The 72089-nt window shown below is 33.8% G+C and overlaps 3 protein-coding genes and 1 long non-coding RNA gene across 4 annotated transcripts in view; 3 read left to right on the forward strand and 1 right to left on the reverse strand.

Annotated features, from left to right (window-relative positions):
- The first annotated feature begins 19264 nt into the window (after positions 1-19264).
- On the forward strand, positions 19265-21184 carry LOC140057681 (uncharacterized). Its single transcript, XM_072103401.1, has 2 exons — positions 19265-19299; positions 19507-21184. Exons 1-2 carry the CDS (start codon positions 19265-19267, stop codon positions 21182-21184), a joined length of 1713 nt encoding a protein of 570 aa, XP_071959502.1.
- Positions 21185-27019: 5835 nt separating this feature from the next.
- LOC140057682 (hyalin-like) lies at positions 27020-48728 on the forward strand. Its single transcript, XM_072103402.1, has 8 exons — positions 27020-27221; positions 27515-27763; positions 28049-28291; positions 28482-28730; positions 29178-29405; positions 29699-29944; positions 47876-48136; positions 48676-48728. The coding sequence occupies exons 1-8, from the start codon at positions 27020-27022 to the stop codon at positions 48726-48728; spliced, it is 1731 nt and encodes a 576-aa protein (XP_071959503.1).
- LOC140057067 (uncharacterized) lies at positions 46271-47329 on the reverse strand. The gene is made up of 3 exons (XR_011846856.1): positions 47272-47329; positions 46797-46916; positions 46271-46606 (listed from the first exon to the last, which is right to left on the reverse strand). It is a non-coding gene; the product is annotated as an uncharacterized lncRNA (long non-coding RNA).
- A 22823-nt stretch (positions 48729-71551) lies between the features above and the next one.
- Positions 71552-72089, forward strand: part of LOC140057063 (hyalin-like) — a 4042-nt gene continuing 3504 nt past the window's right edge. Inside the window, exon 1 of the mRNA XM_072102608.1 lies at positions 71552-71679. Within this exon, the coding sequence (XP_071958709.1) occupies positions 71553-71679 (127 nt within the window). The 5' untranslated portion in view covers position 71552. The remainder of the gene's footprint in view (positions 71680-72089) is intronic.

A 72089-nucleotide genomic window follows, 5' to 3' on the forward strand; every position in this document is an offset into this window, starting at 1 on the left:
ATGGTTTTGTTTCCAAACAGCCATAATCTTTGAATCGTTTCCAAATAATTGCTCTGGAACCATCCTATCTGTATTATTATTATACCATATTTTAATGATATTGTCCGTTAATACTCGCTGGACATATCTTTTTGTTTGTGCAGGCCGTAAAGGTATAAACAAACAGTTTTACATCTGGTCTGTTTACAATATCAGAATTATCAAATTGCATTAGAGTATTTACATGTTACACCATGTTGCCCCTATAGCTATTGTTATGTTATATGTAGTCTAGTTTTCCAATTAATTTTTTTTACCACTATGATTTTATAATTTTTCTAATAATAGGGTAACAATTCACCTAAAATAATAACAATATTTAACTGCTGGATTTTATAATTATAATATTATATCGTTTCATCTTGCTTTGTTGGAGCAGCTACGACATTAGTTATGAATGATCTTTTTGACTCTTGCCATTTTCTGAACCAAAAGTCGAGTGCTTCCAAAAATGTTAACAAACTTGCTCCAAAGAACAGTCCTAATGCGCCTCCAATATCACCTGTTAAAAACAAAGTACGTATATAAAAATAGAATCCCCATTTTGTAAATATGATTTTATAAATCATAATATAACTGATCATCAACTTGAAATAATGTTTAAGAAGAGATTTAATATTGTACACTTGTTTATTTTTTTGTCTTGTTTATTATTTATTATATACATTTTTTTCTATCATTCGTTCAAAACATTTCTATTTAAACAAGAAAGCCCCATTTATTATTACATTAATACCAGGCCTATATTTTTAAGAAGTAAGTATAATAATATATTATAAGTATTTTATTTTTTCTTGCTCCTTTCTATGTTAATGTCATTTACCATTATTGTTGTTATTTTATGTTGCGAAAGTAGAAAGCCTAAAAGATCATGTCTTACAAATCAATGAAAATACATCATAATCTTCTTGTTCCGTTATTGTTTCTAATTCCAACGTTTTGTAAAACACCTCAACCTTAACGAGATTTGATCTACGAAAATAAAAATAATTAATAATTTGTGAGGCAAGTTCTAATATTAAAGTCATCTGCTTATATCTTCGTACTATTTTAAATTCAACACCTTCAACTCCATACCCTTCTGGAATGAGTATTTGTTATTACACCAAAAATGCAATCTGGAGAAATAGCTAAACATGAATATACATACATATCATAAGGCGATGACGTAGAAAGAGACTTAACTACAAAAGCAACACTTTCTTCAACTATTGACAGTAACAGTATTATCTACAAACTTGTCATACCTCATGTAATCAACTGCTAAATCCGTTCCTTGTCGAAAAGTCAACACACGCTGCGCAGTAGTCAAGGTGAAGTTACGAGTATCATTGTAAAATAGGCTAACAAATGTCGATGTTGTGAAATTAAGAAAGTCAGTAATATTATTTTGGTCGAACTGGACAGACTCGTCTAAAACGTTCCAATACAGAGGATCCGCACTACTTAATATAGTACCTTTAATAATAGCCGTCTCCACATTGCTGCTAATTGCTGATCCCCATTCCGTTGTCATGTTATCAATGTGATACAATTCGTAGTATACTTCGTTACATAGAAACCGGACAATAGCTGCTATTGTATCCTTCGCAAATTCTGTCATATATTGTTTGTAACGTAGAAGGTCGGTATTTAGATAATACAATGCCTTCTGAACAGCCATATTAATAACAGTGCCATGATTATCCAAAAAAGTGTCAATTGATCTGAAAAACTCTTTCCTAAAATAGTACCCAAATATCAAATATCGTATTATTTTAGGTTTTATTCATAATACTCACTCTTTCATTAAATAACACTCTTCTCCCCCCATTATCTAAACTGTGAAAATGTGTGCAACACAATCACTCAATAACCTCTGACTCAGGAAAAATGTTTGAGAGGTTGTATCTTGATGGATGAAAAATGGAAAATAAGAGGGAAAGGTACTAGGCTTACAGTTGCAAGTAATAATACCAAAAAGCAAATAATTGTTGACTTAAATCATTTAAGTAAATTTGAAACTATGGTTGAATCTTCTCTTCTAATTAACTGCCAGTCTTTGTCTGAATTGTCTATGACACGAGAGGCTCATTAATAATTCACGACCAAAAACAAACGCTGAGGCCTATAAGTCGAATATATAGTCAATTTTCAACTCACGAAAAATGCTCTTTTACTTACCATATCTCATCACCTAATCCACTGGCAGAGTATTCATAGTTTTCCATCGTCTCCAGCGTTAACGGAACTATTGCGGATGGAAAAACTGAATTCGATGATGAGTAACTGAATTCTTCTGTTGTGCACGGTTGTACACATGATGGACATAATCTAAATCTAGACTCAGTAAAGTGCACTGCAAAAAAAAATTGTGCATCATAATATTACATTATTGCGAGACAAGGTTTAGTTTTTGTAAATGTATTTTTTGTATTCTAAACAACGCGTTATGACGATTTTGGCTGTCGGAAAGTATCTTAATTTACACTCAGACTTTCTTGGCTTATATTGTGTTTAAGTATGTTTAAAAAATGTTTTTTTTAATACATAGCTACTAAAATGATCAATCATGTTGTTATGGCTTTTGAAGTCAGTAACATTCTTTTGGTAGAACTGGACAGACTCGTCTATGAAATAATAATGGACAAAATGTATCTTTAATCAATATAAAAATGTAAATTTAAAAATAAATTCTTTGCGGTCAGTCGTTTCAATGATTGATGTCTGATGGTAGGATTAGAAATAGTGACATTTAGAGAGAAGTCTTTGTCTAAAAGTGTTCATAAATTATCTTGAATCACAACTTTACATTTAGCTGTAGTTATAGTTTATACAGATATATTAACTCTCCAACATTTTTGGAATATTTGTAAAATTTACAATTCAACCCTAACCAAATGTACTGACCAAATTTCTTATTGTAACATCTTGTAAGTGAGTATGGGCTACACAGAGGATAATTTTCTTTACCTGGTAAAACAAAAAACAGAACAACAAATTAACTGGCTAAACTAATACAAATGTAAACCACATTTCAGAATACCAACACTCTGGAAGAAGGCCAACGTGGTATACTACAAATTGCCAACTATCATAGGAATATTTAGTAATACAGCATCTCATTTGTATAACATGTGGTGCCTGTATCAGGTTAATAATTATGTTATGGTATATAATACTAGGGGATGCATGTGAAACGCATGTAATGTTGTATTACCAAATATTCATATGATACTGGAGAAACCTAGATAAAGCACCAAGAGTCGAGTGAAAGAGGCACAGCTTTTGTGGAAATAATTTGGTGATACGTAAACAAGTGTGGTGGTATAATAACAACGTCAATGGTTTTATAAAATAGCCTTTTTCTTATAGCTGAAACTCACTCTTTGTTTAAAAAAAAAAATAAAACTTTTCTTTACCCGAAAAAAGGCATGGAAACTGCACTAAAATAAACTTACCATAAACGTAGAATGTCTTGCAACCACATCGTTTATACATTTCGTCAGCTTCGCAATCTAGAAAGCACTGTGTCCGAGAATAGTTCATGTCTGGATTGCAGTCATTTGATCGCTCAAGTATTTCTTTCTGTCAATGAATTGGGAAAAGGAAGTCAAACCCTACCTTCAAGTGTTATTTAAAATGAAAGAGATATGTGTATATTTTAATCCTTCAATAAATAATAGTTACCTTGTGTTTCTTTACGGCTACGGTCGTGTGGATTCCAGGTGATAATTGGATTCCGGTTGCCGTGTGACTGTCAGGTAAAGCATTCTGTGCATGCAACACCATGTTAAACCCAATGCTCTCTCGTGGAGCTGCAACGTATTCAGATCCTTGAGCATTTAATATTAAATTCAAACCATGATTGGCGCCTATACAGAAACAAACACAATCATTATGCTACTGCCATTACATTTTTTAAAGAAGAATTGACTACGGTCAGGGACCGAATTATGTTAGAAATTATACTTTGTTTATGAAATATTACCCAAGACGATGCAAATAATAGGCATAGGCCTACCACATAATGTTTTTTTTAAAGAAATCCGGCTTACAGTCACGCTTCATTATATCAACTAGAGGGTGAGCTCGCTTCGCTCGCTCCCCCTCTAGGAAGTGTAGACGATGGTTCTCGGAATGATAAGGTTCTCCTTATACGTTTTCTGTCGGTTACCATTATTGAAAATGCTTGACATTCGTAAAACTAAACTACTTTGTTTCCCAGTGTTTTAGATGATTAATAACATTTTGAAGTATAGTTTTTATTGTTTGGTAGGGCCCTTTGAGGAGGCGGAGGCCATTTGAGGGAGGTGCTTATTCGAGGAAAATATGTTACATTTTTTAGTTTTAATAATATGGTAACATTTATAATCAAATGAAATCCTCTAATAGATATGAAAACTGGTAAAAAAAAAAAACAAATGCTTGGTAAATTGTAGATAACAGTGCGGTGAATTCTACTACAAATAGTATAATTGTGTTATTATAAATATGTGGATGGACGTTTATTAGATAGTTGGGTTGGGGGAGGGTTATTATTCAAAGTGATGTTTTATAGGAGAGGCGTTTATTCAAATGAATACCATCCTAATAATTATTAATACATTATTTAATTTAATCATCTTTTGAAACTAACTGCCGTGACAGAATGGGCCCAAGAAAGAAGACATTACGGCTTGCAACATGCGCAGACATCTTGGTCCTAACGGGACACAGGAAGATAGCCTACAGTTATTCCTGCAAGCTTACTCAATAAAACTCAGCTATCGGGATTTCACTCGAAAAATGTCTTATCATCAAATCTCCCTATGTAATTTTACAATACTATTCCCCACAATATATTCTGATTCTTTTAATATTTAATTTGATCTTTATTAATTTGCAGTATAATTTCTATTATTTAACTACTGTACATTCACACACGCGCGGTATGTTTTAAAATAAACAAAAAACTGAAATGGCTATGACTAATGGCCAACTTCCAGTCCTACTATCTTATTTTTTTTTTCGTCTTCCAAAGGGACACTGTATTGATTGATGGAAAGTGCCTGTTTCCAGTCACCTTTAGGGTCAAATCTATTATTTCAAATGCTCCCTTGTGTATAAAAGAGAGAAAATATTTAAGCCAGGTTGTTGCAAGGTGAACTTTTCTTAAACCCGGAAATTACTTTGACCGGGAAGAATTGAAATTGAGATGAAAATCTAATGTTGAAATCATAAATTGTGTTAAAAAACTCTTTATAATATCTTCCTAAGATAGAAATATGGAACAATAGCGTCGCTGTGAACACTAATGTTATCAAATCTACGTTTCGCGGTACATCTCAGATAGATAAGGTAGGTATCCAAGGCGGAGATTTGTACCGAAGTTTTTGCATTGTGCTCGCCTATGTCAGAATTAACCATAATTTATATATAGATATATCACTTTTACCCAAATGCTACAAAATCGTATCCTGTGAAATTGTCAAAACGTCCTACTAAAAATACGTCCACCGGAAGTTTTCCATGAGTTTGGTGTTCGATTCATTTGACGTTTAGGTAAAGCTGTGTCTGGCCTAGCAAATTCGTGCACTGTGCGCATTAAGGATGTTAATTAATTCATTCTTATTGTTGTGGTTTGTTGAGATATTGGGAAGATTGTGTTAATTTCTGAAGACACGAATTTACCGTAACCGAAACCAATTTGTAAAACTTATGCACGGGAAAAATCACTCCCTTGATTTTTGTCAATGATATCACAAAAAGACAATTATTTTTGAAACACACATGAAGTAAACGCTGGTTTTAACGTTAACGTCATCACTTTACCTTGTGTCAAAACCTGTCAGGTTGTACCAGTAACTTAAGTCATCATACCCTATGTTTTTTGCACATATGTATTGTAATTTATACTTTAAAAATTAATTGTCTCCACCATTAACTATTTCTTCAGATTTAGTATTATGCTTTAAGTTGATGTGTATAGTCAAATTGTATTTTTCAGTATACTTTTAGAATGTTTGATGGATGTGTAGTGCAAATGGGCGGGTAAAGGAGGGGGTAATTTTGTAATTGTTACTATTTTATATTTATGATAATTAGTCTATGTCAACACACTGATTGATTGAAACCCTTTTTATTCTTTTACTCTCTAATCTTATTTAATGACCATATTTAACAAACCATTTGCTTCCAATAAATAAAGTAATATTTTTTTTTCTATTCTATTTTTTTTTTTTTTTTGATTTGAAAGATTTCAATATTTATTTTATTTGATGTAAAATCTGCAAATCGATCTATTCCCACTTCATCACAACCAATATGTATTTGATGTATGCTATTAATATTAGAAAAGGTGATTTTTTTCAATTTTAATGTTTCCATACCCAAGTATCTCATATTAAAATGCTGTCACGTATAATAAACATTATTATTAATATATAAATTATAAGATAATCAAGTCTTTTGTTTGTTGGTGAAAGTTACAGTCAGCGATTTTCTTATAACTAACACAGTTGATTGAAAATCAATGTTTAATATACATTTCACTGAGTAGAGAGTATTTACAATACCTCAGTGTTTAGCCAACAGTACTGAAACAATATCCCTGGTTTGTGATAAGCAACTGCTGTAATTTTCGAAATACATATAATACACACGTCACGTACTGTATACTCAAATCAAGGAATGTAATGAAAATAAAATTAAAGTAATAGGCCAAAAGTTACATTGAACAAAAATAACCAACCTCTGTCTTTGATCCATCGGTCCGAATCTTCAACAACAAATTGAAAACAGAATCCATAACTTGTTAAAATTGGTCTGAAGTTGTTTGCATTGCACTCTCTATTCTTGAAACGACACCTACAAAAATAATTTTGGGTCATAATTCATTCATTCATTGTTTTATTAGGAATACCACAAACATAATATATCTATAGGTAAATAGATAAATTAAAAAAAAATATTAGTTAATGTAAGAAAGCATTTCATTGTATATGCATTCTTGACACATTAAGTGACACATATGATTGAACGTCATTAAAAAAACAACATGCTTTCACTACGATTTTTATGCTGCTTCAACGGCAAATTCAAGACATCTTTATAGCGTGCTTTCAACGATCTCAAATTACACTTATTATATTTACACAATAAAATTTAACAGTACATGCTGACACATTATTTATTTTAGTCGTATTCAGAAAGTTGGCTCTAAAACAAAAAAATAAATAATCAACAATATCTTTATTTTAATATTTTTGTAGCATAGAGGACAAACTATCTGTGCTGTTTTTACAATTATTTTTACATATTCATAAACCATACACAATTAGAGCTGATTATAATGGCAAAAGGCAAAAAGGCAACTGCATATTTTAGCTGCTTTAAAAACTAATCTTTTTAACTCATTCTTCTTTTTGGAGGGTGGATGGGGGTTTCGTGTTATCTACTATTAAGCCAAATTATTATTATTATTATTATTATTATTATTATTATTTCACTGTCCATAACTTGATCGATCAAAACATCAATAAGGAAAAAATGGTACGACTACTTACATCACTATTGTATCACTAATGTCCGGAGCGTTAGTCGTAATAAACTCTGTAAGATTGTCACTTGTCATGTAGTTTGAACTATTCCCGTTGAAGAAATCGTATGCTGGCTCTTTAGCAGTCTCTGTAAGCCCAGCCTCAGGAAACACTACGCGAAGTGAGCTCATACCAAAATCAATGAAGTATAATATACCGCCAAATTGTTGGGAAAGTTTGTCAAAACTAAAAGAAAGATAAAGTCTCCATTTTCATCAATTTGTAAATTCAGAAAATTTTGGGGGAAAAATATTAACAACTTTATTTGAAAAGGGATACAACACTTCAACAGATTTGTGTATTACCAAAACTATTTAACTTACTTATAAAACTATCTACAAAAGTTATAATTTACTATGATTCAAAATATTAACTATTTCATTTTCTCTAATTTTACTCGAATGTACTTGCAGCACTTACCCAGCTTGTGCAATTCTACACGCGCATAACGACATGCGATAGTCAAAAAAAAAAACAAAGAAAAATAACGTAAATAACAGTAATATATAAACCAGAGCAGTAGCTGGCCTAGTGTAAGTACCTGAGTTACAAAAAGTTCACTTGTTTATGCACATACAATACCAATTAAACATTTAAAAAAGGGGAAAGTGTAAAACTTAGGGGCCCGCGCACGAACATGGATAATTAATGTAAATAAACCAAAATAATGCCAATTTCATGTTTAGTTGATGGAAAACCCATTATGTTCGTAAGCATGATCTTTCCAGATAGAAAATTAAAAACTGTATCAGTGAGATGTGTGTTTTATACAATTTCTTTGATAAATAAAATGGGAAAGAATTTCATCTTCATATTAAGCCCACTTCTGGCATTTTTTTGATAATATTGCATTGTTACTTACGAAAACATGTTTATGTTGCAAATAGTGATTCCTGGAAATTCAAGTTCATCTTCATTCTGGTACGAAAGTTTAGTATTAGTTGGTCGACTTCTGTATTTTGTAATACATTTAAATAACTGATACTGCAACCCGCAAAATGCACAACCGATTAGCAGAATCCATAACAACCTAATCATCAGTTAAAATAAGTTAAAACAATTAATATATTTACATCATGGTATAGGTTAAATTTATGTATCTTTATATTATTATTTTTATTTACTGTAAAAGTTGTTTTTCTCTTTCATATGGATATCCTACATTTACTTATTCTTTCAAGTATTTCAGTTAAAAATCACACAAATGTGTAATTAAAAATTAATGAAAAACGTTCATAAAACAGTTATAAACAATGGGATTATTGTTAGATTTATTGGTAGATTTTATAAGAATAATCATACTAGATTTTTTTTACGAAAGTGATAACTTGTCAAAGTTTGATTTTATCAATCTTCATTTTTCTTTTTTGGGGAAGGAAATCTTAAAATTTTGCTACAATAGTAAAAAAAAATACAATTTTAACATATCTAAATAACGTACATATCGTCCCTAAATAAATTCAGTTTAACTTAAGAAAACTATATGGAATATAACTATATCAAACCAAATTTAGAATGCAGTAGCTTATTTTTTCCCTATTGTAGTATGAGAAAGGTTCTTCAATCAGAGACAAATTACACATAATTATATATTAATAGTCTTCATTTTCTATTTTATTTTGAGTTGTAGGCAATGTTAACGTTTTCAATCATACATTAAAGATATGTATAACGCCTACAATGTAATACCTCAATGTAAAGTGTGTTATTTTAACAAAAACGCAGAGCTGAGGATATCAAGAAGACATAATTCAATCAAACTGTTAATACAAAACAAGAAAGCCATATCAAGCAGAAGGTTCTATGTTTGAATTTCGCCTTTTCTCATTATCACAGATTGTGCGAGATTTTTAGTTTCTGGCAAATACTCTTATATTGAATGTTTTCTCTCACAATCTAAATGAGATCTAAATGTATAACCAATTAATCCCAAGGCATCAAGAACAGTTTTTAAAGAATAATTCGCGCTCGCAATACTAACGTTATTACAAAATGAAACAATGCACTTGTTCATCTAATTATTGAGTGTGTTGTAGCGGTCTCGAGACTGCCGTACCAGAATGTTTTTCTTATTATTATTTATATAGCGCTTTTCAAAATTAGTATAAAATGATCAAAGCGCTTTACATCAGCACACCCAACAATGAGTCACTTCTTAGGAAATAGATGTGTTTTGAGGGCTTTTTTAAATTTTAAAACCGTGGTTTGTTCCCGGATCACAGACGGGAGTTCGTTCCACATCACCGGTCCAAATTTTGAAAAAGTATTATTTCCAGAGGTCCGCTTTTTGAGACAGTGATCCAATCTAGTGTGATCTATCTCGGACCTTAGGCCTCTCTTAGCACATCTATACACCCGTAAGAGATTGCTCAGATAACAGGGCGCATTATTATTTATACAATTGTAGGGTTCTAGGACACCTACCCCCTAGACAGTTACCCCCCGGATGTTTACCACCCGGACAACTACCCCCTTAGGACAACTACCCCCCGGACAACTACCCCCCGGACAACTACCCCCTTAGGACAACTACCCCCTTAGGATAACAACCCCCCGGACAACTACCCCCCGGACAACCACCCCCTTAGGACAACTACCCCCTTAGGATAACTACCCCCGGGTAACTACCCCCGGTCAACTACCCCCCGGTCAACTACCCCCCCCCCCCATCCAAAAGTAGACAAATATATAGGACCGGTTTCTGTAAAAATGAAATCATCTGTTTTTAACGGGTGTTTCGAAACTAGAGACCCGAGACCAGAGACTTGACACGAGACCCAATACGAAAAGGGAGACCTATATTTGGGTCTCCCTTTTCGTATATTAGGGTCTCCCTTTTCGTATAGTGTGGTCTCTCTTTTTGTATAGTGGGGTCTCTCTTTTCTTATAGTGGGGTCTCCCTTTTCTTATAGTGGGTCTCCCTTTTCGTATATTTGGGTCTCCCATTTTGTATATTTGGGTCTACCTTTCGTATAACTGGGTCTCCTTTTTCGTATATTTAGGTCTCCCTTTTCGTATATTAGGGTCTCCCTTTTCGTATAGTGGAGTCTCCCTTTTCGTATAGTGGGGTCTCTCTTTTCGTACGTGGGTCTCCCTTTTCGTATATTTAGGTCTCCCTTTTCGTATTTGGTCTCTGGTCTCTGGTCTCGGGTCTCTAGTTTCGAAACACCCGTTTTTAACCGATTATTCTGTTTAACAGCACGCTAGACCCTAGATGCGCTAGATTTAAAGTACCGTATTTATTGAAAAAACGGCCTGGGCTGTTTATTGTTTAGGTGGTTTTTAGGTGGACATTTATTGGAAGAAAGTTGTTTATTCAATGGGAGGGGGTATAATCTAATGGAAATAGACGCCGATTATTCCATATGATGTTTCATGGGAGTGACATGGTCACCGTTTATTTGAGGGGAATTTATTTAAAGATCGACGTTTATTCGGTGAGTGAACATTGAGGTCAAATATCAAAAGTGATATTATTCTTCAAGTGTACAAAAATACATATATGACAAATTTGAGACAAAAATTAATTCTTTTAAGACCAGTGGTTATCGAAGCATTGTCCTGACGCAAAAATTATTATTATTATTAGCGAACCCAGTCTTTACAGTAAATACAGGGAGTACTATATAATACGTTCGACTATCCTATGATCATGTGTGACAATCTTCAGTTTATACCAGGCTATATTTATGTTCAATCTTTTACTTTTGTTTACAATAATGAATAGTAATTCGTCAAAGTAACGAATTAAAATATAGTTATTAATTCCTATTATACACTGTTGCAGAGTCAGGTTGTTGAATGGTCTGGGTGGTTAGGGTGTTCTAAAGGGATAGTTTTCTGGGTGGTAATTGTCCGGAGGGTAATTGTCCGGGGGGTAATTGTTCCTAGGGGGTAATTGTCCGGGGGGTAGTTGTCCAGGGGGTAGTTGTCCTAAGGGGGTTGTTGTCTTAAGGGGGTAGTTGTCCGGGGGGTATTTGTCCGGGGGGTAGTTGTCCTAAAGGGGTAGTTGTCCTAATTGGGTAGTGGTCCAGGTGGTGGTTGTCCGGGGGGTAGTTGTCCGGGGGGTAAATGTCCAGGGGGTGAATATCCGGATACGAATTGGAGACATGAAGTAACACTTTAAAAGCGTATCCGGATATTCACCCCCTGGACATTTACCCCCAGGACAACTACCCCCCGGACAACCACCACCTGGACCACTACCCACTTAGGACAACTACCCCTTTAGGACAACTACCCCCCGGACAAATACCCCCCGGACAACTACCCCCTTAGGACAACAACCCCCTTAGGACAACTACCCCCTGGACAACTACCCCCCGGACAATTACCCCCTAGGAACAATTACCCCCCGGACAATTACCCCTCGGACAATTACCACCCAGAAAACTATCCCTTTAGAACACCCTAACCACCCAGACCATTCAACAACCTGACTCTGCAACAGTGTATAATAGGAATTAATAACTATATCTTAATTTGTTACTTTGACGAATTACTATTCATTATTGTAAACAAAAGTAAAAGATTGAACATAAATATAGCCTGGTATAAACTGAAGATTGTCACACATGATCATAGGATAGTCGAACGTATTATATAGTACTCCCTGTATTTACTGTAAAGACTGGGTTCGCTAATAATAATAATAATTTTTGCGTCAGGACAATGCTTCGATAACCACTGGTCTTAAAAGAATTAATTTTTGTCTCAAATTTGTCATATATGTATTTTTGTACACTTGAAGAATAATATCACTTTTGATATTTGACCTCAATGTTCACTCACCGAATAAACGTCGATCTTTAAATAAATTCCCCTCAAATAAACGGTGACCATGTCACTCCCATGAAACATCATATGGAATAATCGGCGTCTATTTCCATTAGATTATACCCCCTCCCATTGAATAAACAACTTTCTTCCAATAAATGTCCACCTAAAAACCACCTAAACAATAAACAGCCAGGCCGTTTTTTCAATAAATACGGTACTTTAAATCTAGCGCATCTAGGGTCTAGCGTGCTGTTAAACAGAATAATCGGTTAAAAACGGGTGTTTCGAAACTAGAGACCCGAGACCAGAGACCAGAGACCCAATACGAAAAGGGAGACCTAAATATACGAAAAGGGAGACCCACGTACGAAAAGGGAGACCCCACTATACGAAAAGGGAGACCCCACTATACGAAAAGGGAGACCCTAATATACGAAAAGGGAGACCTAAATATACGAAAAGGGAGACCCAGTTATACGAAAGGGAGACCCAAATATACAAAATGGGAGACCCAAATATACGAAAAGGGAGACCCACTATAAGAAAAGGGAGACCCCACTATAAGAAAAGGGAGACCCCACTATACAAAAAGAGAGACCACACTATACGAAAAGGGAGACCCTAATATACGAAAAGGGAGACCCAAATATAGGTCTCCCTTTTCGTATTGGGTCTCGTGTCAAGTCTCTGGTCTCGGGTCTCTAGTTTCGAAACACCCGTTAAAAACAGATGATTTCATTTTTACAGAAACCGGTCCTATATATTTGTCTACTTTTGGATGGGGGGGCGGGGGAGGTAGTTGACCGGGGGGTAGTTGACCGGGGGGGTAGTTACCCGGGGGGTAGTTATCCTAAGGGGGTAGTTGTCCTAAGGGGGTGGTTGTCCGGGGGGTAGTTGTCCGGGGGGTTGTTATCCTAAGGGGGTAGTTGTCCTAAGGGGGTAGTTGTCCGGGGGGTAGTTGTCCGGGGGTAGTTGTCCTAAGGGGGTAGTTGTCCGGGTGGTAAACATCCGGGGGGTAACTGTCTAGGGGGTAGGTGTCCTAGAACCCTTTAAAAGTGATTCTACTTTCAACAGGTAGCCAATGCAATGCATAAAGCAGAGGTCTAGAACTAACAAACATAGGTACTTGGTAAATTAACCTGGCAGCCCGGTTCTGAAGCTTTTGTAATCTCGAAACGTTATGTTTGGACATTCCAACAAATAGTGAGTTACAATAATAATCTAACCTGGATAGAATTAGTGACCTCAAAGCCTCGGTACACGTTTTTTTGTCTAAACAATTTCTTATTCTACGCAATGCCCTTAAGAAAACAATTACATTACGGCAGACATTATCAATGTGGGGTGTCATACGAAGAAAAACATCAAACACCACACCAAGATTTCTAACTGTGTGGGAGGGTTTAACAATAATTTCACCAATATTCAGTTGAATATTTCTATTACTAATGTCAACTTTTGGTGGAGTTAAAACTAATAACTCTGTTTTTGATTCATTAAGTTTAAGTTGATTTTTGTACATCCAAATACTAAGATCATTAATACATTTAGTAATTCTATAAATGGCAACTTCGAGATCCCCTGGCACTTTAGGGTTAAACCTGGTATACAATTGAGTGTCATCTGCGTATAGATGAAAAAGTATCCCATGAGACTTAATAATGTCAGCAATAGGTTTAATGTAAGTGGTAAAAAGTTGGGGACTAATTGTGGACCCTTGTGGGACACCAGAGCTAAGATGAAATTTACTTGATTCAGATCCATTTAAAGTGACTTTACAATATCTGTCTTCGACGTATGTTTTAACAAATTCAGAAGCGTATTTTGTTTCTCCAGCTAATTCCTGAAGTAAATCGGTTTAATTGAAATCTATTTTGTACGCAACTAAGTATATTTAGAGAAATTATCTTTGTGACAATTACATTTCAATAACCCTCGACACCCCGACCATCTTAAATTCATTCATCCTTTTGCTTGATACTATTTTTTTTCTGTTTCATAGAATTTTCGAGAAAATCTGATTCATTGCCCGTTGATGTGTTTAAACATATCATCAAGAGTCTTTTTTTTTTGTATTCCTGAATATGTTTTATATATTTACTAGTAATTATACCCGCCCCAGGGCGGGTTGCAATATTTCTTTTCGTACATAAGTTGGGGACCCCTCGTGAAACGTTATAAAATAAACATGAATATTCATTAATCATATCCATAAGGTGTGACGTAAGAATTGTTCAAATGTAGTTTAGAACTTTCCCGGTACAATTCCGGTCATTTTAATACCCAAAATGCAAGGTTATGTGCAGTAACAAACATTGGTATAACGAACAAACAAACAAACCCACACAACAAACGTACAAACTCTCTCACTTATAATATAGATAATAGCTTAAGACCACACCTTTCCCATTATTTTCAATCTACTGTAGCTTTTGTGTCAGATTCAAATTTGCATTGTGCTTCATATATGAAATAATTATTTTAGCACTGTAACTTTTGCTATCAATTTAAATGTTTTCGTATTATTTTTAATCATGCACAAATTAATTCAAGTATTCGTTTATTAACAAAATGAATTTCCTTGTAAATAAAGGAGCTGTACTACTTATACATGTTTCTTACCTTCTAATGTTAGATGTTCCTTCTATTAGATGTTTTACACCATGAAAATTGGTATTTTCACCGAACTCACTCACATTTTTCTTCCATATTTTGTCAGTGGTCGCCCGTGAAACCATGTTTATTCAACTTAAATTTAATATCAAATACTAGTTTAGGTACGCTACACCAGAAACATAAAACAAATTATGAAATCAATACACACAAAACGTTTAATATAAAACGATTTAAACCATCAAGATTGTCAATAATCATGAAAGGTTAAGTGAGTGCAAAATGTAATAAAGGACACTTCGTCTCTGTGTTTTTTTTTTATTATAGCTGCATGGTTCTATATTAGCTCTATTCATGTTATTTTGACCAATCGTCTTTGTATTAACTTTTTAAACTTCTTTTGTATATTATAGGAAAATATAAGAAAATTCATTAATTAATTAATATTCACTGTAAACTTGTTGCACATCTCATTAAGAATGTGCCTCTGATTTAAAAGAGACACAACTTAACAAAATTCAGTTCAGTGATGATAAATAATATGATTTTATATGATGACATGAAAGATAATATGAATGTAAATGAAAGTGGTGTTTACGCCAAAAAAATAGAAAAAAAAGGCTCTCTTCAGATCCATTCTCGAGAATTCCAGTAAAATCGAGGTTTCTAAAAAATAAGACATACTCTTCAAGCTTTATCTCAGGATAACTCGTGGTATATATAGGCCTAGTGTTTGAACGTTTGCTTGGTTGGATTTGTTTTTCGTTACAAAAGTAGTATTTTATTTTCAAATGAATTTATTTCAGAAGTACATTACTAAATAATATCTGAGTTTTTTCAATTATTATTTTTATGGAGGGTGTTTGGGGGGGGGGGGGCGTTCAAATTGTAGATAAAGATGTACAAAAATTTACAAAATAAATTTATGAAAGAAGCTTTTCTCCTGAAAGCATGCATCTGCCTCATTATATATTCATCATGCTGCTTTCTGATTGGTCAATTGCTGTAGTTGAAGCCTTTTGTCAAATTATTTCTAGGGTGTTTGTAGATAAGCCCCAACGATTATTATAAATTTCATATTTATGTATTTTGGGATAACTGGTCAATTCAAATGATAAAGTATACACCAAGAGTAAAATAAAACAAAAACATTAATTTCAACAAAAACAGTTAAGCTCTTTTCTCAAAGTAGGGCAGTATTGTCACAGCTAGTCAATTTTTTTATTCCGATTGATTTGTTGTACTATTTTCATCATTAAGCGGTCCGCTATAAATACCGGCATGCATCGCGCAAGGATTGAGTTCTGTGCTGCAACCACGTTCAGTGTAATAGAGTCGATCTTCTCAGCTCCTCAGTCCCATCGTATAATCTTATACAAGTAGCGACGCCTTAACATTCTGTATTTTATAGTAGCTACACATCCCAACAACGTCTTCAAATAATTATTAATATTCTAGCTATCGCGCAATGATATTATCTTCATCTTGCCGACGTAAAATACATAGTTAATGTAAGGTCCAATTTGGTAACTTTTTATCTCCATATTAAGTCCAGGGACCAATTTGGCTACTCAGTTGGGTTACAAGTAATAGATATTCCAGGTGGCTCACTTTGAAGCTTGACATTAGCGTTGAAAGCCAGTTGTTCAGACCCATGGCGTTAGACCGTTTTAGCGTACAACGTTACTATCAAGGTCACGTTACAAACCGCAGAGAAAAAAACGAAGTGTTCAGACCCAAAGCGTAAGCAACGGAAGTTTCGTCATTGGGAGTACATTGTTACATATTCATGAGTACCGAAAGTACGAACCAACTTTACAGTGGGACAGCCAGTCGACATATCGTGTCAAATTTCGACTCGGAGAGGGCGCCCTACTTTTCTAATTTAGTTCAAAATTGCTAAATTTTAGGGTGTTGGAAAAACACAATATTTGTAAATTTAGCTGATTATCGGAAAAATATTGTTAGTGAAATAAATTCATAAATGGTTTTAATATATTGTCATGTAAAAATAAATGTATTTGAACAAAACGATAATCTGTAATTTAACGGCAAAATCAACCAATGTCTTTTTTTCGAAATTGTACCCTAGAAAATCATTAAAATAAAATATTTAGAAAAATTGAACAGTCCTGAATTTAAAATCCCTGTTAGAAAAATTAATAATCTACAGAATACGATATTAAGATACAAAATTCGGTGGTTGGGATGCAGCTCCGACTATTCAAACTAAAGGTACCACTATTTGTTCCATCGAAAACTAGCGAAACTGCCATTTTGTAAACACATCGTCATCGTGTTTATGAATTTATTTATCGAACGATATACGCGATGTTTATAGTTGTCCGCGTATAAGAATTCATATAAATAAATACATTCCAATACAACGTATATTATTACTTGTTTATTTATCACAGTATACATTTTAGTTGAGGAATATTTATCATAACTATTATAATAGCTTTTATACGAGTCCGAGGCCTAGCCCTATTAGCGACCGATTGTTCCAGGGGCGGAAAGTCACTTAGTGACGTTGTGATCGGGCGCGTCGGGCCTAGCTAATATTAATAATATGACCTGAAATAAGCGGCTAACAAGAACTGTTATATACTTGCTTACAATTGTTTTGTTATTGATGAACAAACAAGCAATTAGATTGAATAACAAATTATTTATTCATTTTTTTGGGGTAAAAACATGTACAAACTAGTACTGTATAATAGAAATTATAATAATAGTAATATTAAACTAATACAGTATTAATAAAATACAAAATAGGCCTAAAATACAATAAATATTCAATTTTTAAGGTCTACCACATGACAATAACATAATTTACAGAGTATAGTGTAGTAGGTTTGCATTCAACATAAATATTTGTATTGTAATTCATCTAAATCCTCTGCAACATACATATATATTTGTAATTCAACATGTTGTTTTAAATAATTAAATTATAGTTTGGGTATGACAATGTCGATAGGTACCGGTGTCATCTTTTTATCCACTTCACTCTCAGTTTGAAGTCACAAAGACAAAGAACTCTGCATCATCAACGATTCCTGAAAGTGTCAGAAAAAATAATAAACATTATTTTTAAAAAACGTTAATGTCTGGTTGTATATATAATTATAATATAATATTATATGATGACATAAAAGTAAGGCAAATGGAAGCTGTATTTTATTAATTAAATTACAGTATTTACTATTATTATTTATATAATCTAGGCCTACTACTAGTACTAGTAGCCTGCTAGGCATCTATTGAGCCTAATAAATCAAATAATAAATGAAAAATAAATAATAATATTAATACTGATTGAAAAAAAGTTTTTTTTTTGCGGGGATCAGATCACCAGGCTAGGCCGGCCAGGACCAATGATACTCGTAATCAGTACAACTTAACGACTATCGGATCAGCATCAACACAGTACAGTACAACACACGTCTCGCTATTGCCTATATACTGACACACGTGTCTCGCGTTGCCGAAACCACGCTCACAGCTAGAAAATGTACCTACCTTTCGAGGCCTGAGAATACACCAACAAATTTTGAACAGGATAGAAATATATCATACTCGATTAAACTAATATTATTCTTGATAAAACAATTGATTATAATTGTTTTAATTTGTTGGGATGCACCTCCGACTATTCAGAAAATGGACAACAAAACAGTAGTCAAATCGTACCACATTTATAAATTTCACGAGTCCCGACTTCAGTCGCCGAGTGTATTGTATTAGCTTCGGTTTCTTTGAAGGAAACCGATTGGTTATTCAATAATACTTATTAGGAAATGCTTTTACCATAATAGGTAATGTTGGGCGGGTCTTAAATATTTATGAGAGCTTAAAATAAAACAGCACTTATTTGCTAGGCGACGAAAAATCGTGGTTTCAGTTTTCAACGATAGGTGGCGCTTCAAAATCGTCAATGCGGAAGTAAGTCGATTTTACACGATTTAACGGTCAAAACGCGAAGTGGCTTTCCCACTGTTTACATACCATCGAGTAAAAATTCTAAAAGTAAGGCGCGGTTTACCGAATTTTGCCCTTACGTAAATTTATATATAGATACAGTTATGAACAAAAATATATTGCTGATAAGTATTTAAATCTCTAAGTGCCATTATATTAAGTTCCTTAAATAGAGGACCCGTATTTGCTGCAAAAGAAGATTTTGAAATTATACCTATGATTTTTTTTTTGGAGCAATTTTAATTTAGTAAGATTTGATTGAAAAGTATTACCCCAGACCACATTACAATATGAAAAATAAGGAAGAACAAGAGAATTGTATAAGGTACGGAGAATATTTACAATAACTAAACATTTAATTCTGTTGATTACTCCTATACCAGGGAACACCGGATGTTTTGGGTACCAGGCCTACCTGTCCCCGAGTTGCTAATGGAATTGCTATTGTTACATGTGGATCATGTTTCAAGAACATTTTTCGAAACCGTCAGAAAATCGTATGTTGTGAATGCTCTTTAATCTTTCACGCTAGCTGTGTTCAGATTTCCCCAAATCATTTTCGCAAATCTTTTAAGGATAGGAATCATAACTGGATCTGTTACCATTGTGATCTCCCTAAACTAAATGACTCGTACTTCTCCACCGATGAATCTTTAATTGAATCTGAGACAAGTACCAGTGATATTTCTATAGATTCCCTTAATACAACTGCAACATCAGAAAGCATTTGTGGTGTATTATTTAACGCCAGGAGCCTAAAAAACAAACTAAGATGTCTACAAACTTACCTGGGACAGAATACTCACCTATCAATCATCGGTATAACTGAAACCTGGCTCACCGATACAGTTCCTGATGGTGTTATATCAAACCAACATGTCATTTTTCGCAAGGACAGAGGTGCTAATAAAGGCGGTGGTGGTGTGCTTCTGGCCATTAAACCTGAATTACATCCCATCCAAGTTACCCATCCTTCAATGGAAAATGTTGAATGTGTCTGGGCAGAATTCAGTGTCAATGATGGTAGATGGCTTTGCGGTGTATTTTATAGACCACCATCTAAACCTAACTCTGCTTTGGAACTTGAGGAAATTGTTCTGCAACTTCATATTGAAAAAGATAAAGGAGCTACGTTGCTTGGAGATTTTAACATCAATTGGTTGGCCGACATACACATTATCAACAACTTGTACAGCAGAGTCAGCAATTGGACATCATCACTTGATTTCCAACAGATTGTCATGGATCCTACACGCATAACATTGGCATCCAGCACCCTCATTGACTTACTGTTTACTAACTATCCAGAACGTGTCTGTGACGTTAATGTTCTCGATCCATTCTCTACTTCTGACCACTGTGTGGTGGCTTTCAAAATTCGCGGTTTCCCGAGGATTAAACGAAACCCTACTAAGACAAATTTTTACGCTAAAACTAACGTCGAGGCTATTAATGAAGGTATTGGGAACATCACTTGGGAATCCATTAAATGTGAATCGGTTAATGGAGTATGGTCTAATTTTATTACCAAATTTATGGAATGTGTGAATTTACATATCCCACATAGAAATCAACGCCGAAAGACCAAGCCCTGGATTTTCCCCGAAATTAAAAAAATGGCAGTCAAAAAGAGAAAATTGTTTAACCGCGCTAGACGAAGTGGAAACATTAATGATTGGACTGCTTATAAAAAACTCCGTAATAAAATAAGATATGTCACAAATCGTTCCCACAGTAAATATATTGATGAATTAATGGGAAAAGCTGATAATATGAAGCAATTCTGGCAGTATGTCCAGTCTAAACGGAAGTCTGCAAATTGTTCTTCATTTGTGATTAATGATACAATGTGCTCCGATCCAAGGACAATTGCGAACGCGTTTAATTCACTATTCGAATCTTATTTTACCCAGAATGACCCATTAACAGATGAATCTACATCACCCAGACTAGAGGTTACTACTCTAGCAAACATTATTGTCCATCCTATTGTTGTTTTCAGGAAGATCATGAAACTCTCTGTGGGCAAAGCTGCCGGGCCCGATGGCATTACATCTCAAATGTTAAAACTCTGTGCCAAAGGTTTATCGCCATTACTTGCCGATGTTTTTAACTTCAGTTTGGAAAGTGGTGAACTTCCTTCGGCATGGAAATGTGCAAACATCGCACCAGTCCATAAGAAGCTCAGCAAGACGAACCAATTGCACTGACATCTTTGTTCTCAAAGGTGCTCGAGAGTATTGTCACCGATGAACTCCGTCTTCATCTGAACGAATTTGGACTCATGTTTGATGGCCAATATGGTTTTACTCCAGGAAAATCTTGTTCCTCAGTCTTGGCTGAGGCTACAACATCCTGGGTTAAGGCTTTAGATGATGGGGCACCACGGATTGATGTCGTGGCTCTTGATTACAGTAGGGCATTTGATTCCATCTCGCATGACATTCTGGTGAATAAGCTTTCAAAAACGTATGGTATTGGCGGTGTATTATTAAAATGGATTAACTCTTTCTTATCTGGTCGTAAGCAAAGAGTAATTTTTAATGGTGTCCAATCTGACTGGTGTTTAGTCAAGTCAGGTGTCCCCCAGGGGTCAGTCTTGGGGCCATTATTGTTCAACATTTACGTGAATGACTTAAATCTTCACTTAGAAAATAAACCGTACCAATATGCTGACGATACATTTATTAGTAAAGCAGTTTATTCTTATTGTGATTTTATTTCCTTACAGAGAGACATTAACAAAATCTCTGAATGGTCAATTTTAAACAAACTTATTTTAAACCCTACTAAATGTAACATCTTGTCTATCGATAGAAGGAGAACTCCATCTTCTAATGACTATGTACTTAACGATCAGGTTATTGCACATGTTAAACATCTGAAAATTCTTGGTGTGTACATATCCGATGATTTGTCATGGTCTAAACAAGTCCATGAGGTTGTAAATAAGTGTAATAGAACACTGGGTCTTGTTAGAGCAATTGCTGGTGGTTGTTCTACACCCGTTCTTTTAAAATTATACCAGTGTCTAGTCCTCCCTCATATACAGTACTGTTGCGAGGTGTGGTACCCTTATCGCATATGTCAAATTCAAATGATTGAGCAAATCCAGAGACGGGCCACCCGGTTGATCTTACATCAACGTCGTCAGGAACAGTCATATGAGGGGAGACTAGACACTCTTGATATCCCATCCACAATCGCTATTAGAGATTGTTATACTGTTCTATTTGTTTGCAATGTTTTACTTTATCATCAAAGATCTATTATTTATAATTTACTCATAGTTAATAATCGTCATGATACTCTCACTTTCAAGCATCTTCGCTCCAGTAATGATATGTCAAAATTTTGCATCCCGACCAGATTCACTAGAACTTGGAATTCCATACCCAATCAGATTCGTGATATTTTTGTTAATGGTTCTTTTATTAATTTTAAATTATCTCTAAAGCTATATTTTAAATCTCGGAGAGAAACTTTTTAAATTTTTAAATGAAATGATATGTCTACTTTATTTGTATATATTCTTGTTATTTGTTATTTATGTGTTGGAGAGACATACCTTACCGGTGACAGCGTTTGTTTAATGCTTTTGTCTTTCCTCGGCCTCGTGTCTTGTTTTTCATATATATATATATATATATATTTTTATGTTTTTTGTAATTATTATTTTATGTTTATTGCCGAAATGAATAAAATAAAAATAAAAATACTTTTAGATATTTTATTCACTAATTCGTTGATATGGTATTTCCAAGTTAACTGCTCATCTACGAAGACACCGAAAAATTGTGTTTGCTCTACTCTTTGAATGTCATCATTGTTAAGTACAATTTTTAAATTATTTACATCATCAGTCTTCTTTTTTTTTTTACTAAAAATAATATAATTACATTTCCTTGAATTTAATGATAATCTATTAGACTTAAACCATTCCAAACAGAATTTCTATGTTTTTCCTAAAACAAATGATAATAAATGATACTTGACTTGACTTGACTTGACTTGATTCACAAATATAATGTAATTGGTTGTTGGCAGTACTATATAATTCATAGATGTCATCATTACTGTAAAATATATTTGTATCATCGGCATATAGTATAAATGAAAAAAGATCCGATGTCTTAAAAATGTCATTAACATATAAAATAAATAATAGTGGTCCAAGTAGTGACCCTTGTGGTACTCCACATGTCAGGTTTCAGTTCCGACAGCAAAGATTCATATTTAGTACACTGGGATCGATTTTCAAGGTAACTTTTAAACCATTGTAATGCAACACCACGGATTCCATAATAACTTATATACTAAAATGTTATGGTTTATCGTATCAAAGGCTTTGGATAGATCTAAAAAAAATACCTATTGCATGTGATTTGTTCTCAAATGCATTTGAAGAGCCATTGAAGAAGAAAATTTGCTACGAAAACCATATTGACCATTATGAAGAATATTGTATCTAGATTATCTAGGCCTAGAAAAGAAACAATTCTAACAAAGGCAATACGTTCTAAACTTTTGGAGAAGCATGATAAAATAGAAATTGGTCTATAATTTCTAATGTCTCTTTTGTCTCCAGATTTGTAAACGGGTGTAATCTTAACTATTTTTAGTTGTCTAGGAAAAATACCCTTAACTAATGATGCGTTAAAAATATTGCAGAACGGTTTGCAAATTAAGGCTGCTACTGCTTTAATCACATTAGGACATAATCAGTCTAACCCAGCAGCTTTATTATTTTTAAAATTATTTATTATAATCACATATTTCTTCTTCGGTCGTTGGAAAAAAGTACATTGAATGGTTGTTTGGTAGTTTTAAATAATCATTATAATCAGTGTTTCCAGAGGGATTTTTTTCTATCAAGTGAAGGACCAATTTGTGTAAAAAAGTCATTAAATGCATTTGCAATATCTTGCGGTTGATCCAAAGACCGACCATCACAAATAAAATTAGTATTTTGTTTTTATTTGACTTTTCTGTTTTAATAAATTATTTATTACATCCCATGTTTTCTTTATGTTCGATTTAGTATTGGAAAATTGTTCGTTATGATAAGCTAATTTAGATGTTTTTACAAGAGTATTCAATTTATTTCTAAAAGTTTTATACTTCAACTCATTTGGGCCTGTTGGATTTTTAAGAAACTTTTTATACAGTTTATTCTTATGCTTAATAGACTGTAAAATACCCTTGGTCATCCATGGTTTTAATTTTCTCTTATTTTTGTTTTTAACAGTATGCAATGGAAAATTGTTTTGGTATACTGTTGTAAATTTGGATTGGAACAAATTATAAGGGTTAGACAAAGACATTGCATCATCCCAATCGTTTGTGGCCAGATCTTGTTTAAAATTTTCAATATTTAGAGTATTAATTAGGCGATACGGCTGAATAGGGACGTCATTTTGAAATGAATCATTTGTAAATGAAGTGATTTGAAAAATTGGCAAATGATCGCTAACGTCACAATATAATATACCACTTGTGACAGGTAGATCATGTGAATTTGTTATAATAATATCAATCAATGTAGCAGTATTACTAGTGATTCGAGTCGGTCTATTTATTAAGGGTAAATAGAAATTACTATATAATATATTTAAGATATAAGATATTTAAACATAATCTTATAATGCAATATACCATTTTATCATATATATTTATAATATATCGAATCTCTTTTTAATACTGAATATCAATCTCTATATCGTTTTAGCTCTGTAATATAAATTTTCTCTGTATACATGTTTGTTTTATCTAGATTTCAACAAAATATCAAAATATTTTATATAATCTTTTAACCTCTGTCTGTGTAATATCACTTAAATATTCATTGATAAATAGATAGATAGACATATTATATATATTATACTGTAACCTTCACCATATTGTTTATCATTGCAATAAAAGTGGGTTGCTCCCACAAAAGAGAAAAAAATAATATATTTAAAAAGTCTTGTGTTGAGTTTATATTCGTATATCGTAAAAGGTCTCTAATAAAGTCGCCCATAGTTTAGCTTATTTTCTTTATCTATTGTTGTAATGATTTTATCAAAAAAAAAAAAAAAATCTTCGACCTGATGACAACCTCTCCATTGGAAAAATAACTCCACTGAGATATTGTTTCAAACATGTTCCTAGATTGGATAAAATCGGTGGAGGGGTTGGAATTTTATTTAAATATAGTCTAAGTGATGAAAAATTATGTTAATGTTTATTCTTCATTTGAATCAATACATTTACAGTTTACATTAAGTTCAAACACAATTTATATTGTATGCATCTATAGACCACCGAGTTTGTCTGTCACCGACTTTCTTAATGAATTTGAAAATATGATTTTTGATTATCTCATTATTCCATCAGAAGTCATTTTTTGTGGTGATTTTAATATCCAAATTGATAAAAATGAGAATATCGCTGCAAATAAATTTAATCGTCTATTGCAGTCTTTCAATCTTATACAGCATGTAAATGAACCTACGCATGATGGTGGTCATTGTCTTGATCTCATTATTACAGAGAAGTTTCTTTGATCTCGGGGATCACTGTAAAACCGGGTATCTCTGATCATTTATCTATACTTTGTAGTCTCGCCTTCAAGAAACCACCTCTTCCTAAATCTAAAATTAAAATCCGAAATATAAACAGTATTGATACATCAAAGTTTTCAAATGACATACAAGCTCGGTTGTCTGATATGCATAATGGTACTTTGCAAGAAAATATTGAAAGATACTGTTCTTTAAGAGAAGTTATGGATAAACACGCACCTTTAAAAACAAATAGTTTATCAAACTCAATTCTTCAAAACCGTGGTATACTGATGAAATTAGATCTGCGAGAAAACTCCGTCGCGTATTTGTGAGAAAATGGATGAAATAAAAAAAAAAAACCTTAGATAGACAGAAATATTGTCATCAGCGGTGTATTGTTAGTATGCTTGTTGAAAGTGCTAAAGAACGATATTATTCTGATCTGGTCGAAGATTGCTCAGGTGATCAGAAGAAGCTGTTTAAAGTTGTAAATAATCTTTTACACCGTTCTAAATCGTCGGTGCTTCCATTTTCTCACTCAGATGAGTTGCTTGAAGAAATATTTTCCGTGTTTTTTAAAAATAAAATTTTTAATATTCGTAAAGTTCTTGTTTAAGATAGTGCTGGAAGTTTGTATGATTACTTTAATAACGACGTATGCTGTGAAAATTATTTCCCTTTGAAAATTTGAACCTGCAAATAAAAAAGAAATTTCTGAAATTGTCAAAATCTCGCCTGCTAAATCTTGCAGTCTTGATCCAGTTCCTACTGTTTTTTTTTGTTCCACTAATTACACGTGTCGTTAATCTGTCTTTGAAAACTGGGGTTTTCCCAGATATTTGTAAACTCTCGCACATACGTCCTCAATTAAAGAAATCGGGTCTTGATTCTGAAATGCTATCAAATTACAGACCAGTATCAAATCTGTGTTTTCTTGGAAAAGTAATTGAAAAATTGGTATCTCAACGTATACTATCACACGTAAAGGATAATTCTTTACTTGATCCGTTTCAATCAGTGTATAAAGCATATCACAGTACTGAAACTGCACTGCTGCGCGTTAGCAATGGTATACTTCGTGCGATGGATGTGTATTACATAATTCTTTTTTCTTGTTAATGTAAACTTGGTCAGGGGGACGCATTTTATCCAATTTTTACGACACTGTTTTCTAACCATTTTATGATAATACTAAAAACTTGCCATGTTTTAACCTTTTTAAACATTTAAAATATTAAAATATTTGTTTGAGTTTAACCATTTTATCAGATTTGTTATTGTTATATTATGTTTATTACATGTAAGTGACAAGTAAGACAATTTTGCACAAAGTGCTTGACGAAATAAATACATTGAACTGAATCGAATATATTCTTATTTGATATCTAAATCATTATTATAATTATGATCATTATAATGTCTTCATTTTTATTTTTTTTCCGAAAAAAATTAGACAACGAGGCTCCAATTTTTTATACTTGTCCATCAAATATTACTATGGCTACTGATTCTAATCAAGCATCAGCAATAGTGAACTGGAGTGACCCAAGTGTGTCGGACAACAGTGGAGAGCTCTTGTTGAGTGTTCAGTCTCATCTGTCTGGTGACATGTTTAGAATAGGGCAAACATTAGTTGTATATAATGCAACTGATCCTTACAACAACATAGCAGTTTGTTCTTTCATTATTTATATTTATGGTAAGTGCTGATTTTGTTTTATGATACATATGTTGATGTCCTGTAAGATAATATAACAACCACAGAAGAATTCAGCCCTCTTTATATAGTATAGTTTGAAAATGACTTGGCGTGACCGAGTTATTTTCCATAATGTTACCTGTGTTGAAAATCATGATAGTGTGTTAAACTTAGAAACACTTTTATTTGTAATGATAGTATCTCAATTTTGGTTTCAAGTTGATTTTGTTCACTCGAAATGTTTTACATTACATTTAGTATTTCTTCAATTTACTATTGTTAATTTTCAATAGATGATGATGATCCAAACTTGCAGTGCCCGTCTGATATTACAACTAATACAACATATGGCCAACATGACACATACAATGTCACCTGGAGTAATCCGATTGTAAATGACAATTCTGGTGAAGTTATAAAACCAACGTCCAAGTACACATCTGGAAACAATGCTTTTAACATTGGAAGTACTGTTGTTATATATGATGCAGTTGATAGTTCAGGCAATGCAGCAATGTGCAACTTTACAATTACTGTTACTGGCAAGTATTCTTCCATTGTTTGTTGTATTTCAATTGAATATAATTTAAAATCAAAGCATTGCATGTGCCTTTGCAAAGATGAAAACAAAACACGGGGCGGAAATAAGTTATTCATCAGGAATCAATGTAATTTCCCGGTATTTTTAAAACATACGCAACATTTTTTAAACGTTAGTTTATTGTAGTTCTTAAAGTAACCCAGTTTTAGATTAGTATTTAAATATACTTTGATATTTACATTAATTTATTTACATATAAATATTACAGTGCTCTATTTTATTTTAGATAAGAAAAATCCAGTTATCAATAACTGTCCAATTGATACGACAGTAAACACTACTACGGGACTACCGACTGCTAATATCTCTTGGATAGAACCAACAGCAATTGACAATTCTGGGTATTGGGGTCTCACAGCAGACATTGGACCAGGAAGTGAGTTCCCAATTGGCAATATTGTGGTGACATACACTGCTGAAGATCCATATGAAAATACTGCTACGTGTTCATTTACTGTCACTGTAGAAGGTATGTTAATACTTATTTTGACCAAAGTGATTATGAAGTAGTCAGTAGCTTTGCTATTATATATAATTGAAATAAGTACGCTCTCAAAAGGAAAAAAAAATCAAGTACATCTAATCTGGTACATATACTGTACATGTTTATTTACTTGTTTATATGTATAAAGATTTGTGTTATCTTTTTATAATTATAGATAACGAAGCACCAGTGTTTACATTCTGTCCTGATAGTCAGTCAGTAAACACTACTAACGGAGAATATATCGGTGTTGCTACATGGAACACACCAACAGCTAGCGACAATTCAGAAACTTTACCAATTATCGTTGGCTCACACAACACCACATTTAAATTCTCAGCTGGGAATACACTGGTACAATACACTGCAACTGATCCATACGATAATGTTAATACGACGTGTACCTTTACCATTACAGTTGAAGGTATTCTTTTGAGTAATTGCTCTTGTTGATTTATTTCATCTTCAAGTTATTATTACAATAACATTGATACTGTTTTTCCGTTATTTTCTTATAACTTGTTTTATGATATTATCTATCTACTCAGTACACTATGTGAAACACGATATTAAATACACGTGGATCTGAACTTTTCTCTGCCATGAGCCATCTGAATAAACATTGAAGCTATTTCATTTTACGATAATTATGATAATATATGTTGTCATCATTTGTAATGTATACGTTATAAGCCTATGCCCCTGTGGCCGTTTTTTCACATGTATATATTCTGAGATCCCTCTCCATTTCTTTTTTCTCCATGTTCTTCATATATATATATATATTTAAAGAATGGAAATAAAGAAAGAATGCATTACTGTACTTGTTTCATTAAGTTATAATAATATCTAAAAAAACTTGAAATCACAGATAATGAAGCACCAATTATTACGTCTTGCCCTGAAAATATTGAGACAACTACTGATACTATAACAGATTCTACCACTGTGACTTGGACACCTATTACTACAGCTACCGACAACTCGGGTGTAGCACCAAACATCAATACTACTATTGAGCAAGGAGCAACATTGGCCATTGGGAATCATACCGTTGATGTAACTGCAACCGACAGTTCTGGAAACATCAACACCACATGTTTTTTTAATATTGAAGTTTTAGGTAATAAATTACATAATGTACTCATCCTTTGTATTGAAACTGCAAGTAAATGTATTCTAACTTATTAACCCTTTAAATTAATTATTTGGGCCTTCAATATCTAATTATAATCTAACTCAACCTGATTAGAGTATACTGGATTTCTCTATGGTAAAAATCAGTATCGAAATGAAGTATATATACCAGTTTACTGTATTTGCCATTACGTAAATTTATATATTTTTGCAGCTAAAACTATCAAAATAATCATCTTAATTTAATTCTTGTAGATGATGTACCTCCTGTACTTACATGTCTAAATGACACATTTCTTATGCTTGGAAATACAAGTTCTACCGTTGTTGTCAACTGGACCCCAGCTAGTGTTTTTGATAATTCTGGGCTGGCTATAGTGCTTTATTCTTCACCAAAGATGAGTGGTGACAAGTTTAATATGAGCACTTTTGTTATAACTTATACTGCCATTGATGCTTTTGACAATATAGCTACGTGTACCTTTACAATAACTGTTAGAGGTAAATGAAAATCAACTCAATTTTTGTAATTTTATAGCGATTTAAACTTTACTGGTATAATAAGTACTTGGCTGTAGGCGACGCAATTAGCATAATACATTCCACTGGCTGGCTGCATAAAAAAGATTTATAATTCAAAGGTGCATGACCAAGTAGCTTGTCATATGATGCCAAATTGTAGAATGGTTATAAGGTCTGATATATCTGCTGACCCATATAAAATATCTAAAACTGTATTGATTTTTTTTATAGATTTGAAATTACCATATTTTGAACAATTTCCGGAATCGTTTACCGTAGAAACAGATCCTGGGTTGTTAGCAACAGCTAATGTGTCATGGATTGAACCAGTTGCTATTGACAACAGTGGTATAAAGAGAACAGTGCAGAATTATTATCACAATCAGATGTATAATATTTCAACATACACTGTGATGTATTTTGCTTATGATAACTCAAATAACAATGCAACATGTGAATTTGTCATTTCAGTGGAAGGTAGGTATAACGCAAGCATTTGAATACGCAATCATTTGAATACCTAAATCTATTTTGAGATTGGTGAATTGATTCCTTATTTTTAAACATCTTTTTGTAATTTGCACTTTATAAATTCAAAACCATTACCCATTCACACGTACAATACAAATGTAACAGAGCTTTCAGATGCTAGTTTTGTCATGGTCGGTATTATGTAAAATAAACGCCTAGATTGTTTTTGTCGTCTTGAAAATACTCGATTTGAGCTCAGGTATTATACGTAAGAAATATTAAGTTGAAACACTGTCTAGAACCTGGACTATATATAAACTCCATTTAAAAAAACTCATGACTCATTCATATTCAGTCAAAGTAACATTTATTTTTTCTTGTCTTTCATAGAAAATAAAAATTAACAGTAAAAATTATTAAAATAAGAGGGGCAACATTCCTAAACAGCAAAGCTTGTATAAGGCAGCCATAGAAAATTTAAAAAAAAACAGGACAACACGGGAACCGGAAACAGGACAAAAACAGTAATGAAGACTTTTAGATTCAGGGTACCGAAAAGACTAAATATCAAAACTACAATGAGTGAAAGGATAATTAAACATAACTAGATAAGAGGTGCCGTTTCAATTTAAAAGAAAAACTTTTCTTAGACAAAGCACTTTTTATATTAACTGGTACGTAATCCCAAAGTTTAGGACCAGTAAACTTAATGCTATGTTTAAAAGAAGTAGTTTTAAAAAAAGGAATACGTATTTGATTTGCACTCCGGGTACTGTGGTTATGAAAATTAAGATTGAAACTAAATAAATCATCAAAGTGTGATGGCAGGATCGAGTTTAGCCATGAATAGAGGAAAACACTTTGTTGAAGATGGTTAATATCCTGAATTTTAAGAAGACCAAATGAAGAAAATAAAGGATTGGAATGGGATAAAGGAGGAGCATTTGCTATGTATCTTACGGTTTTCTTTTGGATCAATAACAGTTTGTTTAAGTAGGACGGGTATGTATTACCCCAAATAACATTACAGTAAGTGAGGTAAGGGAGGATTAGTGAACAGTAAAGAATCCGGAGTATGTTTTGAGGGATGAAAGATGATAATCTATATATGATACCAGAACTTTTGGATATTTTGTTTTCGATTTGAGTAATCTGATGTTTCCAATTTAGCTTACAGTCCAGATAAACACCAAGAAATTTAGTTTTCTCAACAATAGGTATTAATTGATCTTTAATTTTTAGTTTAAAAGTACTAGTATTTAGTGGTATTTGTGAATTTTTGAACACCATACAACAGCACTTCTTTAGATTAACAGAAAGTTCGTTTGCAGAAAAGTATTTTTAAATTTTGGGTAGATTTTCGGTTGATATTTTAAAAAGGGAATCTATATTTTTATCAGTGTAAATTAGAGTTGTGTCATCAGCATACAACAGAAAAGAAAACATATTTGAGGCATTATGGATATCATTTATGTATAATAAAAATAATAGAGCCCCAAGCAGGGAACCTTGAGGGACTCCACAAATAATAGGAAGAAAATCAGAAAGGGTGTGTTTAAATTTAGTGCATTGCTTGCGGTTTGAAAGGTAGCTTTTGAATAAATTATATACAGGGCCACGGATTCCATAAGTATGTAACTTATATAATAAAATATCGTGATCAATTGTATCAAAGGCCTTCGAGAGGTCAATGATAATACCAATGGCAAATTCACCCCTCTCGAAGGCCCCAACAATTTCATTTGTTAATTGAAGAAGTGCGGTGGATGTATTATAGTTCTTACGAAAGCCAAATTGTTTATTGTAAAGTATACTATTTTTTTGAAGATAATTGTATGTTCGATCATAAATAAGGCGTTCAAGTATTTTGGAAAAGATCGGTAGCACTGATATAGGACGGTAATTACTGGAATCAGATTTGTCACCAGTTTTAAAAATAGAAGTTACTTTAGCTAGTTTAAGGGTGTCAGGAAAGGTGCCATTTACAAAACAAAGATTAAAAATGTAGCAGAGGGGTTCGGAAATAAAAGGGATAAGTTGTTTAATAATAGACGGGTTAATATCATCAATGCCAGGTGCTTTACTATTTTTGAGGCGCATAACAATATCCATAATCTCAAAAGCAGTCACAGGAATGAGAAATAAAGAATTTATGGATGGCGGAGGGAGGTAATCCTTAAAATTTGCATTAGATGTGTCTATATTTTTGGCGAGGGTAGGTCCAATATTAACAAAAAAATTATTTAAATAATTTGAAATTATGTTGGGATCATCCGTTAAGTTTACTTCGCAATTTATAGTGGACTCTTCGAAATTCTTACTTTCATTCGTTTTTATGAGACTATTTATAATTGTCCATGTTCCTTTGATATTATCCTTCTGCTGCTTAAACTTTTTTTCATAATAATCGCGTTTTTTTAATTTTATTAAAGATTTAAGGGAGTTACGGAATTGCTTATATTCATTTATGTTTTTGTCATTCGGATAGCGGAGGGATTTGGAATACAGTTTTTGTTTATGCTTTATTGAATTTAAGAGTTCATCCGTCATCCAGGTCTTTATTTTTTTTCCCTGCAGACTGCTCTTGAATTGGAAAATGTTTATCATACAGTCGTTTGAATTCAGTTTCAAATGAAAGTAAAGCAATATTAGGATCATCCGTACCATAAACACCAGTCCAATTCATGTTAGACAAATCGTTGTTTATGTTTGAAATATTTGTTTCGTTAAATTTTCTGTAGGTATGATTAGGGCTTACATAGTTTTTGGGACGGTTTGGTATATTTGATAAGGGTGTAATGTTAAAAATAGGCAAATGATCACTAATGTCACTATAGAAAAGTCCAGATAGACTTGATGATTGATTGATTAGATAATATATTGTCAATTAATGTTGCTGACGTTCGGGTAATACGAGTTGGTCTATTGATTAAGGGTAAAAGGAAATTACTAAAGACAGAGTTAACAAAATTGTTGGATTGATTATCAGACTGAGGTTTAAGTAGGTCAATGTTAAAATCACCTAATAAGTAAATTTTAATTGTTGGTTTTTGCTAGATTATTTAACAGGAGATCAAAGCGTCAATAAAAGCATTCGTATCAAGAGATGGTGCCCTATAGATTACACCAACAATAATGTTTTGATTGGATTCAAGTTCAAGTTCAATAAAAAGGGAGTCGCATAGGGAGGGGTCTAGGAAAATATCAGTTCTCTCTTTGAACACATTTTTATTTCGAACATACAGCCCTACACCTCCACCAGCCCGCCCTATTCTGTTTTTTGAAATGAAAGAATAACTGGAGATATTGGTTAATGGATTATCATCTTTCAACCAGGTTTCCGAGACTGCAATTATATCGAAATCATAATTTACATTGGTTAAAAATAATTTGAAAGAATCAATGTTATGAAGTAAACTTCTAGAATTAATATGCAAGGAAGAAAAGTGTTTCACGTTACTGAGCTCTCCAATTAAGTGGGTTAGTTGGTCAGGTTGATAGTACTTACAATTGGGCTGGATAGAGGAAGAGAAGAAATTGGTATCAGGGTCAAAGTCATGAACATGTTTATCATAGTCTGCGTATGGGTTGAAAATTAAATTATTTAATTGATCTTGGTTAGGAAATGTTTCGGTACAGGGGTTCATTTGGGAAGAAAATGACATATAAACAAGTAGAAATCCAACACAAAAACAAAACCAGATAAACTGGGGACAGGTTAATGAGAAAAATAAAAGTGCCAAGTGGAATACCAGAGATCAGTCTCCATAGAGATAAAAGTGCCTACACATTTTTTTTTCTGGAAAAAAAAAATATAAAAAATGTCTTATTAATTTTGTGAAAATATAAACGAGAACAATTATTTCAATAATGAATTAGGAAATTCAGAAAAAAAAATTATGAATAAACAAGTTGAGGAAACACTTTAAATTTAAGGTAAATAAATTAATAATAATTTCAAAAATTTAAAGTTTATGCAAACAAAATATGTTCTTGAAAAAATCAAATGGATCTAAACAGTTCCATGTATGTGTAAAATAAGAGTTAAATGTTTTCAAGATCAGCAAAAGAACGAATTGGCTTCACAACATCACGGCCTTTAACTTGGATCAATGCAAACACTCTTCCATCTACCGACCATGCTGACCATACCATACTATGCTCACTTGTTTTGCGTAACAGATCGATGCGTTTACGGGTTAAGTCTTCCTGTATGGATAGGCCAGATTCCTTTAGCTTCCTCCGAGCCGTAATCACCATCCTACGATATCTATAGGAGACGAACTTAACAATGATCGGCCTAGGCTTGTTTTGATTTTCTTTCCTTGTACCAACCCTGTGTGAACGATCAATATTATCAGGAACCAACTTAAGCCCTAATTTATTTTCAGCTATGCCAATAATGATGTTATCCGTGTTTTCGTTAGCCTCCTCTTTCACACCGAACACACGAAGACAATTTCTCCTAGAATATTGTTCGAGATCGTCGGCTTGCTGATTTAAATTCTCTACCGCCTGGTCTAATTCATCCATAATGGAATGTTGCTCACGGTGATGATCAGCATACACCGATTTAAAGTCCTTGTTTACTTTACGATCAAGTTCGTTTACCGTTTCTTCAAGACTGTTAACTTTAATGTTTATCATATTAGTTTGATTAACAACCTGACTAAGTTTGTCATCTATGATAGTCGTGTGATCACTCTCAAATAACTCGATCACTATTTGCCTAACCAGCTGTGCATGCCTAGTAACCGAACCCTTAGCGGGAAATTCAACAGTGGATTCAGCCATTCTGATGATCGTTACGTCTATAAAATCACTTTAATCAAACTAAAAACAATGCACAGAAGAAAATATAAGTTATACTTAGCTGATATAGGCAGTAAATAAATAAAATAGTGATAATTCAGGAGACTGATTTGAAGGTAAAGTCCACTTAATCATGGTATTTAACAGAGCAATCCAAACGATGTTACTCGGCCGAGCTCCACTGTTAGAATCAAAGATCACTTCAATTTAAACACTTCCATTATATATTCATATTCATATTCATTTATTATCCAGAAAAAAAAACCAAAAAATTCAAAAAGCATAAATTACATAGAACAACAAAAATCACAGAAAAAACGCAGAACACTATCGTGGCGGATTGTCAAAAAGCAAAAATATCGCTATAAAAGACTCTCCTGATAGTTCTGGTGGCAAAATAACATTAACAAGGTTAAACATTTAACAACCCGGTAACATTGAATTTATGTAAAACAGAATAAAAATTGCAATCATTATAAATAAACATGTCTGTGATATATACCGGAATCTCATCCCACATCCGTGGAAATGAAATAAAAACAGAATAAAAAAAAAGCATTAGTACGAGACTTCTCATGTCTGAAAACAAGTTTCTCACTTCTACAGGTTTAGGTAGCAAAGCACCATCAATTAGGAAATCTGTACAGAGGCACTTCACAACAAATTTAACACGGATGAATTTAAGTCTATTATAAATCGTGGGTAATTTTAGAGTCCGTAACCTTTGTTCGTATGACGGCCGCATGTCATAATCCATGTGAAAAAAAACGTGGGAAGCATGATCGTGTAAAGCGTCTCTGAACAGATTCAATCTGATTGATGGTGCTTAAATGGAAACCAGACCAGTGAAGCGTATTCAATTAAAGGCCCAATGATAGACTTAAATAATTTAGGAAAAACGGTCTGATCATTGGTTCTAACACACCTTTTAATAAATCCTACAAGTTTATTGCATTTACCAGTAGTCAGAGAGATGTGTTTATTCCACTTAAAATCTGAAGACAAGGTAACACCAAGATATTTGTATTCTGTTACACTTTCTAGTACTTTATTATCAATTTTATAATGAAAGTACTGTTTTACTTTCGATCTAGAGATCGACATAACCTTACATTTATTGTTATTTAGAGACATATAATTATCATTGCCCCATAGGGCTATGCCAGTTAGATCGTCTTGAAGCTTCAAACAACCATCTTGATTATTTACTCTGAACAACACAGTATCATCTGCATATAATGCAATATTTAAATTAACTACTGATGGGAGCTCACATGTATACAAATTAAAAAGAATAGGTCCCAACACGGAACCTTGGGATACCCCCGATAATACATCTTTCCAATCTGAAAGTGAACCTTTGAATAACACTGCTTGGCTACGGTTAATCAGAAAGGATTGTAACCAGCTCATGAGCTTACCGGAAAAGCCATATTTTTGTAGCATATTAATGAGAACTGAATCACAAACCTTGTCAAAAGCCTTGGACCAATCTAAAAACACAGCATCAACTCTTGGTGGTTTGTTTACATCTAAACATTTAGCCCATTGGTGGTAAATTGTGGCAAGCTGTGTTACACACGATCTTTTGTTACAGAAACCATGTTGTGTGGAAGGCAAAAGGCCAAGTTTATCAGCATGAGAAACCATGTGCTTTCCAATAAAGCGCTCAAGCATTTTCCCGACAACTGACGTCAGGGAGATGGGGCGATAGTTTACAACATTGTCACCAGGGCCTGATTTATGTATTGGTACAACATGGGCTACTTTCCAGTCAGCTGAGACTTTACCGGTTTTAATTGAGATATTAAATATCTCAGTCAAACACCAATGATTGTGAAAGATGACAGTTTAAGCATTTTAGGGGAGATACCGTCAGGCCCTGGGGATTTATTCCCATCTAATGAAGTAATCAGACATTTAACATCTGCTTCATTGATCAGCAGATCAGAAAGAAGAGGATCAACCAATGAAGCTATCATCTGGTTATCATTGGGTACAGGTTTAGAAAAGTTACTATAAAAAAATGTATTAAATTTATTAGCAATTAAACTAGGATCATCTGTTGTGATGTTATCAAACTTAAAACTTGTGGGAAAACATTTATATCTTTTAGCATTTAACGAACGCCCAAAAATGTTTTTGGTCTTTTGAGTTTGTTGCCAATTGTTTTACATATTCATAGTAACTCTTTTTACACATATATTTTACATTATTTCTAATTACCACCTGTCCCATAGATTAACATTTTCTGGTTTAGATTTAGCCTTTTTATAGGCTCTTTTCTTTTTTCGACTTAACCTGACAACCTCTTGTGATATCCACGGAGGTCTTTTTTTAACACTACCTTTGCCTTTAGGTACGATCTTATTAAACACTTTCAAAAGCATATCCCTAAAATTTATCCAGGATGTATCAACATCATTTACAACTAGACACGAATTCCAATCTGCAGATTCTAATTCTTCGTGTAATAGGTTAGGGTTAAGTTTTGAGTACAGAAATTTTGATCTATTTGGTAGTTTTCGAAAACCAGTTAACTCTACATTCATATTAAATTTCACGCCCACATGATCACTTTTACCCAGGCCTTCAATTTGTTCAATATTGAACAACTCAGGCCTATTGCTAAAAATTAAGTCCAAGGTGTTGCCTTCAACAGTATTGTTAGCTATTCGTGTATAAAAATTAACAATTTGTACAAAATCAAGCGACTCCATGGAGTCAAAAATAAGATGTTCAAAGTTATTTACAAGATATTGTCTTTGGTGACGAATATTAAAATCCCCTAAAAGAATGATGGCTTTGTAGTGATGACTATTATCTAGTACTTCTTCCATGGCATTTAAAAAGTTTTGTGTGTACAGAATAGGTGCATTGGGCGGGCGATAGGAGCATCCGATCAAGATTTTACCAAGCTTACATGTAATCTCAGCCCACACAATTTCCAGGTTGTTGTGATTAAACGCAGTTGTTGTTGGGGTACACGCATCACTGATGACCAGCATCACTCCACCACCATGCCTATTTCGATCGTTCCTGAATATCTGGTAACCACTCCCTATAATTATTTCTGCATCACTGATTTCATTGCCGAGCCACGTTTCTGTAATCGCAAGGATGTGAGGTTTTTCTGTATCCAAAACAAGCTGCAACTCTGTTAATTTATTGCAGACACTTCTGGCGTTATACAGCAGTCCAGTAAGTTGTTGTGTACTGGGAGAAACCACACTGTTAGAAGACTCACTGCTGCAAGTACCAGCTGATCCATCAAAAAACGAAGCATTATGTGGAAGGAAGACACATTTCAGACAAATCCATTCTTTTCTTGATGAAATAATATCATTAAAGTCAATATCTGTCTGTCACTCCCTGGCAACGCTGATGATATTCATTGAGACAGCTGGAACATAAAATAAGCGGGGTGTTCTCAATATGTTTGTAACAATAACGACATCCTACATCCATTGTAGCATTCATGTACGTCAACTGGCTAGGCCCAGAGAAGGGCAATGAGAAGTTTAGGGAATAAGTAATTCGGTCTTTACTTACCCTATTTAGAATACGGTAATGGAGTATTGTAGCAGTCAAACGATGTCCAAAGCTGGAAGTATCCTAGGCTCGAAGTAAATAAACTATACGGAGTGTAGAAACCACATATCCACACGAAGCGCGTACGTACGTGCGCAGTGTAAGGCTAGGCTAGTTCAGGACAATAATATATACAACGGTACAATAATTGAAACACGATAACATACAGTAACACGTAGTAAAATATGTAAAGTTAAAACGCTAAATATCAAAATGTAATAGTGCTAATAATTAGGACAAACTAATTATTATCGTAAAACTTGTATTAAAACTCGCAATGGTTTGCTCATAAAATGTCGATGTCTTCTCGTTGAAAACTTGACGCAGAGAGAGAGAGAGATCGCTCGTTTCGCGTTCGCTATGTTTACAACAGCAATTTGCATAACTTTACGCGTTGAGCGCACACACGCAAATATGTGTGTGAAGTTCCTACATAGCTCCCCCCTAGCTCTTAGCCGCTAGGTGAGAGCGATAGAAAAAATAAGTTCATAAAGTTAGTAAAAAGTATTCAGGTACAGTCATGCTCATTGAATTTTTGTGGCCAATGTACGTGTCGTCCAGAGCGAGTTTGGCGGGGTGGCGACGGTGCGATTGCAATGTGCGTCTCTGTCGTATGATGTTGCTGCCTGACTAGGTCCGTAGAATTAGTTTGATCCGTATCTAAGTAAGCCGGTTTCAGTCTATCGAGACTTACTGTGTCCTGTTTTCCTGCTAGTTGTACAACGAAAACTTTGTCGCTCCTGCTAACAACTTTAAACGGGCCATTGTAAGGGCACTGTAGAGGCTTGCGGACTTTATCACAGCGAATGAAAACGTGTGTACACTTAGCTAAATCTGTATGTACGTGTACCTTACGAGAATTGTGTCGCGTCGGTGTTGGACGTATGTTTTGCATAATGCGCTGCAGTCGATGAATATAGTTACTAGGGTCCAAGTCAGCATTAGTGGAAGAAGGCGTAACAAACTGCCCTGGCAAACGTAACGTGGTGCCGAAAACTAATTCTGCTGATGATAGCCCCAAGTCTTCCTTGACCACCGTGCGAAGACCAAGAAGTACTAGCGGTAAAGCATCTGACCATAGCTGAGGGTCGTCGAGGGCCTTAAGCGAACCTTTGAGTTGGCGATGGAACCTTTCTACTAATCCATTTGCTATTGGGTGGTATGATGTAGTGTGTATGCGTTTCGTACCCAGTAAGTTCACTAGCGCATTAAACAGCGATGATTCAAACTGGCTGCCACGATCGGTAGTAATGGTCGATGGTGCCCCAAACATGGACACCCATTTACAAACGAAAGCTTTAGCGACGGTTGCTGCCGAAATATCGGGAATAGGTATGGCTTCTGCCCATCTCGTAAAACGGTCAATGCATGTCAATAGGTAGCTGTTGCCATCAGACGGTGGAAGCGGACCAACAAGGTCGATGTGGACATGATCGAAACGCGCGTCTGGTGTGGCAAAAGTTCCCAGCGGTGTAATAGTGTGGCGATGTACTTTTGCCTTTTGACACTGAACACAACACGTCTCGATTCATGCTAGGCCAAACGTATCGAGTACTCACTAACTTCAATGTAGCCCTAATTCCAGGATGCGATAGTGAATGTAACGAATCGAAAACGGCCCTGCGCAACTCCTTAGGGACGAAAGGTCGAGGAGTGCCCGTACTTATGTCACATACGATAGTTCCATCACTGGTGGCTATTGGTGCGTCATGTAAATCAAAAGTTGATTCCTGCAAATGACGAAGTAACTCCTCATCATTCTTCTGCTGCTCGGCCATGACTGTGAAGTCAATGACATCTGACGACTTCGCAGTAAGGACAGGTGTGTTAAAGGTGTTAAGATTGATGCGAGATAATGCGTCTGCAACTTCGTTTTGCGAACCCTTAACGTGTCGGACATCGGTGGTAAATTGTGAGATGTAATCTAGGTGACGAATCTCTCGAGGTGAGTAGCGGTCCGAGCTTGCTTTCAGTGCAAATGTGAGCGGTTTGTGGTCTGTGAGGATGAAAAATTCCCTTGCTTCAAGCAAATGACGAAAATGTCGGATTGCAAGGTAAGCGGCTAACAGTTCTCGTCCGAATGTGCTGTACCTTGTTTCAGCTGGATTCATTCTGCGCGAGAAGAATGCGATAGGATGCCAGACGTCTTTTACCATCTGTTGTAGCACACCACCAACCGCAAAGTTAGATGCATCAACCATTAAACATAATGTGGCGGATGAATCGGGATGTTCCAGATAAGTTGCCTCTGCAAGTGCTACCTTAACAGCCTCAAAGGCCGTAATCGCCGTCGGTGGTAATGTAATTGATTTTCGAGGTTTACCTGCCAGTAAATCAGTCAACGGATGAACTATATCTGAACATCGAGGAATAAAACGCCTGTAGAAGTTGAATAATCCTAAGAATTCACGCAGTTTACGGACTGTGTCAGGTACAGGAAATGTTTCGATAGCTTCTATCTTGGAACGTAGTGGTCGGATACCCATGTCATCGATATGATGTCCCAGAAATGTCAAAGACGAAACTCCCCATTCACATTTGACAGGATTAACTACAATACCAAATTCTTCAAGACGGTCGAACAACAACTTGAGGTGAATTTTGTGTTCTTGTTCGTCATTGCTGGCTATGAGAAGATCGTCGATGTATGCGTATACAAAATCCAAACCACGTAAAACTTTATCGATGAACCGCTGGAATGTCTGTGCTGCGTTTCTAAGTCCAAACGGCATTCTTAAAAATTCGAACATCCCAAATGGTGTCGTTATTGCGGTTTTCGGCACATCTTCTGGTGCAACAGGTATCTGGTGATAGGCTCGTACCAGGTCAATCTTAGAGAAAACTTTCTTTCCCTGAAGCGTAGCTGTGAAATCGTGAATATGAGGGATTGGATATCTATCCGGAACTGTAGCATTATTGAGGGCTCTGTAGTCTCCACATGGTCTCCAATCACCTTCTGTTTGCTTCACAACCATGTGAAGCGGCGAAGACCAGCAACTTTTTGACGGTTGAATAATGCCCAGCTGAAGAAGCATATGGTCGAACTCAGCTCGTGCGATCTTGAGTTTCTGTGGAGCCAATCTCCGAGGTCGGGCAGCAGCGATCGATGGACCTTTGGTAGTTATACGATGAGTGACATCATGCTTTAGTTTGGCCTCTTTGAAACTCGGACGTGTAATTTTGGGAAAATATTTGCCTAGTATTGATTCATAACGTGAATCAATCACAGGTCGAGGCAAAACAGGACTAAGCGAGCAGAGCTTAGATGCAGTACCTTGCACACTTAAATTAGTAGTAGAATCAATTAACTTGCGGTGTTTAACATCGACTAACAAACCAAAATGTTGTAGAAAGTCTGCGCCGACAATTGCTGAGGGAACATCGGCTATAGTAAACACCCATCTGCATGTCCGTCTAAAACCAAAATCAAGTGTTAAAGAAAGTTCACCATAGGTGTTGATTTGAGAGTTGTTAATTTAACTGCTTGCAAAACAAAATCACTTTTTCGCTGTTGACGGTCTTGTTTTGTTGCAGGAAGGACGCTAATCTCGGCTCCTGTATCTACTAAAAACTTTAGTCCAGTATCTCTATCATAAATGTGAAATAAGCGACTATCAGAAACGGTGCCGGACGAATTCGTCGCAGTTATTCGCCGGCTTTGGAGTTTTCCAAAGTTGGGAAACTGCATGGCGACCTGCACCTACGTGCTGCCTTGCCAAACTGGGTGTGATACCAGCACTGCTCTGAGTCATTTTCATTGGTTTGTGTTCGTTTAGCACTGGAAGAACGGTTCCGATTTCGGCCTCTGCTTCTGCTCTTATCCCGATGTTGATCGTTTGCCAAGGATGATACCATTGCGGTCAACTTGTTAATTTCAGCTCGTAGCGTTTGAATTTCGTTTCGGTCGGCGTTAGCACTTGTGGGGTTAGAGATTGCGGCTACTCTGGGTTGGCTGGGAGACACCTCTAAAATTCTGTCGGCTAATTCCGCTATCTGAGCGACGGTAACGTTTCCGCCTGTTGCGGCTAAAATCAGTTACACGTTATTGGGCAATCGCTGAATGAACAACTGTTTCAAGATCGAATCCTCTAATGTGCGGCTGCCTAACAACTGATACATTTTGCGCAATAGTTGTGTTGGTTTTCTGTCACCCAATTCCTCCGTAGTGATCAGTTGGTGCAACCGTTTCTTCTCCGAATCGGAGGTCCGCTTAATTAACTCTTCCTTTAACTTGCTGTATGGACCCTCAGCAGGAGGAGCTAAGAGCAGATCACGTACCTCCTGGACGATCGAAGGCTATAACGACGCCACGATATAGGCAAATTTCGTAGCTTCCGTGGTAATATTGCGAGTTGCGAACTGCGCTTCTTGGGCAAACCATATCGCGGGATCGTTAGCCCAAAATGGTGGTAGCTTGAGGGTATATGCCGCTAACGGTAATGCGCGTTGCGTGGCGACTGGTACCCCAGCATCACCTCCCGCTTGATCCACAGCAACTGCTGCTTCGGCTGGAGGAGGATCTTCCATTTTCGCCTCAAAAAATTAATAATTGTTTTAGGCCTACCTTATAATTAAAAGTAAACTGTGTAACAGAAATGTTTTCAAAAATAGTTGTACGTAGTACTATATATATAGTACGATCAATGCTGTTTGCTGCCTCGTATACAGGATAGGCTTAGATAGGCCGAGTATCGCTAATAGTACAAATGTTACATACAAGAAGTACAGCCTACAGATGAATACTCCACTAGTCCATACGAATCACGTCGGGGTCGCCACTTTAGGGAATAAGTAATTCGGTCTTTACTTACCCTATTTAGAATACGGTAATGGAGTATTGTAGCAGTCAAACAATGTCCAAAGCTGGAAGTATCCTAGGCTCGAAGTAAATAAACTATACGGAGTGTAGAAACCACATATCCACACGAAGCGCGTACGTACGTGCGCAGTGTAAGGCTAGGCTAGTTCAGGACAATAATATATACAACGGTACAATAATTGAAACACGATAACATACAGTAACACGTAGTAAAATATGTAAAGTTAAAACGCTAAATATCAAAATGTAATAGTGCTAATAATTAGGACAAACTAATTATTATTGTAAAACTTGTATTAAAACTCGCAATGGTTTGCTCATAAAATGTCGATGTCTTCTCGTTGAAAACTTGACGCAGAGAGAGAGAGATCGCTCGTTGCGCGTTCGCTATATTTACAACAGCAATTTGCATAACTTTACGCGTTGAGCGCACACACGCAAATATGTGTGTGAAGTTCCTACAGAAGAATGGGTCAGGCTTCTATTCCCTGGTGTATATCATGGGTCGACACCGTTGCCACAGAGGCTATGCCTAGCCTAGGCCTAGGTATAGTCCAGAAAAATAATATAAAAAGCTGGAAATATCCACAGATATCCATCAAACTGTCCTCTTCTCTTATTTCTCTCTTACTGTAAACTTAATTTCATTTAGTTCAGGATTTGTGAGATTTTTGGAGATTGTAAGTATTGTAATCAAGACGATTTTTAATAATCTCATTGGTGTCGAAGATACCGAGCGTACATTTGTTTTAAAGATGTATTGACCCCCTGAAAAAAAAAATTTTTTCAATATTTTTGTTGAATAGGCCATTTTAATTGCACATAAAAGTTATTCACTTTGACCTCAATTTGGATTGAAAAAAATAATTTTTTACACGGGAAAATCGCAATTTAATGCAAAAATTAACCAACCGGAAACTATTTGTCTGGAAGACAAATGTGTTCCGGTTTAATTTAACCCTTGACCTGAGTTAGCTCATAAATATTCATATTGTATGGATACATCGTGTGGATGATGATGCTTTCCAAATCAACAGCCAACAACGATAGCAATGCATGCGTGCGAGAGAGTCGAGTAGTGATGCGAGACGAATCTTGAAGAAAACACGAAAACTATAGCTAGCAAAATGCTAAGTTAGAATTATAGTTGGTAACTTTGATGTTGAATCTTATTCATTTAGGTGAGTTTTTGTTTCGCTAACAGGAGAGGCCTAGCTAGGCCTAGGCCCGAATTTGCTGCTACTGTACTACTAGGGCGCGTTTATACAACACGCTATTACACGCATATTCTACACGCCTACGAGAAGTGTGTTGTATAACAACAAAGAGATTCCGTGTAATGAGATTTTAATTGCAAAAAAGGCTACTTGGCTGAATCCTAAAATTTGGTGGATTCCCGGTCGCCGTTACCGTGTTGGAAGTGTCCTCAGGGTATATTTTGACCTCTCGTTAAAACAGGTCGTAATATCAATCATGTCATGCGACGTCTAACAAGATTGGGCCCATTTATTGCTGCTTCGCTGCCAGCAATCATCCTCCTACCACGTCTTACGCCTAGCCTGGTTGGGCCAACTCGTAGTGGTAGTAGGCCTCTATAGACTATCGTTTCCTACTCCAAACAGAATAAAAAATAACATCGCAAAAATGGCATCTTCTTCCATAGTGTATAGATGAAATAATGAAACCCTTAAAATAACTTTTATTAATTTAAATGAACCGAGAACAAAATAAACAACAATGCAAACGTGAACGAATACAATAATGAAAATGGTAAAAACCGCGCGAATACATCGGACAGCGAGGAGGCGACGATGATTGTTGACAACCCAGCCAACAATTCAATTCAAGCGATCAACGATTTGACCTTTTATCCTAGCATGCACTGCGTGTTGATGAAACTTCCGGTACAACACGGTATCGTGATTTCTAGTATAACAGCAAACGTTAAGGTGGGTTGACCTCGGTCCGAACAACACGCTAAAAATTAAAGCCGTGTTCAAATTTAGGGTGTTGTATAAACACGACCCTAGTCTACTACTACTACTACTAGCACTGACAGTCTCGAGTAGCCTAACTGCTGCCTACTTCTGTCTCTAGAAGTAGAGTGTAGTAGGCCTAGGCAGTACACTGCTAGCTAGGACTACAGTAGACCACAACCAGAAGGGATGTATTTTTGTTTCTATCATGATGAATTGGTTTAATTTTTAAAGATTTCAACAATCTATTCGGCAGTGAAAATTTAAAAAAAAAAGAAAATCTAAATATTGTTTTGGATGTTTTACTGATGCAATATTTTAAAAATATTTTCTGTATCAAATGCAATAGGTTCAAATTAACATTCCGCAAATAAACATTTTATGCAGATATTTTGACACAAATTTCTTTTTTTTTTAGGTTGATTGATTGAACAATAAGAGCAAGTAGTGAGAAACATAAAATGTATCGTACAGTGGCAACATTCACAGTTTATTGAAACGTTTCTTACTATTAAAATGACACTTTGTAATGGATGTGAGCGATCTTAGAAGACTATAGCTGTCGTAATTACTGCCACAATCAACACATTGATAATTAGTAGACAAATTGACACAAAAAACAATACAGGAATTCAATAAGATATACTGTATATATATATTTTATTAACTCCTTTTGCACTGTAATATTTACAGTAAAATTATGAAGTGTAAGTAAATTTGAAGAATTTATCCTGTGTACTGTTGTAGTAGTTGTTTTTTTATTTATTGAATGTTATGTTTACAAAATAATATACTGTACATATAATACAAAAAAAATTATACAATATTTTACAAGCTGGACAAGAACATATTGGCCGAATGCAGCAGGAGAGTCAGAAATATTTTTCCTGCAATATCCAATCATATTCCAATACCGAGTCTATCATTGTTGTCTTTGGGTGACCTCTGTTCCAGTCTTCATCAGCTCAACGTCTTTAAAAAAAGTAAAAGCAAAGTATGAAAATCTGGAAAAAATAGATCATGCATATTTAGTGCAAAATTGGGTTAGTGAAATTGCTTACTTTGACATAGTCAAATAAGTATACTACCTTTCTATGGTAATTAAAACACATTACTTATAATGTTATAACTTATAAAAAGAGAAAATAAATATTTGACTTACTACAGTACAGAGAACATTTGTTTGTGTTGTAAAATGGCTAAGCTGGCTTTTCCCCTCTGTCTACTTGTACAGTGCTGCTGGAAGGTTCTCAATTTCAGGCTTGTATTGCAACCATTTTCCCTGAAAAATGTTTGTTTTATTTTTATCATAAAAATTAGTTAAACAAGCTTCAACTGTAAATATATATGGTACAGCAAGCTGGCTGTATTTTCGGAATGTAGCTAAGATTGATGGCATATAGCCTAGGCCAGTCTATGAAGAGTACAATGTATAGGGCCTAGCTGGGCATCTTCTGCAGGGACCCGATTGTCACAGTCTGCTTGCTACTAGCCTATGCAGCAGCATGTATTAATTATTCTAGGCCTAGCCCTGAACTGAAAAAATCCCAGGCTAAGTTAATTAATTTACCTTCCTGTTATTATTGCGTTATATATATTATTATATTTTTTTTAAATAACCGTCTAGGCCTACTTACCGACAAATTAACAGCTCAGCTTTACATATTTATACGATCAGGCCAGGGAAACCCACAGCAGTCGAGTCGCGTCGATCTCTGGTGGTGTTGTTGTATCAACGTGCATCGTCCATTGTTAGATCAGATCTCTGCTGTGTGGATGCTCATTAACATATCATGCATATGTATGAGTTAGCTCTACCGGCCTAATTTCTGAGCCGATGAGTTCGAAAAAATGGTAAACTTATTTTGATTTTTTTTATAAGCGAAATCAATATTTTTTTCGGATTTTTTTTCGGTGAAAGTGAATAACTTTATGTTAACTACAAAACGGTCTATTGAAAATTTGATTTTTTTCATCTTTATTTTTCATTTTTTGGGGGACAATACATCTTTAAGAGTTGACACAGAAACATTTTTACACGTTTGTATCAAGGTTATCTGCAAATCGAGTATTAGTTATAGCCTACTTAGTTAATTAAATGCATATAATGGCAGGTTTACATCTTTCATACCCGGCTAACTTCTCTACCAGTACAACCGCAGTGTGTTTTAACCTAAAGTATAAAACATGTTGTAGACTTATATAATATCAAAATGAAACATTGTTTTTTGTTCTTTCCAGATAAAGAACTTCCAAATATTATATGTCCTGATAATATAACAAAGGAAACAGATCCTGGAATAGCCTTGACATTAGTAACTTGGAATGTACCTGTACCAACTGATAATGTAGCAATTTTGCCAACCAGCGCAGTGGCTATTCCTCTCGTTTCTCCTCCTGTAAATATTTATATTACTGGTAATGCAGCATATGAGCAAGCTTACACAGCAGAAGATACTTCAGGGAACATTGCTTCCTGTACATTCTATATCACGGTTGAAGGTACTGTACATTCTTCAGTTTCTGAATCTCATGGTTTACACTATTGTTTTAGAAAAACATGAGTATGTTGAAATCGACATCTTACAAGTATTAATATGTTAAAATTTACCAGGGATGACGTTGAATTGTTGCATTAAAATATACATTGGGTAATGGTAATATCTGTCAATCATGTGAGAGGTTTGGGTTCAAAACCGTTACCATTTGCTTGTATCTCCAGTCAATGTTCTATACTCATTGCCTCGTATCTCGTGCTTGATCCGTGTGTGTAAATTCTTCGTGGTACCATAAACGGTATGGTACATGATTAAAAAACCTATGGGATTATCTTCCATTTTGCTGATCGTGGTCCTATACACTAAGCCAACTGCGAGAGCAGTCTTTTACCGAAGAGGTCACCTCTGAATACACGATAGACAAGTCAGCAAAAGTGAGATTTCTGTGGATACAATTTTAAAATAATCTGATTGCTGGTACAAAAGAAAAAAGAAATTCCAATAAATAATTCTCAACATTGTGTATAAATATTTTCTTAACAGATAAAGAACCACCTGTGATTACTGACTGTCCTCCGGATATGAATTTTTTTTAATTATTTATTTTTTTGAATTTAATACTGCTACATGGACAGAACCAACGGCAGAAGATAATGCAGGAACTCCAAAACTTGTAACAACACACAGTAGTGGAAGCAAGTTTTACACAGGTGACACGATTGTAACATACACAGCCGAAGATGGTTTTATGAATACTGCTACGTGTAATTTTACAATAAATGTACAAGGTTAGTGTTAAATTTTAATTAGTTACTACTTCTACTTTTTTTATATTTTATATAATTCTTTAAAAAAATATTTCCAAAAACAAAAAACAAACAGGCATCACATAACAATTGTAATAAGATATAAAATGATGTAAAGAAATAATCTGGTATGTCATCTTAAAATTAAAATGAAAAGTTCACAAAAAATGAACACAATCTAAGAGCATGTTATTCTTCTACAAGTGAAAATTAATAATGAATTGATGATTAATATGCTTACGATATTACTTTACTTTATTGCCAACAAAAACATAAACAATCATCATTAACAAAAGAAGATAAGATTATTAACTTCATATCCCAAAATGATGGTTTGATCATTTAAACAAAAGTTATAAATCCTAATATTCTAACGATATCTCATATTGTTATTTATTTTAAGTTATACTCTAATAATAAATGTTTCATAGTATCACTTTTACAATAGGAGAATGATTTATATATATATATGTATGATTTGTTTAGATATTGAACCACCAGAGGCGTTGAACTGCCCAGATAATGATACCTATAGTACAGACCCTGGAGTTCCTTACAAAAAGACATTAATTGGACAGTACCTGTATTCCAGGATAATGTACCTGGGCTCTTAGATTTACAGCAGTAATATAAATCCGTCATCAAATACATTTCAACTTGGAACTACAATGGTGACGTATGAATCTACAGACACATCAATGAACACTGGGTATTGTATTTTCTAAATAACAGTCATTGGTAAAAAATTACATTGCTATATTTTTAAAATCCCTCCTCACTCCATTATGACCGCTATATTGGAGCCAAGATGGCGGATAATGGCCAAATGTCATACAAAAATTCCCAGTACAATTGCGGTCATTTTGATACCCATGTGCGTGCAGTGTGAACATGTGTATAATGAACAAATGTACAAAATCTCTCTTCTTTTATAATAATAGATGATGAAAACCCACAAATATCCTGTCCTGACAATTGGAATATCCATGCTGGTGACGGGTCATCTGTAGCGGTGGTCAAATGGTCACTGAATATCATCGATAACACCGATGACTTACGAGTGTCTGGGACCGGTACACAGTACAACCAATCTGGACACGAGTTTCCAATTGGCGTTACAACATTAGAGTATGTGGTAACAGATGGATTTGGAAACATGGATAACTGCACTTTTAAAGTAATTGTTATTTTTTTTTTCTCTTTTGTGGCGCAAACACCACTTTTATTCACATTCATATTATCTCATATTACATAAAATCGTATTAATTAACTTGTAACATGTTTACATATATGAATTCTGTATTACTCCTTTTTTCATTAATTTTCTTATATTTTGTTATACACTTGACAGGATCATCATTATCATCTATCCTGTTTTAAAATAGTTCACACATTTTCATTTGTTTGTTTTCATTTTACAACCCGGATTATACAATATATTTATATACATGATAAAAAAAAAAAACAATAATAGCTCAGTACCACCAGTAACCCGTATCACTGTAATTCTTTTTCGGTTAATCGTATCAAATTAGAAATTATATTATCATAATCTTATTTCTTAAAGCTACCCATTTTTCTATACTTGTTTCTTTATTGTTATATGTTTCACATTCAATGTTATATAACATATTGCTTTTAAATGAATTCCATAAAGATTTACCCACTGGCTTATTTAGTGCAGATAACATTTTTATTCTATAAATAGTAAATGCTGCAAAAGTGTAAATATAATCTATTAGCTTATCTCCCGTTCCTAGTATTAATTGTTTAAATGATATATTATTGTGATTTAAACTTACAAAGATACTAAGCATTTTCCTCCAATATTTCTGAATAAATCTACAACTAAAAAACAAATGATTTTCGTTTTCAATTTCTCCACATTTGTCACACGTTTGTGTTTCCTTAACTTTCCACTGATACAGCCGTTTGTTGGTAGGCAGTATTCTATGTAACATCTTATAATTGAATTGTGCTAGTTTCTTATCTTTCATTTTACATACTTTCCGTAACCAAGAAGTTTTCCAATCAATGTTGTTATCATTGAAGTACTCTTCCCATTTTAGTTGTGACATTGGAATAATGAAATATTCTTTCACAAACCATGAGTATATTAGTTTGGTAGTATTAATCTCATACTTGGTCCCAACTAATTCATCATTATCATCACAATTGAAAATATCTACCTCCTTAATAATACGTTTCCATTGAATTGGTATTGCCTTAATAATGCACAAATACTCATTTAACCAGTTTGTTTTACATTGTAGTTTCACCAGTATTTCGTTTGATGTTAAAAAAGTGTTCTTATTAACAATGTCTTTAATACTGATAATGCCACTGTCAATCCAATGCTTGTAGAAAAGCGATTTTTTTTTTAGTTTAACGTAGTGGTTTTCCCACAGTTGCTCATTCATTATATCGTTATAAGTTTCAGGTTTTTTTTTAGAGATTCTGTTATAATTTATGTAGGCTTTTATCAAAAAACAGTGGAATTTTATCAGAATTAACATCAATAATGTTATAACATGACATATTAAGTAAAACATTAACATCACATATTTTTTTAATATAATACATTGGAATATTTTTCCATTTAGCACCATCATCATTCTTAATTCTTTTTAACCAGCCACACATGAGTGCGTTAACATGAAGAGTAAAATCAGGCATTTTAATGCCTCCCATCTCAACATCACCAATTAGAGTTTTTCTTTTTATCTTTTCCCTTTTATTGTTCCAAATAAAATTATATATTAGATTTGTAACTTGTGTATATACATATTTTGGAACATCAGTGATATTTGCAGCATATGTTAATTTAGATAGTGCAAGACTTTTCAGGATTATTATTCTACCAAAAATTGAGAGATTTCTAGCATTCCATTGTTTTAAAGTCTTTTCTAGCTCTATTAATTTAACATCCCAGTTTTTTCTGGTACATTCTTCTGTATTATACCCTACATATATGCCTAAAATTTTGATCGGGTGTTTTACCCAATTTAATTCTAAAGGTCTATCTATTCTGTTCTTCCATTTACCAATCCAAAAAGCATTGGTTTTTTTTTTATTTAGTGTCATTCCAGATACTTCACAAAAACGTTCAATTACACTGACTGCTGACTTAATACTTTTGTCATTACCAACATACAAAACAGTATCATCGGCTAATTGGCTTATTCTAGCTTCTATGTTATTTTCATTATTTGGAAGTTTAATACCCTTATAGTCATCTTTGTTTCTTATTCTAGATGCCATTACTTCAACCACTAAAATGAATAACAGAGCAGATAGAGGACAACCTTGTCTAATACCTCTTTCCATTTTAAAATTGTTTGAAACCCAACCATTGTTAACTGTGACACATTCAACGTTATTGTATAATACTTTTACCCAGTTACAAAAGAACATTCCAAAGTTAAACTTTTCTAGAACATTGAACATAAAATCTCTACTAATAGAGTCAAAAGCCTTCTTAAATCTACGGTAATTATTGCCCCTTCGATATCATTACACTCTGTATAATAAAGCAGGTCTTCTATTAACCGAATGTTTTCACCAGCGAAACGGCCTTTTATATAACCTTTTTGGTCTGAACTTACTATTGATTTAATAACCATTTTAAGTCTGTTACTTATTACATGTGCAAGAATTTTGTAATCGGTGTTTAAGAGGGTAATGGGACGCCAATTATTCAAATTTTCTCTTTCTCCATCCTTGAACAAAAGGGTGATTACACCTCGTTTTTGCGAAAAGGATAATTCTTGAGAATTATAACTTTCATTTAACGCATCGCAAATTAAATGTTTAATATTATTCCAAAAGAACACATAAAATTCAACACTTAGACCAATTAATTGTTATAGGTACGACTTTTTATTCATTTGTTACGGTATACCATGAGAGTGTTATGCATCAAACCGCCACTTTCTTAACATAGCAAGCATTAAATACTGTTATGTTGTAATACCTAATATTTGAATTTATACTTTCTATAGATGAGCAAGATCCAGTATTTAAAACATGTCCAGATAGTATTATTACAGAAACTGATCCGAGGGCATCAACTACACGTGTAAGTTGGGACACTCCTGACATTGAAGATAACTCAGGTCAAGTGTCACTAGTTGCGTCAACGAGTCCTGATAGTTCGTTTAATATTGGAACCACTTCTGTTGTATACATTGCTAGTGATAACAGCAATAACATTGCAATATGTTCATTTAATGTCACTGTTGAAGGTAATTCAGATAAAAGAATGTTTACAATAATTATGTATTCGAAATGTTACAATATTACACAAAACCTAATTTATATGTAAGTGCTGGACAAAAATAATTATTAACACAATTGTTGTTCTAATAGATACCGAAGCGCCTGTTTTAGAGTGTCCTCGTGACATCATTGATGTAGCAACCACCACATTGGGAATCAGCATTACTTGGCCAGATCCCAGATATACTGATAATTCGGAAAAATCTGTAAATATAAGTTCAACACGAACATCAGGAGATGTATTTACTTTTGGGACACATACTGTAACGTACACTGGAATTGACCAATCAGAAAACAGCGGTACATGTCAATTTGAAATCAAAATAGGAGGCAAGTATTATGAATGTTCAAAAGATTTTAATCTTTTGAACAGAAATTGATAGACACAGAAAGCGGAAAGAAGTATTGTCTGAAAATTGTTTTCATTGAATCTTCACTAGTCAAGCCTGCTACATCAACGAAAAACAATTTTTAGACAATACTTTACTGTACAATAAACCTCAAACCTCAAATAACCCAATTCAAGGTTAGGTTTAATTTGTAATTCTCTGAATATTAAATAAGAATCCGATACAAAACTGGCACATTTGTATTATATTTAAGTTTGTTTGCTAATAAACAAATCAAAAGCATCTTGTATAGGTTATAATTGATGTTGCAATATTTATTTTCACAGATTCGTGTACTTCTTCACCTTGGCAAAATGGAGGAACCTGTGCACAGTTAGAGATAGACTTTGAATGCAACTGTCCTGTATTATATGAAGGAAACTTATTTCAAATACCACCAGGTATCTATAATAACCAAGTTGGTAATCTCGTAGTACTAGACCGAATTGTATCCTATTTGTTATTTTGCATTGTATCTAAAACTTCCTGTTTCACATTGTTATTTAGGAACGAGGGGCCATTTCATTATTTTGAATGTTTTCTTATTATTTGCCAGCAGTAAAAACAAGCAATTATAGAATAATACATTTGTAACGATGATTCATGATGCAATTTTGCTTCACTAATATTTAGTGAGGTTAATAAACAATAGGAATTTGAAACCAATATATCAGACCAATTTCAAATACAACTAGTATACATATATTACATAATATTTAGGTGAGCCAACAGCAGAAATTCAACCTTTATCGAAGAGTGTTAATTTGCAAAGTACAGTCACATTTGAATGTATTATAACTTACTCAATTGATTGGCGTTGGTATAAAGACGACGTTGAACTCTCATCTGAAACACAAAGTCTAAAGTTCTTCACAATTAATGAAGTTGGTCTGGAAAATCAAGGCTATTATTACTGCAAAGCGTTTGGAGTATCACCACATGTTGGCGAAACAGATAATTCAATGAAAGCAGTTCTTGTTGTTAAAGGTACACTTATTACAGTACTTACTTCAAAGCTACTAGAAAATAGACACATATTGTAATTTAAAAAGGGATCATTATAAAGATACTGTCTGTTCAGAGGTGCATTATGAAATAATTTGATATCCTCATAAGGAATATTTTTCTCTCAGTTTATATTTTCAAATAAATAGTCCAGAAAAAAAAAATAGATATACAGTAGATATAAACTTGTAACTCTAGAAAAGGGAATAACACTCAGACATACGTGTTAATGTCATGTCGACCAATCAAGTTCTGGTATTCAATACCTTAACATATACTTAGCGGTGTAATAAAACATTTGAGATCCACCGAGGGGTTTTCTTTGTCTTGGATATCAAATTGTACAACGATAGACAAGGCAGTATGTGTTATATTACATTTTCCCAGTTTAGTCCTACTTTAGGTAAAAAAGACTGTTTCCAGTTACTTAGATCAAATATGCACTGGAATCTTACCCTTATGCTTTTGTATTAACATAGAATGTGTAGTATTAGAAAAACATATAAAATTATGTTAAGTAACATCAATTGAAGTTTTTTTATGCATTCAACGAAAGGGTATAATTAAAATCTTTTTTCACATGTTATAGATTTTAACATTCATTATCATTATAGATTGCATTATATGAAACATAGATATATTTAGTATTCTTTAGAAATAGCTATTGCTATTGAATAATATGGTTCAGTACTATATTATTTACAATTCTTACTAACTTTGTATCTATTATTATACAAATGCTATTGCTGTGCCAACAGTGTTAACTTTCCTCAATTTTCGATTTACTTCGGCAATGAACAACCCTTCCTCTGAAGAATTCAAAAACACTTCTACTATAATTGCAAATTTGGTAGGTTTGTATTAGCTTATTTTCTTTGAAAATGGTTAAAACATTATTTAATATAGCCTGAGCATATTATCGCCTTCTCTGATTATTTTACATCTACGGTTTTCACATTATTTTAGTTTGTCAGTTTATTCATCTCTATTGATTGATTTTCATTCGATATTCAATCAAAATGGTAATGGATGCATATACATAATAAAAAAATAGGCTGTTATTATCTTTTGATATTATAGGCTTGAAAGAAATGTTCATGTCCGTTTCTTCCTAAATGTCATGATGTCATACTTCCTTTTATGTTTACAGTTAACTGAGAGCATAAGTATAAGTGATATATTTGTTCAAGTTTGTACTCTAAGATCTTGAAGCGTGATTGCTAATATCAACATATACACACCAAGTTCGGATGTATCGTATGACAACTTCAGCAAAAGTTTATCAGAAGAGTTTACAAAGTTAGGAAATGAAGGAACTATAGATGCTGATAATATTGCCATATTTAGCACACAGGTAAGAACTTGCATTTAGATTTTTGTTTTACGTTTTGTATAAAAATGCATTTGAAATGAGGAAAATCATGGACCGTTATGTTGTGTTTATATAATCCATTAAAAAAAAAATAAATGGGTTCATTCATTTATTTATTAAAGAGAGTTGTGAAAAGGAGATAATAGATGACTTAACATTCAAAACTACTGATGCTGGTCAAAATGCATCCTCCAAGGAAGTTTGTCCAGAATCTAAAATTAATTGTAAGTTTGAATTTTTTTCTATAATTTATATAATTTTATGTTTGGTAAAATAATTGCATGGATGAATGATTTTAACTAATGCATTATTTTCCTAATCTACAAATCAAGTGAATTGTATCGTTTGTGTAAAGCAGCAGATTAAATGATTGTACAACATTTTACTTTGGACTGAGCACCAAACACTTGGAATTATGATCAACTACTGACGTATTACAAGACTGTAGTGAGTCTATTTCTTTTTACACCCGGAAGAGCCCAGTGATCATTCATTTTAAGACTAAAATATTCTATCTTATTTCCACAAATAGATGGTATGCCTCTAGGCTTGTGTACATGCTATAGTGATGGACTGTCGGCTGCTGTGTGGCAGGATGTAATATTACAAGACTGTGGTAGAGATGCTACAGCCAATGAACTTTTAGAAAGGTTAACTATGGTAAGTTACACATTTGTAGTGGATTTAGATTGAATCGAAGAAAGTGATAAAATAGATCTATTGAAACAAGTGCTTAGATTAAGAATAATGTTTACCATTTCTCTTACCTACTAACATATGTTGTATTAGCAGGAATGATATTCCAACTTTAATGTTCTGATATTAGAGATATTTCAAGTTCACTGCTCTGATATTATAAATATTAGTACAAATTCACCATTATTTTGTTTATGTTACTGTTTTGTGTATTATAAATGAATTTCTAATTTTTGTTTCTAATTATAAATATATCTGAAAAATGTTTAGTATTCTGTTGAAACATATTGACGACGTATGACAAATAATAAATATATTATTTGTCATACGTCAGGCCAGGTATCGTTGTCATACGTCAGGGCAGGTATTCGGCTATGTACAGTGGAATCAAAATTCTGCCCTGAAGGATGAAAAATAATATATTTATTATTTGTCATACGTCAGGGCAGGTATACGGCTATGTACAGTGGGATCATAAAATACCTGCCCTGAAGGATGACAAATAATATATTTATTATTTGTCATACGTCGTCAGGGCAGGTATACGACGGCTATGTAGCCTACAGTCAGTGGAATCATACAATCCTGCCCTGACGGATTAATTATTATTAATTATATTTATTAATTAAATAATACAGTGGATTCCGGAATAGTAGGCATGATAGTTCGTTTACGATGATTCTCCTTTTTCCTACAGCATAAACATAACCCGATTATACTATCTTTTTCAACTGCTGCAAATGTTTGGTACACTTTCATTTCATGTGTATTATAGCCTATATAGCTGTGGGATGGTATGAGAAAGCGATATATATTTAAGTAATACGGTATAAAATAGCGATGTGCGAGTAATATACTACATGGCCGGATCGCAAATAAAATACGATATATATATTATGACGTAGTAGATATCTACACATGCGTAGAAGAACTCCTGGTTTGGAGTAGGGAGATTTAGATCCTTCCGGAGCGGAAGCCGAATCACCGGATGTTCAGCGCGTACTAGTTACTAGGTTACCACCGTGAGTTTTGACCAATCACAAACTGTGTTTCATCACATTTAGGGTGGACTAATAACAAATGAGGGCGCTATGTATGCATAGCTTAAATCAAAGATAGTGTAGTAGGAAGATGTTACACTTCCTATTCGTTCAATGCAAATAAAAGCGAGACAACATGGAGCTAAATTTAAAGGGCGCTTCGCACGTCGAGTAGGGATACGGAAGGTTATTGTATAGGAAATAGGCTATATAACAGAAGAACATGACTGTAAAATTAAGATTTAATACGAATTAACATATAAAATGTACTGTTAACTTTATAGAAAGTGCAAATGAATCATATTTTTATGTTTTGGAATACAAATTTGTGTTTCAATTACCTGGAATTGTTTAGGTACCTGGAATATCTACCATATTTTATTTCTTTTATTTTAATGTTTTTATTTGCAAATCAACTTAACTTTTTAAAAATTATTATTTACAATTAATTTTTAACATTGGACAGAGATAAAGAATGTTACCTAGCTTTAGAAACACTTTTTTATCAGAGTGAATAAATATATTAGGGGCCTATTAGTGGTAATAATAATAGGCCTACAATGTGTATGCCTATATAATAATCGATTACGTATGGTTTATTTCTAAATGGGTAATAAAAGAGAATAGGTAGTATGGCATGTGTAATCAATCAATCAATCTCTATTGTAATCAATAATATTATACAAATAGTCGTCTATAAGGGGAAACATATACATTGAATACGGTACCAGTAGGCCGCAACATTCAATAGGAATTTAGGACTACGGGTATGTTTTTTTTACTTAAAAAAAAATATTATTGTTAATTTTCTATTAATTTAAATAATTTAATAATAACTAATAATTATTATATTATGCTTGTAACACTCCAAACTTTTGTGCATTCATCGTAATTTGCCATGATTATGTAATGCCTAACATTATCGATAATATTAATTATAAGTAGATGAGTTCATTAATAATATTGGTAAGGTATATCAAAGAAAAAAATATCCGTGGGGAGGCCTACTTTACCCCCTTTTATTATACTACCCTTACAAAAAATGTTCTATAGAATATATATATAGAAGTTTTAGAATTCTATATTAATCTATAGAAACAGATAATTTCTACCTACCCCTAGAGCTTTTAGAAATTGCTGTATAGAAAATATTGAAATTGCAGAAGAATTGCTATCATTTATTCATAAATCATATATTGTTTGCCAACAACAATAATGTATACTGTAAAATTTGCATCATGACTTCAGACTTGACTGGGGTTTGTTTACCAAGATGATTAAGAGTTTTTATGGGTACGGGTTGGTTTGGGTACGAGATGACCAGCATCCATTCATGATTGCGTCTACAGGCGCGCGTGAGCCTCCTCCTGATCCTAGCTCAGTGTTTAACAGTCATGTCATTCCAAAATTCACTCCAAATAAATGTATTAACAATTAAAAAAATCCAAAAACAGTATGAAAACATCATATTAATTTTTAACTTTGTATAATAAAGAAAAAAAAAAGAAGTTTGATGTTTTTTGTGGCTTATTTTTACAATTTATTTCCGAAAACACCATTTTCGTTGGGATTTGCCATTGCGCTCCTCATCTTTCAGATTCGTCTATCCCTACTCGTCGTGAGAGGCGCCCTATCTTGAGCGGTTCTCTAATTTTTTAGCGAAGTGTAACATCTTCCTACTACACTATCTTTGCTTAAATAGTTTAGAAGATTAATTTCTGCAAGCAACTTCCGTGGCGCAGCGGTTGAAGCGTTGTTTTGCGATGGAGTGACAATTCCACCCGAGTTCAAGATCGAGTAGATGACTTTTGCTTATTTATCGCCAAACGCGAGTATTGCCACACGAAAATTACAATTCTCGAACTCGAGAATGTTTATGTTTAATGACAGGGGACACGATAATTACGCGAAAATTACACAGTCAATATCATCGTTCTCGAGGATATATACGATTTACGATCCTCGCAGCGGTAGTCATGTGATGCAGTTTCAACCAATCACGTTCGCGTATTTACATAGGCTATGTAATATAAAACGATATTTTACCAAAAATGTTTAAGTTACATTATTCCGGTTTTATAATTATTATATTGTACCAACATTTTATTAATAACTTATTATTCTTTATTACATATATGCTATTTTTGATAATCAATTTTAATTAGAATTATAGAATGCTGTTTCACCTACAAACCTCCTAAAGACATGTTTGTTGTTTTTGCTTTTTTAATGAATTTTAAGATATTATGAGATATTAAGACATGAATTAGACAGACCGTAATAATCTATTTTTCATGTTTTCATGAAACAAAATATATGCTCTAGTTTGACATATTCTAAAATACACCTTACAATCACCTTCCCCTTCATAATACGTCATTAAAATATCTAAAGCAATTTAACTTCAAATTTCAGTGTATGATTTTGTTTTAATTTTAAGAATTGCATACTCGGATCATTTGCATTTTGTAGTAATCGCGTGAACGTTGTTTTTCTGTTGGTTTTTTAAATAATTATTATTCGATTTATGCTGGTACCGTTTCGTACTTTTGTTATTTTTGTAACCGTTTACGTTGCTGTTTGATGTGCTAATAATAATAATAATTTATTAGGAAATGACACCTTTGCATCGGTGGCATACACAGAAGTGGTGCATCCAATTTAACATAATACATCAAAACAATACATTATATGACGGATTGTTGAACCCACAAATGTGAAAACGCCCACAAATGTGAAAACAACCATAAATGTGAAAACGCATCACCCACAAATGTGAAAACAACCACAAATGTGAAAACGCATCACCCACAAATGTGAAAACAACCACAAATGTGAAAACGCATCAACCACAAATGTGAAAACAGCGCCCACAAATGTGAAAACGATCATCGCCCACAAATGTGATAACGCCCACAAATGTAAAAACAAGAGAGACTTTTTCGCCCACAAATGTATAGATCAAATTTAATGCTAGATTCAGACAAACATTATATCATGATTGTATTGAGTTGTTTGTTCACGATACGTCTGTTAGGGTCGTCGTTAACACGTTGGATTATTATCATTTGCTGCTCGTGCGCGCAATATATGCACGTTAACTCGTTTGTTTAATGAACGTAATAGTTCAAGACGATATTTGTTATTTGCTGCGCGCGTGCACGATACTTCAAGGTCAAGGCCATGTTATATCATTGTTGCTTCTACTGTGTGGTTGTTGGCTTACTATTATGTACGTATAGTTATAAGTCGATGTTCGATATTTATTTTTTGCGCGCACACGATACAACAAGGTCAAGGTTAAATTGCTACTTGTATGTAGTGTGTGGTTATTAACTCGTTGGCTTACTGTTATGTACGTATAGTTCAAGTCGATGTTCGATTCGATGTTTTTGTGCACGTACACGATACCACAAGGTCAAGGTCATATATACTATTGCTACTTGTGGTTGTTAACTAGTTGGCTTATTGTTATGTACGTATAGTTCCAGCTCGATGGTCGATTCGATTTTTTTTTGTGCGCGTGCACGATACTACAAGGTCATATATCATTGCTGCTTGAAGTGCAGTTGGGCTTACTATATTAGTATTATGTACGTATTATAGCTCCAAGTCGATGCTCGGTGTACACGATACTACAAGATCAATGCTATACTCGTCGTTCAGTTATTGCAGTAGTTCCTAATGTTCAATTTTTTTACAAAACTATAACCACAAGATAATAATACAAGAGCTAGAGCCAGAACAACTAATACAAGAATATTTCTTTATTTTAGAGCGATAAACAAATTGTAACATAGAATAACACCGTAACACCAATATCCAACCAAACATAATTCACGATACGATAGTATCAAACTTGTCACGAACATGTATTCTATAAAACATACTATGAAATCTATATATAAATTTACGTAAGGGCAAAATTCGGTAAATCGCGCCTTACTTCTAGAATTTTTACTCGATGGTATATAAAGTTGGTTCGTACTTTCGGTACTGATTTTAACCACCTGATGTAACCCTGTTTACTAATTAAATTAAGTTAGATAATTAGTTATTGACGATTAAAACGAATTTAGGTTCAACGATTTGCCCCAAATAGGGGTGTTTTCCGATCGTGGTATACACTGTCTAATGGATGTCCATCTTGAAAAATACCCGCCACAAAAATGCGAGGAGGCTTCGCATTTTCCTATCTCCTCCTACGATAATTGTTTTTAATAGCTGAAAACCGGTTGAACAGTTCGAGTAGAGCATCATACTGTTGAAGACAGGCCGATTTTCTTTAAAAGATACTATTTTGATACATTTAATATACGTTTTTACAAATGTATTGATTTGTGATGAATGGAACATTCCAAATTATTTGGTTTAACCATACAGGTATAGATTTAGATTTATGGGCCCCCTTGGAGAATAAACATAAATAGTATTGCAATGCTGTACAATACTGTTAAGGTATTAACCACTTTTGATCGCAATTTGAATCGCAAATTTCTTACTGTGAGTGTTGGTACTGTTAGATGTAATATAAAAATATATACAAATAAACTTTATTACTGTGAGTGTGGGTAGGCCCTACTGTTAGATTATAAACATATAATATACAAATAAACATTCCAAATTATTTGGTTTAACCATAGAGGTATAGATTTAGATTTATGGGCCCCCTTGGAGAATAAACATAAATAGTATTGCAATGCTGTACAATACTGTTAAGGTATTAACCACTTTTGATCGCAATTTGAATCGCAAATTTCTTACTGTGAGTGTTGGTACTGTTAGATGTAATATAAAAATATATACAAATAAACTTTATTACTGTGAGTGTGGGTAGGCCCTACTGTTAGATTATAAACATATAATATACAAATAAATAAACGTTATTACTGACAGTTGCTTCTCAACGTTTGTATTAATTAATAATTTAAAAATATATAAACGTCGTAGTGGTGTATCGTTACATGTACTTTACTATTTCAATCGACTATGACAGTGAGAGTTTTAACAAAGTACCGTATTAAATCGTAAATGTTTTACTGTATTTAGTGGTATATTATTTATAGGCCTATAAAACATTAAAAACAATATTTCGTTACTGAGTGGATAAGAATATATTTTAAAATGTTTCCTCTTTGTACCTATCTTCTTCCCCCATCCCTCAACCCTTAATGTTACATACAAAACACAAATTGGGTTTGTTTAAATGAGTCCAAATAAAAAAATTTAACTCATTTTGTTTCTCTCTCGGAAGTAATTCCCAGGGTGCTAATTTTAGCTGACTACATAAATCATTGTGTATATTTATTCGTTTCTGTAAACGACAATGTATTATAGTCCTGCAGTACGTACATTTGAAATCTCCATTTTTTTCTCGCTGGAAATACTGTGTATTCGAGAACCATCTGTGGGCACGACCTAGATGGTACGCGAGCGAAGCGAGCGTGCCATCTAGTCTATAACAATTATACTAATGGACAAAACTTCCTACTATACTACTATTTACATTCGTGGTTTAATCTGATGCTTATTGTTTAATTTGTATATCTATTTTTAGCGGATAATTATAAAGATATACGGAGAATAATATTATTTTTATTTTTTTTTTATTTTATGTCTTTAGGCACTGTGGCCAAGGATTACCAATAGTGAATTAATCACTGTCCTATCAGATAGGTGGTAATCCCCCTGATACAGAGGCTATTGTGTGAACCAGTTCACCGGGGTAACCCCCTACTCTTTTTCGAATAATGAACTGGGTTCTTTAAAGTACACACAGGTTATAACTGTGTACACTGGACCTACGGTTTATAGTCCTTATCCGAGAAGACTTGTTCCACCAACAGAACTAGGAGCGAGTCGGCCTCGAACCGACATCATCACATATTACCTATTGAATGCATTAAAATTTAACTGATTTACTATCAAACGTATATTCGACAATTCGACAAGAAATAGAATTAAGTAGCAATAGTATATATGACCTTGATCTTGTGGTATCGTGTACGTGCACAAAAACATCGAATCGAACATCGACTTGAACTATACGTACATAACAGTAAGCCAACGAGTTAATAACCACACACTACATACAAGTAGCAATTTAACCTTGACCTTGTTGTATCGTGTGCACGCTCAAAAAAACATCGAACATCGACTTATAACTATATACGTACATAATAGTAAGCCAACAACCACACAGTAGAAGCAACAATGATATAACATGGCCTTGACCTTGAAGTATCGTGCACGCGCGCAGCAAATAACAAATATCGTCTTGAACTATTACGTTCATTAAACAAACGAGTTAACGTGCAAATATCGCGCGCATGAGCAGCAAATTATAATAATCCAACGCGTTAACCACGACCCTAACAGACGTATCGTGAACAAACAATTATTGAAACAACTCAATACAATCATGATATAATGTAGTACCTCGATCAAAATTGTTTGAGTCTAGCATTAAATTTGATCTGATTTTTTTTTTTACATTAATTTTGTGGCCGAAAAATTCTCATTATTTTTTACATTTGTGGGCGTTATCACATTCATGGGCGATGATCGTTTTCACATTTGTGAGCGCTGTTTATTACATTTGTGGTTGATGCGTTTTCACATTTGTGGTTGTTTTCACATTTGTGGGTGATGCGTTTTCACATTTGTGGTTGTTTTCACATTTGTGGGTGATGCGTTTTCACATTTGTGGGCGTTTTCACATTTGTGGGTTCAACACGGATACAGGTTCTTAAACTATTTGCAAAAATATAAAAAAAAAATCATTACCAACATGGTAATATAGGTACTGTATTAAATTGTCCTACAGTATCATAGGTTTGAGTTGATAAAGAGGTATATAAAAATAAACATAACATATAGTAAAGAGTTTACATTACAAACCATTGTGTTTCAACATCAGGTACTGATGACCTATAGTTGTTATCACAGGTGTATAATATTTACAAATCATATATAAAAGCAACAACACAAAAGAAAAACAATCTATATATTGGGAGATTTAAGTTCTGACCGTTTCTCCCATGCAGCTCTTGTGTATTGTTTACAAAACAAATCAAAAAAGGTCTCAGATTATTTACAAATCACGATAGAATCTTCACCTAAAATATACTGTAATTTATCATCAGCACTTGCTGTTGTGTAACGATTCCATGTGTCATAATCATTACAGAGCACAAGATTATTTTGTAGATTGGATAATTCTTTCATTCCAATATTATCAAATGCTTTACAGTTTAATAAAAAATGTTTAATGTCTTCAATTTCACCATTCCCACATAAAGTACAAAGACCGGACACATCATTGGACCACTTATAAGTTTTACAATCTAAAGGTAGAGTGTTAGATCTTAATTTAAATTTCAGACTTGTCTCATAAAAATGTATTTTATCAAGTAAATATTTTTCTAAATTAGGGAAAGGTTTCAATTTTGAGTATAAATTTAATGAGGTTTTTTGCATTATATTATTAGACCACTCTGATTTATATGATTCTGACAAACATCGCTCGACATTGCTGACTGAGAAAGGAACAAGAGTTAAACTATCATTATCAAAAACATTGTTGTAAAAGCCTATATCTGTACATTTTTCAAATATGTCAACACAACTACTAAGAAATTTATATTTTAAACAATCAAAGTTACATTTCAATTGTAGCATAGAATTAAGTACAATATTAGGCCACCTGTGGTCATCCATAGATATAAAACGATTAAATAATTTAACTCTGGACAGTTTGTGTAACTTGGATATTGGAACCCACCCAAGGTCACCATAACGTGCCTTTTTTTGAGTATACCGTGGAGCTTTGAGAAGAAAGCGGGCCATTTGCAATTGCACTTTCTCTAGGTCTTCGTTATCCTTCTTGGATTTATTATACCAAATGCTACAAGCATAATTTATTGAAGGAATTGCAATGGTTTTCCACAGTATGTTTCCATAGTACACCCGGTTAAAGTCATCAAGGTAAGCTATGATACCTTTGATATAAGCTATAAGCCGGTTGCCCTTTTGGATAACATGTTCATAATGTGAATTTTCACTCATGTTTGAGGAAATATAGACCCCTAAATATTTATAACTATTTACTTCTTTTATCGATTTTTCACCTAATTTCCACTCTTTATCTTTATCTATGCGTTTACCAACAACCATGACACTTGATTTTTCATGATTAAAACCAAGTTTCTATTCTTTGGCGATGGTGATATTTTCGATTTTATTTTATAGTCATTTGTACTTGTCTCGTTCGTTACACCTGACATAAATTTAGCGCCGAGGGTAACTAACCAATCGTAGCATTGTATGTAAATGATTACGTATTAAGCCAGCTGCACTGAAAGTGAAACATGTCACCGTACATACGCAAATTACAGACACGAATTACATCTTCTTTTTTTCCTATTGGAAGGTACTACTGAAGGTGAGAATTCATGTTTTATTTGTGCAATGTGATGTTTCAATCAATCGTAGGGTGACGATTAGGGAGACATTACCAGTGTCCAAATCGTACTCGACGTGTATGTCATGTTTAACTATATATCTCATAAGTCGCCCACAACTGATAAACCAGTCCAGCGGTGAGCGAATTAAGACAGTGGACTCCATCGTCATCAAACCTGGAAGGGTTCGAGGTCCACTCGCTTACTTTATGGTTGTGGTAGTAAAGTTTTCTCGGATAAGGACTAAACTATAGGTCTATTTGCACGCACAATGTTCGCTGAACAAAAAAAAAACATAGTACATTTTTCAAAACGAGTAGGTAACTAGCTACTTTAGTGGTGGTTCACATGCAGCCACTGTCGTGGACAGAGGCGATGACGTCATAAGAGCAGAATAAATAAAGAAGAATAAACCCAAAGGCTATATTGTATAGTTTGCTTTGGTGGAGTAATATAACAACTTTAATTTGGAATCAACACATTGGTAATAATAAAAAAGCTCTTGATGGGCTTCATTAAATAAAGAATAAATTGTATCATTATCCAAATACATACAATCATTGATTATTGTTTATAAATACATTGCTCCCCTTTGATTATTGTAATGTTATATGTAAAGTAACCAAACAGAAAAAAATCGATGTGTTAAAATCACAGCAATTAATTACAAGATATGTTTCAAGTTATATAGCAATGTGGTAAAAACTAAACTGGATCTATTTCAACAAAAAATTACTTTGACAGGTTTACTGATATTTTTAAAGTTTGTAAAGAAAGTACTGAATAATAAAAAGATTTGTGGAATTGTGTTATTATCCTTTCCTAATTGTACTGCATACGGCAGTTACACAGTAAATGTCACGGTTACTTTTAAATCCTCATATCGGAGAAATGGTAACAAAATATCAAGCAGAATGTGCAAAGGTATAAAACTACATAATAATAGGGAGGTTTCGCAATCTTACGAATACGATAACGACAACGGATACGTCACGCACACGTATTCGTTTTTCGTAAGCCAGTAAAAATCTGTTTCGCATGGCAACGAAATATTGAGGGCGCCGTCCAAAATATGACTGCGGTAAATTTGAGCGAAGCGCCTTGGCTGCCTAGGCCTAGCGTAACATCAAAGACTTTAAAAACTGCTATTTATCAAAATTGACCTGGCATTTTAGTAAATTACTTTAGTAAATTACTTTCAATAAAGGTATAATTATATTATAGTCATTAATCATTCCTAATTCAAATGCAAAATGTGCAAAATAGATCAAAAACTATACTCGTTTTGTAGTTACGAATATGACTGGTGATATTCGTCAACACGAATACGCTTTACGAATATGAAATGGGGATCAGCTCAAAAGTTTCACAAATGTATGACGTATCCGTTTTCGTTATCGTATTCGTAAGGTTGCGAAACCTCCCTAATGTTCAGACATCAATATCTCAATCATTTGAGGTACTGTATAGTGAACTATGAACCACGATGAAAGCTACTTTAAGAACAAACAATTCTCTGTACAGTGTCTAGATTTCTCCAGTATTATAGAAGTTTTTGGTAATACAACATCACATTTGTTTTAAATGTATCTCCTATTATCCTATCATGACACTGAGCATCGAGTATTTAAAAAAGGCATTTGATAGAATATGTAACTCCGAGTAACCCTTCAAAACATATTGTTGCATGACTTCCTTGTACCTATCGACCTGGTATTTTCTATTTTATGATGTTTTCTAGAGAAAATTCAAAAGAAACTCATAGAATAAACAAGGAAGCTACAGGTAGTTCATAAAGCAGTAATAGGTTTATATTTATTTAGTATTTCTTGGTTCAAATTCAATTGATCCATCCTACTAATCAGTACTGTGCACTATTCTTTTGTACCTTCAACTTGTTTACGTCTAAGATACACAATGTGACCCCTTGAGCATATTGATCCTTTGAACCCCCTGGTACTAGTTAAACAAATCAATCAAACATTTATAAAGCATTATACATTTATTTATTATTTCCTGGTTCAAACAACGTTCTGTTCATCCCAAAAGTGTCAAACTATGGTGAAGATATTATCTTCTTCGCATTTATATGAAATGTTACTAACATTTCTGATTTTGATATTTGGAATTTTTAATTCTGTCAATTCCCAAAGTAAGTATTTTTTTTTAGGCTCTTATTTCGGAATGTCTGGAGTCATAGAAAATAAATATAATACGCTCGTCTACCATCTAGGTCGTGTCCACGGCTGACGGTTCTCACCTATTAAGGGGATACATTTTGGGACCTAACAAATTGTAACTGGATAGGAATTTTAGAAGAAAAATAATGATAAATAATCGACCCGGACTCAAGAAAGTGAGAACAATTGAACATTTGGCAACCAACTCGGTATCATTCACAGTTTATATTTATTTATTATTTCGTGGTTCAAATAGAATCCTACATTATTCAAAAGTGTTTTGAAAGACTACGATTCAAAATAAACACGTCACAATGTATTGCAAACTATAATGCATTATTCTTTGTATCTACAACTGTCTACGTTCGTCTACAAAACAGCAATATAAAACCATTTGAGCATATTAATCCTTTGAACCTCATAGTACCTATTTCAACATATCAGATCAAGATAAACGTATATAAAGCACTATTTCTACATTTATTTATTAGTTCCTGGTACATACAACTTTGTATACTTTAAACATTTTAAAACCATGTTGAAGATATTGTTTTGAGTGAAACATTTTTAGTTTTGATTGTATCAGACGATTAGTGTTTGTGTTTACATTTAAAAGGAAAATGTTACTAACATTTCTGATTTTGATACTTGGAATTTCTAATCTTGTCAATTCACAAAGTGAGTATTTTCTTCCTAGTTAGACTTTAATCAATATCTTGATCAGGTCGTGAGCATTTTTAGGTTTTTACTCAAGTTCCAGAACACTTTATAAAGTTTTATCGACACATTTGTAATACAAGCCAATGAACAAAGGTATTTAGTTTTCATGGCGGTCACCTATGTTAAGTCAAACAAACCTTTATTTTTAGTGAGTCAAAATGTCAAAATGCAATAACATGTAACCGTTCTACACGTAACACGGAAGAAATACAGCATCGACTGGTGAGTGTGGTTGATGGCTGCAGACAGATAATAATAGAGAGTTCAAATGAAATATTTGACTTATATATATATGTTACTATCATTCCTATTAACGTTGGAATACAAATCACATAATAAACTTAGTTTGTTGAAAACTGGCAGTGGCCCAGCCTCTTGGTGTAGTAACTCGGTTTGAAGTTGGGCACTTTATTGATTCCCTCGACTGGCTGTGGACTTATAACACACAGATTTAAACTTGATCAATCTTCCCTCAACCAGAATTTAATAGATTTGAAATTAAGTTGTATCTAAATCTGAAATACCTGAATTTGTTGAGCAAGGAATAAGTTTAAATACAATTTATTTCGGAACGTACAAAGAGGACCTGCCTGCTCTTAATAGGTTTAGAGTTAATTTAGGTCAAGTCAAGTCAAATAAATTTATTGTCATTTGTAAACATATAAAAACATTTACATTGAAATGAATTGAATGGTTTCGGCTAACAACAAATAAATAGAACTTAAACTACATGGTGAACCAGCCTCACAATAATTAACTCATGTTTATAGTATGCAGATGGTTAGCAATTTCGGAATGATAGTGACTCGGTAAAACGGTTTTAGAAGGACGTTCTAGTTTCGAAGTTTTCGGTTACCATTATTGAAATACTTGAAAAAACTAAACCTACTCTGTTTCACAGTGTCTCAGATGATTAATAACATTTTAAAGTATAGTGTTTATTGTTTGGTAGGGCCCGTATATGGCGGAGGTGGGTAGGTGGAGTTCATTTAAGGGAGGTGCTTATTCGAGGATACGATTAATTTTTTAGTTTGAATAATAGGGTAACATTTAAAAATCAAATCGAATCTTTTAATAGATATGAAAGTGGTAAAAAGAATAACAAATGCTTGGTAAATTGTAAATAACAGTCCGATGAATTCTACTACAAATAGTATAATTGTGTTATGAATATAATACAATATTGTGTGTATAAATGCGGATGGGCGGTTCCAAGTGATGTTTTGTTGGGGAGGTGTTGGGTGTTTATTCAAATATATACCATCCTAATAATTAATACATTATTTAGTCCAAATCGTAAGAAACTAACTTCCCCGACAAAGTGGGCCGTTTCGTTTCGGCCTAAGAAAGAAGACGTTTTAAACGGCTTGCAACATGGGCAGAAGTATCCACAGGTCCTAACGGGACACAGATAGCCCACAATTATTCCTGCCTGCTTACTCAACAACTCGGATATCGGAGTTTCACGCGATTTTAAACATCATCAGTTATCCCGATGCAATTTTATATACTATTTCCCACAATATAGTATATAAAATTCTTTATAAATATATTTAATTTTGATCTTTATTAATTTGCAGTATAATTTTTATTTTCTACTGTACCTTCACACGCGCGGTCCGAAAATAAACAAAAAACTTAAATGGCTATCGCCATCAACGGCATACTTAGTTAAAACCAGGAAGTTGCAAGGTGATGATTCAACGTGAACCCGGAAATGACTTTTAGGTAGGTAACCAAGACGGAGATTTGTCCCAAAGTTTTTCCAGTGTGCTCGCCTATGTCCGAATAAAGCATCATTTATATATTTATTTATATAAGATATGGTTATATGCAAACCAACACTATGTATAGGCCTAACAATCCCGTTTTGGTAAAGTCTAAATAAAATGACATCGTTTCGCATGCATGCCTGCAACCGTATGGTCTTTACAAAATCTATCCATCATTGTCAATTTAAGTCCACAATCAAAATTTAAAAAGTTAACTTTTGTTAATTTCTTGGTGAATTTTGTTTGTATGTTTTGTATACACTTACTAACCGATAAAAAGGAGAATGAATGAATCAATACTCGTTGAATAATAATAATATTGATTTATATAGCGATTTTAAATGAACTGAATTATACAGACTTTAAAAAACTACATTTCTAATAAGGATTACAGTAACAATACAGAATATTACACCAAAAAGTACCAAGACCAAGAACACTACACACTGCGCAGTAGTTAAGTGGTCTGGCACCAAAAAGCAGATTATTCTTCATTTTCTCTTACTTTCGTTGTGCTATTTTTGTTTTTTCTTTTTTTTTGTTATTAGATAATGAACGTTCAATTATTGACTGCCCCACAAATGTCACTTCTAATAATTACATCGGAGGAGTATTTGGACTAATAAATATCCAAACAGACCAAAGAAGTCCAAATGCAACAGTCACGTGGGATCCTCCTGTGACAAGTGGCAATGGAACGATGACTGTGGTGTCATCGTCCTACGAGTCAGGTGACATGATTCCAATTGGAACTCACATAATCACCTTTACAGCAACCGATCTCTTTGGAAATAATGCAACATGTGACTTTTTCATCAAGGTGGAAGGTAAATTAATAAAACCTTTATCTTAGTATCTAACAAAAAATCATAATATAGGATAAACTAAACATCAATTATAAATGCGATTAAACCACGATAATACAGTTTTTTATAACCTAATAACAATGTTACTATGTAAAAATAAAATGAAAAAAATGTATAACATTAATCTACAGACAGAAACAATTTATTAACTGATTTGCAACTGACATGTGCAAATGTAAAATGTGGTATTTCCAATGCAAAAAAAAGAATAATAAAGTCCAGGAAATAATGTTACGTGTATATTAAACGAAATGATGAAAAATACAAATGTTTAAGTTAAGTTTTAAAAAAACTAACTAACTCCGTCGAATGGATTTATAGAAAAATTATACCATGCAAAAAATAGGAATAAATACAACATTCTTAACAAG

Source organism: Antedon mediterranea, chromosome 8, assembly GCF_964355755.1.
Source record: "Antedon mediterranea chromosome 8, ecAntMedi1.1, whole genome shotgun sequence".
Classification (NCBI taxonomy): Eukaryota; Metazoa; Echinodermata; class Crinoidea; order Comatulida; family Antedonidae; genus Antedon; species Antedon mediterranea.

Excerpts from the sequence above, each read along its gene's own strand:
- LOC140057681 (XM_072103401.1), top strand. The coding sequence starts at position 19,265 with ATGAAAAATAAGGAAGAACAAGAGAATTGTATAAG. Across the intron at positions 19,300-19,506 it reads GAACAAGAGAATTGTATAAG|CTGTGTTCAGATTTCCCCAA; the intron begins GTACGGAGAATA and ends CTTTCACGCTAG.
- LOC140057682 (XM_072103402.1), top strand. The coding sequence starts at position 27,020 with ATGGCTACTGATTCTAATCAAGCATCAGCAATAGTGAACTGGAGTGAC. Across the intron at positions 27,764-28,048 it reads CTTTACAATTACTGTTACTG|ATAAGAAAAATCCAGTTATC; the intron begins GCAAGTATTCTT and ends ATTTTATTTTAG. Across the intron at positions 48,137-48,675 it reads ATTCTATATCACGGTTGAAG|ATAAAGAACCACCTGTGATT; the intron begins GTACTGTACATT and ends TTTTCTTAACAG.